At 41.0% G+C, this 72089-nt stretch overlaps 3 protein-coding genes across 3 annotated transcripts; 2 read left to right on the forward strand and 1 right to left on the reverse strand.

The window, feature by feature from the left end:
* Positions 1–38135: 38135 nt before the first annotated feature.
* SEC61B (SEC61 translocon subunit beta) lies at positions 38136–43294 on the reverse strand. The gene is made up of 4 exons (XM_033074642.2): positions 43184–43294; positions 42982–43079; positions 42333–42434; positions 38136–38467 (listed from the first exon to the last, which is right to left on the reverse strand). Exons 1-4 carry the CDS (start codon positions 43184–43186, stop codon positions 38380–38382), a joined length of 291 nt encoding a protein of 96 aa, XP_032930533.1. The 5' UTR covers positions 43187–43294; the 3' UTR covers positions 38136–38379.
* Positions 43295–43506: 212 nt separating this feature from the next.
* Positions 43507–46641, forward strand: ALG2 (ALG2 alpha-1,3/1,6-mannosyltransferase). The gene is made up of 2 exons (XM_033074657.1): positions 43507–43913; positions 45715–46641. Exons 1-2 carry the CDS (start codon positions 43581–43583, stop codon positions 46615–46617), a joined length of 1236 nt encoding a protein of 411 aa, XP_032930548.1. The 5' UTR covers positions 43507–43580; the 3' UTR covers positions 46618–46641.
* Positions 46642–65480: 18839 nt separating this feature from the next.
* Positions 65481–70127, forward strand: LOC117002242 (interferon alpha-inducible protein 27-like protein 2B). Its single transcript, XM_033071167.1, has 3 exons — positions 65481–65760; positions 68584–68730; positions 69609–70127. Exons 1-3 carry the CDS (start codon positions 65613–65615, stop codon positions 69635–69637), a joined length of 324 nt encoding a protein of 107 aa, XP_032927058.1. The 5' UTR covers positions 65481–65612; the 3' UTR covers positions 69638–70127.
* Positions 70128–72089: the final 1962 nt, after the last annotated feature.

Here is a 72089-nt window from a genome sequence, read left to right on the forward strand (position 1 = left end):
AGCCTGCAAACCAGGGCCAGAAATTTTCCTTTCTTTGGTGTATTTTGAGATTCTAGATTTACAGACTGTTTATCTCTACAACACCTGCCATGGCAGGGAGTCCATTCAGTCCTGCTGCAGTCTCTGTCCCCTCTCGGAAAAGCTGCTTGGGCTACTGCATGAGATGCTATGGTATGAGGAAGCAGGAAACAACAGGCAGCACACAGCTAGTGGAGGTGACTGGTCATCCCACCAGGACTTATGACCAGTGGTGGACAAGGCTGGTGTTCCTGTTTAGGGAATGAAGAGCGAGGTTCCACTTCTATGGCACAGACTCTACGCGGCAGCAGTGCACGCGCCACACATTCCCAAAATTAAGACACTCCCTTCCGTGGACAACACATCTGCCTGTCTGTCAGCACAACTGGCACACCTGTAAGAGAACACAGCTCTTGCCAAGGCTCCTCAGACAAGAGAAAAGAAGGAGAAAAACAGAGATGCTTGCGGACAGTAATTTTATTCCCTTTCCCATCTCCTACTGAATTTTTTTAACCCTTTTTTATATCATTCACAGCATGTGATTGCATCAGTGTTACTGTCCCCTCATTGTCCACTGAGCACAATTAAGACACTCAGATTGCTGCAGAGAAAGGAATTAGATGCCAAGCAATTGTGTTAAAACAGATCACTAGAAACTGAAACCATGTAAACCACGTTTTGTTGCCTCCAATCTGGGCATTGTAGAATGGCTCCAGTTATTTGGCACACCATGAAGGTCCAGCGAATTTATGAGTCTTAAGGATTGTAGCAGGGGTGAGATCAGTGTGATCATACAGAGACTTGTGAAAAGTTAGTAGAATTTATGTTTTGATACTGAAAGAGCTCCTTTCATTTGAACTTACCAAACAACCTGTCTATAAAACATGCAAATTCAATCACATGGTTGATAAACACTGCAGGAAAATTACTGTTTTCTGCACTGTGTTATAAATGAAATTCTGAAGGACTGATGGAGAGGAAGCTTCAGGTTTCTCACTTTCCTTTGTATTACTGAGTGGGGACCACGCACTGAGATCAGCTGAGTGTGGGTCACAAGAGAAATGACGGTGAGGTTCACCACAGATCCTCCTGCCTGCCTCTCTGGTCTGCCAGCCATCAGCAGTGTGGGCACCAGACACTTCAGTTGGAAGGGACCTGTGAGAGTCACCTACTCCAGCACCCTGCTCAGGAAGGGCAACTTGAGTTAGACAGTGGCTGATTAACAATGAATGTTAATGAAACACAACAGAAACACCAGGGGTAAGTATGTGTGTTGGATGTACAGCATCAAATGGAGAATTCATAAGAATTTCATAAGTACATTTTCACTTAACCACTACTTTAAAAACATATTTTAATGGGACACAATCAGGTAAATTCTGCCAGAAAACAGAAACTGTAAACTGTTCAAATTTAGTAACAAATTGAGCAAAGGAAACCTAATGCTTTAATCCAAACACAAGCAGAAGATCAAAATCTCGATACCATTATCAAACACAATAATGGCTTTAGTGTTCCCTCAGATTTTTATATCTTTTTTTAGGAACTGTAATTTAACCTTGTTCAGTAGGAGTTTCTGAGTTTTTTTGGTGGGGATAGGCTCTCTCCAGACCAAAGCAGAGAAATACAAGGAGAGAACTGAGAGCAAGCATGTGCTCTCAGTGTCAGGCAGCTGAGGGTGACCAAATCTGCTCCTCATTTACTTCTGTACAGCTGGAGAGCTCTAACAGTACTCTGCCTGCTCTGCTCATATTTCCTTTTTACAGGGGACAGACTTAATCAGAAAGCTGGAACAAATTGCACCTTTGGTTAAACCATCATGCATTCTAACCGTTGCTTCCTCTTTCCCAGTATCTGACATCAGAGCCATGCTGTTTGAGGAAGTTGCAGTTGCAGCAATTGTTTCTAACCACTGCTCCCTTCTATTTTAGGTTGGCTAACAATGATCCTGTCCCTTTAGACTCTGATTCTCACTAAATACATTTATATCTGCAACCTGTACAGCAAGGATTTTTGTTTAAGAAGACCAGAGGACAAGATATTTCTGGACAGAACAAAGGAGCAGAAAAGAGAAGTGTGGCTTTTTAAAAAAAATTCTTTATTATGTATTGATTTGAGATTCTTTAACAACAACAGCACTTTGATTGATGCAAAGTCACAATGAAGTCACAGTGGACTTGGTGTGATGAATGCTCCTTTGACCTTTAGAGATGGTTGGCCTCATTCCCCCACTGCTGTGCACCTTGGGTTGTAATTTATACCTGTGGCAAAGTGCTTACCAAATCAGCATGGTAGCAGTTTATAGCATCTTGTGCAAATCACAACACAAGGAACAAGGCAGGGGGAAATCAGGCCCAGTGCCTTCTCCCACAAGGCATCAAAGAGGGGATCTTTTATAATTTACTACAATACTGCCTAAGCACCAACCTAAAGCGAGGCCCTGCCAGGCACCCTGCCAACACAGAATAGTGGATGGCCCAATGGCTTGGCTACAGGGGGAAGTTACTGCTCATTAAACAAAGGTGTGTGCAGGGAGAGCCGCTCTTTGATGCCTGGAAGGACCTGGGGCAGTTAGTGAGCTCCAGGGCTGACCTCAGGCACAGCAGCTATGCAGAGGGGCTGGAACCTTGTTAAGACCCCTCCTAAATCTACCCTCCCAAGCAGATTAGCTGGCGTGAAAACACCTCTGTAAACCTCTGCAGGGTGCAAGAGCCTGGGAAACATGCAGAAGAATTACACAGAGGAAGAGGTTTCCATAGTTGCACATGTAAGGTGAGAAGGAAAGTGTTGGCTACATCTATGGAGCTTTGCTAGATCCCTCCTAAAGCTGAAGGTCTTCAGGTGTCCCAAATACCTTCTCAGGCAGAGACCAGCTCTATGCACTCTGGCCTAAAGCCAATCTCTGAAGCCCTCCAGGAGGTAAGACCTCCATCATGGATGTCCTTGGGTCATCTCATCCTGAAGGCAAATGGACCACAGCCCTTAAAACATCATCAGGAAGCCCCAAAAAGGGGTCCTGCCTTACTGAATGGTAGCCAAGATCACCCAATAGCAGATACAGCTGACTACACACAGGCGTGCCAGGGCTGGAGCAAAGGGAGTTCAATCTCATTGCCACCAACTAAGGGCCAAAATCCGCCTTTTTTGAAAGCAGCATTCAGGCTTGAACAGAAAGATCTTATACAGAGGGTGTTTTGAACACAAGGTTTCTTGATGGCGTGTCTTCCTCTTTGTGAGCAAAGCAGAGGAAGCTGAAGAGTAAGATCTGACCAAGGCATACCAAATGAACATACAAGTGTGCAGCCCTTTTTCTATCTTTTAAATATTCTGCAATTCCTCAATGTATACCTAAGATACTGATTTCGAAGGTACCCAAGAGAAACTGGGATTTGGCTTATTTGTAGTGTTGTGACAGGCAAGCTTGTAGGAAACCTGTGTGTAGTATTGCCCTGGACACCAGTGACTCCAGCAGGCTGTGTGTGAGTCCAGACTTTGCAGGGAAATGAAGGGAATAGCTAACCTCTGCTCCCACTGGCTCTCTCTACTTCCAAGAATCCAAAGGACAAGTTTATTTAGCAGAAACTCTGGAATTACTTAACTTAAACAAAACAGTGGTTGTGAATCAGTTATTTGTTCACAGCCCCTACTGCAGACACAGATACAATGAAACCTATGAGGTGTCTCAAGCATGATTTGGGGCAGTTTGTTCTTTGTGGTCCTTACAAGAGACAGCACATGAGTCAGCTGGCTAACCACTAGAGAGCAAAATCATAAGCTTTCAATTAGAAACAGTGAATTAACAAAGCCACAATAATTTCTTAAAAGCCTCTTTTTCAAAGCAAGCCTTTTCCACTGTCCATTCTGAATTTTCAACAGGATCCTGAGGTGAGGACAAACTTCATCTCCTTGTGAAACACTGGAGATGAGAGCAGGGATAAGTTCAACCTGGGACATCAGGAATATTTTGACTAGAAGGCATCTCGAGGTCTCCACTTCCACCACCTACTCAAGGCAGCGCTAGCTTCAAGGCAGACCAAGCTGCCTTGCAAACTTTCACTGTCTCTGTGGACAGAGACAATACAACGCTTCAAAGAGACCTGTTTCAGTGTTTGACTAAGTCTCCTGTGAAGAATTTCTTTTCTACAACCAGAATTTCCCACCCTGCACCTTGTGACCATGCCTCTTGTTTTTTTTTTGCTCAGCAACTTTGACAGTAGCCTGCCTCTATCTTCTCCGTAACCCCTCCTTTAGATGATTGAGCTCAGCACTTCCATCTCCCCTTCTCCTTTTCTTCTGTGGGCCAAGTACCCCCAGTTCCCTCAGCTCAGCCCACTGTTACACACTCCAGACTAAGACAAAGGAGCATTTTACTCAAAATTAACGACACTGCTCCATTCCTGCATAGGTCAAAACCAATGACCTCAGCATGTCACCCCAACTACTCCAATGAGAAAATCATTGGAAGATTTTTTCTTCATTCTGTATATGTTAAGTGCTCACATAACTCCATGATAAATTAAAAATTAAAAAGAGTAATGTTTTATTGCAAGTTGCATAAAATACAGCTACAAATGATACCCTAGCAGGTGACCATCCCTCTTGCTAGGCATTAAGCCCACTGCTTGGCCAGCTGAGCTACACTAAGCATCAGTTAAAACCTGCAGATTGATTAGACCCAACTGGCACCTGCAGAATTAATACCTGCAATTTTGGTCAGCTAGCTAAACTAATTGAACTGAGCAGCACAAAGTGATCAAATTTCACTCCTTCTCTTTTCACACAAAACTCCTGACGTCCTTTGCGAGCAGTTGTGAGAAACTGCATATTTGATTTAGTTTGAAATTTGATCATTTTTGCAGGTGACTCTAGCTTTTTAATGTAAACATGGAGATACCTCTTTATTCTCACTGGAAAACAGAGAGGGTTTGTTTTTTTTTTTTTTTTGCACTACCTTAGGAAACTGCTATTGGATATTCAGTGGCAAGCAGTTTGAATAGATAGATTTAATTTTTGCTCCAGCCCTGGTAACAATAACTATCCTTACATCTCTTGTAATTACCACCCAACATTTCACCCACAACTACACAACAACCTCTCTTTCTGTATATTTAATCACCCTCTCTGAACCTCTAACTCCACGAATGGAGCTGCTGGTTGATTAGCAAACAAATAATCACCTGAGTGCCAGATCCAGACAGCTGCCCCGTGTGTGTGTCACTCATGACCCATCTGCAGGACTCAGCAAATGCCAGCTGCTTGTCTTGGAGCAAGCTTGGCAGCCAGGCACTGGACACAGAGAGTGGCACAGGCATACACACATGCATGTCTGTGCCTGCATGTATGGCAGAGAAATAAAACTGAGGAAAGCAAGGAAAATGTCACAGAAAGGAAAGATTTTTATCTGCTCTTCTCTCATGGGTATATTTTTTCTTAGTGTTTCTCAGTGTCGTAACTACCGCACCATCTGCTGAAGAGTAGTTTTGGTGTAAGCCCAGGTAGACAAAAAATGAGCTGGCTGCTCAGAACATGCAGTGAGAGGAAATTTGGTAAGTGGTCCTGACTAATGTGGTGTCTCACGAGTTTTATACTTTCTAAACACTACAAGATGACAAGCAGTTACAACTAACAAAATGTTTGGCAAAATCTCTTGACTAAATCAAATTTTTACATTTGTTTCGTGAAGTGACTGTGCTGTTGAACAAAAGGTGGACTTGTAATAATGGTCGGTATTATCCGCACAAATACATTAATATTTTGATATTGCAGTCATCACCTTGAAAAGAAGTTAGAGATTCAATGCCAGCTTCAGCAATTATATGCTAGAATGCTTCTGAACTACATCTGAAAATTCTCACTTAATGATGTGATATTTTATTTTAAAATATACATTTAGGTGTGTTGTGATTAGTCAAAAAAATTGCAAAGTCCACTCAAATCCATTGGCTTCTCTAAAGCTAGATCTATTGTTTGATTTTCTTAACAAAAATGGCATTAATACTTTAGTGGAACATGAGTTTATATCAGAGACTTACTAAAATGAGCAGTACAAAAATAAAAAAAACCCCAAAACAGCACTTTAGAAACTAAGGATTTGTTGGGCATCCTTCCAGTTGGAAAAAGATTATTAGGTTAGCGGTCACTCACCTTTTTAACTAACCTTGAGTGAAACCCAACTGCTAAGTGTAGAGGCACATTAAAAATAGTAATATATATACCTTTTTTTTTTAGGTATAACGGAGATATTAACAAAGCCACAGTCAAACTGATATGGAGAAGCATCAAACTTTTCCCTTCTGTGTCAGTAACTCTGAATGTCTGATCAGATGTTGCAAGCAGGCAAAGGTATGGGAGTAGTAATTAGAGAGCAGAAATGTTTTTGCTCATTGAACTATGCTATGCCTGACTGATTACAATAAGGGAAAGGGAAAAGATGAAAGGAAAGGGCCCTCTGTCAATTACACTTACACACTTATCTCTTGTGCCCTCATAAGGCTTAAAATTCATTTCTATCTGTTTAGATTGTACTTTTCCTTCAGAGCAACAGATTGTCTTCTGCGTTTGCCAAAGGAGACAAAAAGTCCCTTAAAGACACCCTTCTACCTGAAATTGCCCACCAAACCAGAGAACTCCCAAGCTATAAATCTACATGAGGGAATGCAAGAAGCCTATGCAGAGTTCTCCCAAATATTTCCCTGGTAGGATAACACCACTGTGCCACCAGAAATCTCTGCTTATGCAAACTTGATAACAAGCACAGGCAAACCTTCTGAAAGATTTAATCTTAGAAAATGTACTAAGTTGCTTGATCGACATGATAACCAAATACTTTGTGAGCTATATCTATACTGCTGGATCAAAACTTCATTGCTTCTACATTTTTCCATCCATACCCTGGCCTTTAATATTAATTTAAGTATGTGGAATCAGCCATAATCATATTTGCCATAGGTGAGTGGTTACCAGGACCAGAGGGTATTAACTGCTGGGAAAAACTGCAAAAGCCACATTTGGCTGTGTATATTAATAACAGGTAAGTGAAAGAAGAGAGTTTGAACAGCACCCTGTCCTCTGGCTCTGCTGTGTACTGTTGCAGCACTGACTCCATGAAACATTTTGTGTGGATGTGTGTTGGTAAATCACAAGCAATACTGGATTTCTTAAAGCAGGGAAGGGGAGGATCTATTATCCCACCTATACTGGCTACATACCAGTGGCCACCCACTGGCACCTGCACAGAGTGAACTTCTGCTACCTACAATCTGTTAGCTCTCACAAAATGAACCCAATCCTTTTCTTCATAAAATTGTACAGCATGAAAATACAGCAATCTCCAGTGGAACAGTATAGATAGGGGTGGGGGGAATGCCAAACTATGTCATTCACCATTTCCCTTCAAAAAGTGTTATGGGAAGTAGTTTGAACAATTCCCTTCTTCTGAACATAACAAACTGAACTCAGTACCGGAAGGTCTTAAATGCTGGCATCCACCTACTGGGTCACAATTTATATCATCTGCATCTATATGACGATTATACATTTCCTTCCAAATTGTTGATAAAGGTATTGAGCAACGCTGAGCCAAGAATAGCTTCTTATGCAACTTCAGTTCAAAATTTACAGCACTCCTCTGCCAGTACTTCTAAAACTGTGATTTCCAATCTGGAGTGTGCAAAGCCCACTGACGGTCCACATGCACCCTCAAAAGAGCAGCCAGACACAATTACAGCTCTGTCTTGCTGCTTTATTCTGGAGTCAGGGAGAGATTGCCTCAGAAGGAAGAACTTAATGCCATACTTAGGCTCAGTTTCCCACAGTGAAGGGAGAGGTTGCTGTGTAGTTGCTGTCTAACAGCCTCTTCTCCTTCCACCATTTAGACAACTACATGACACGCACACAGGACAGTTCTTCTTCCTCTGCACATGCCACCATGGGTGCTTTCAGTATCACTGATAAATATTTGCTCTGTAGCTGAGTCATAGAAGTCACTACAGGATCAGATTCTTTAGGGATAGAAAGTGGAGAAGTAGTATTCAAGTAAAACTGAAACATGCAGCTGAAAAAAGCTCATCATGGTAGTAAAATTTCAAATCATTAACAGAAACTAAGTGAGGAAACCTGTAATCAGGTAGTAGCCAATCAAAAGGAGATAATGTTGGAGTAATATGTAAAAATTAAACGATCAGAGAGGACAGAATCAGATGGTACGTGAGAGAGGAGCACACATTGAAATATGAAAAAGCACATAACAAAAGATAAAAAACCCAAGGGAGATAATGTAACAATGATACAAAGGAAAAGAAACCACAAGATAAAACAGAAAACTCTAGATAACAATATTCATAATCCCATCAAAAGGTCCAAGGTAATCCCAGAAAACTGTATACAGCATTTGGAAGCTGAATTCAAAGTGTTGCTCATTACTGATTGCACACTGGGGAAGGTAGGACAGGTAGAAAGGTAGACAAGGGCAAAGAAAAACTTCTCCCATCTTCTATGTTCATTTCACCATTTCATCAACATCTTTCCCCTCTTATGCATGCACACAAACACACACGCACGCTCCATTTCTTTCCTTGCTCCAACCTTTTAAATCCCATCTCTCATCACCTGTCTGGGATCTCCTATGGTCTTGGTTCCTTTTGTGTACAAATAACCAGCCCAATTAAACTTCTAGGATTCCTAGATATGTGGCTACAGAAAAAGTGTACTTACACAAACAAAATTAATAGTGAAGTTCAGCAAATGCTAAAAGACAGATTGAGAGGTCAGTATACCTCAAGAAGTTACCATAGAATTATGAGCTGAAATCACACACTTTTGGGTCTCTGGAAGGAGATGTCCTACACCTTTGTGGTCTTCAGGGGTTAAAGGGCAATTACCTGTTGAATGTTACTCTTAGAAAATGTTGCTTAGTCAAATGCAAACTTTGCGGGAAAATAAGACAGTATCAACAAGAAGAGCCATAAATTTTGGTCAAAACTAGGAAGAAAGGAATGCCAGGATAACAAGCTTGAGAGGGAAATTCACAACACATGTGAGAGAACCAAACACAGGTCCCAGCTCTGCCTGATTCACAACAAGAATATGAAGGAAGCCCAGTCAGTCTTTCTGTGGTTCAGTGACTACTAACACAAGACAGAACAGACGCAACTGGAAAGCCTGTGAAAGTCCCACACACACTCCCTTGCAGAAGGCACTGTCTGGAGATGAGAGAGGCCACAGCCTAGTTTCAGCTGAGCAGGCACTTGCATCTACATTGAACTTCCTCAGCATTACAGTGAAATGCAGAGGGTGTATTTATAAATCCTCAGTGAGTTTGATGGCTATTCTACACCAACTTTCATAGTCCTCATCTTTTGCAGCCCTCAAAAAATTTACAGTCCAGGTGGCTGCATTACAAACTTGCTCTGCTGTGTTCTGTGAGCTCAGAGGAACAATGTATTGGCTGAAGCAAATTGGATTTTTGCTTTTAAAAATTGGCTTAGCTTTGTTTCTTCAGTTTTCTTTTTGTGGACAGACATGGACTGTGTACTTCCTAACATGAAGGAAAGTGAAGCAGAGTAAATGAGAAGTCCACAAGTTGGACTTCTCTAAGTTATGCTCATTGCAGCTGTATAATCCAGGACAAAGGTTAAAACCAATATCAGCAACACAACACAACCAAACACTACAAAGACACTCAATTGCAAAAATCAATAGAAAGTTTCAGGACTTATGACTCAGGTACCAGATGATTTTACAAGTGCATAACAGAGAAAAGTTCAGCAGAAATTACTTTAAATTCCCTGAAAGAAGCATGAGAGGAACCTGTAGACATACAAAACACAAGGAAAACAGAATTAATTCTTTTCTCAGCGACTATCAGGAACAGGAAGAGCAATGCTTCAGGAAACATTTACTGGAGGCAGAAAAAATGTGACCATTTCTTTGTCAGGACACATGAAAAGGAAAAATGCAACATCATTAAAACATTCCTAGAGATTTTTGCTCTTGCCCTGACCCAGAAGACAGTCTCTCTCATCTTGATAATACTTAGCTTTGCATCTGTGCAATCACATGGGTATCTACATATTATTTACAGATGATGTTTACAATAGAAAATCACAGAGAAGTTGTTTGAAAGGGACCTGCGGAGATGATTTAGACCATCCTCTTCCTTAGTACTGTGGGTATTCCCCACACTAGCTCCTGTCAAGCTGTGGTTTGTCTGGCCAACCCTTGAAAATTTCCTAGGGTGGAGATTGCACGGCTGCTCTCAGTAACATGTTCCAGGGCTGCAGTACCCCTCTCATGGGTTTTCCCAACCATGCAACTGGAACCTTCCCACGGCAGTTCTTGGCTGTTGCTCCTAAATGGAGCAACCTAAACCACCTAAATGGCAGAGTTTAGCTCCATTACCTTTGCTGTTCCCACTCCAGCTGCTGTGGGCTGTTGCTAAGATCACCCCACAGGCTCCTCTTCACTAGACTAATCCCTAAAACTCTGCTTTGCTATCCTGGCAGCCCTCTGCTGGGCTGCCTCCAGCTTCTTCAGAGCCCTCTTGTAACAGGACGGGTGAAAGCAGGACCATACAGCAGGGTACATGATTCCAGCCTTACTAGTGCCAAGTAAAAGTGGAGAACAACAACTTTGCTTGATTTTCTGAGTACGCTCCTTCTAGCCCAGTGCATAGTTAACTTTACAATGAATTAAGGCTCAACCATATATGATTCAACCAATTCACCACAACCCTAAGGTCCTTTTACAGCCAGGTTAGTGGTTAGCCAGTATCCATTTTGTACCAATACTGGAGTTACCCTGTCATGAATGCAGAAACTTGCATTTCTTCTTGCTTAATCTTACGAAATTTCTGTTGTCCCAGTCCTCAACTTTCTGATGATTCCTCTGGACTAAAGCTCTGCCATTCTGTGTGTCAATCACGCCCCCCCACTTAACGCAGTCTGCAAATTTGCTAACGGTGCCATCTGCCTCCTCATACAGGCCACTGCCTTCTTGTCTTTGCTATGTTTGAAAATGAATTTCAAGGAGATGTTCTTTTTCAGTGACTGAGGTAACAGTAACAATCATATTGTTCCCTGGATTCTCCTCCTTGCCTTTATGAAAGAAGGGTGTTTCAGCCCTTAGCCTTTTTCCAGTCTTCATGGATTTCTGCAGACCACACTGATTTTCCACATATGATAGACAGCAGGTAACACTTTCTGTGTCAAATGAATCTCATCAAGCACTATGGATCTGAACACATCCAGTTGTGGTTGTCCCAAGCTCATTGCTCCTTCCCAGCTGGCTATCCTCCATAACAAACAGTGCTGGTGTAAATGTTTGTCTGATGCAAAAGAGACATTGGGGACCCTGTTTTGTAATGCTTGCCACTATGTTGTACTCCTCCATTCTTCAGCAGACCCACATTCTCTTTGAACTTCTTCTGTAATTAGTGTTCCAGTAGAATCCCTTCTTGTCATCCGTAATGGCCTCTCCTTGACTTAACTCCAGCTGGATCTCGACTGTACTCATTTTAATCAAAAAATGCTAAAACAAAATCTTTATATTCTTCCTTTGTTCATCTTTTCAATTCTTGTATGCTAGGTGGTTGCATTAATGGCTTGCTGTGCAATTCCATGCTTAGTCTGGAGCCCTTTCTGCTGGAAGCACATCCTGCACAATGAGATGCCTGATTGTTCCTCACCTCTCAGAAAACTGCGTAATTTTTTTTTTGCTTGTTTTTGCTTTTTTCCCCCCTCCTTTGAGTTTTGTTTGTTTGTTTCAAATCAGCCAGCCTTCCTTTGCCCTTTTCCCCCCTTGGCATCTTCCCTAGGAATTTTTCCTAGGGAAATTCCCTAGCTAAGCCAAACTCTACTCTATAAAGTCTAGAGTCCTAATTTTGCTACTTCTCTTCCCAGTTTTCTTCTGTACATTGAACTCAGCCATCTCATGGTCACTGCAGCCCAAGCTGCCATTTCTGCCATACTTTCGGCTGGTTCTTCCCACTTTGCAAGCAGCAGGTCAAGTACAGTCCCTCTGGTATTTGCACTGTAACTTGTGCACTGCATAATCTACAACCTCTTGGGCTGCTCACAGGGTGCAAGCTCAGCAATACCTACCTGGACAGCTGAAATCTCCCAGGAGGACTAAGGTGCAGTCGGAGGAGTTCTATATTTGCCTGTGGAATGCCTCATCTTCTACATCTTACTCCGGGGATTTTGGTCAGACCCCACCCCAGCATCTTTGGTGGCACTCTGCCCATAGGCCTTGACTCTTGGCTGATACATCCTTGGATTTCTGCTAGAGCTCTGCTAAGTCAAGGAGCACCTTTACAGAGCAGACAGCAACCCCAGTGATCTTCCCTAAGCAGACTGTGCTCAGTCATGAGAGCACACCAGTCAGGATCCAACACAACAGTTTATGTATCCTTCTTAAGATCTCTCACCAGAAGCCTTGATATCATCCATTTTGTGTAAGACAGTGTTACACAAAATATTACTGCTCTGTTTTCTCTTTTTTTCTCCATCTTTTCTATACCACTTCTTCCTATAATCCTATTAACTAGTATTTCAGCTCTGTAGAATTAAGCTTTCCTTCTACATTTGTATTTCACCCACTTGAGTTCCTACCATCCCTGGCATTAGTGTAACAATTATCCTTTAAAAAGTGATTCATAATATAACTGGGGTGAGTGTTGGGGTTGAGGCACAGCAAAGGAGGAGTAACAGGTTCCCAGTAATCGTAATTTGCAATTCATTAAATTTTAAAAATATGAACATGCCTTAAAAGACTCATAACAATTTAGCATCCTTTACAAATGTAAGTAAAATTATATGATCTAGTTATGGTCATTTATCATTATTAGGAACATGAAAAACAGTTAATTTTGAATCCATTCAAATGAAAGGGAGATGGACCTATAGGTGATCAGGAAGAGTGAATAGACTGTAATTATACTACTTTTAATCGAAAATTCACTGCAAAATTATGTGCAATAATTATGTCACTGTTTTACTCAAGCCAAAAATGAATTTTAAAATATCCTTTACTTACACTGGTTCATGCTACAATACTTTCTATGAGACCTAAGAGGATAAAACCAAATAAAGGTACCAAAGTTTCTGTGCTAATCTTCCAACAGAATACTCTGCTAGCTATTGTTGAACAGCAATTAATGACCCCACAGAATATCCAAAGGAGTAACAATTCTGTGGTCTCTAGAAGGTGAAAGCAGATGCTTCATTCTGGCTTCTCCCTATCCCGTGCTGCTTTTAAGTGGGCTTTTCAAGATTTAGGACACCACAGACTAGAAGCATGGCCTCCAAAAGGCCTGCAGGGTTCAGGAAGCAATGTCTCCTCTTGAGCCCATCCTCCCACGCTCACCTTCACCTCTCATTCCAATCTTTCTCCGGGCCAAAAGCATCTGAGTCAGGGACAGGAGAGAGCATTTGCCAACTTTGGGGGGGAGGGAGCTCTTATCAAGACAGTAATGACCCGCCATGCCCCGAGACAGCCTGACACAGCAAGGATGTTTTGACTCCTGACTGATCCTGGTCACCCAGACACTCTACTCTCATATACTGATGCTTGCTTAGGCCATCAGGCACACCTACTTGTCCAGGGGGCTGTGGTGCTGGATTCAGGTAATGGGGAGGGAATCATCCCTGTCTAGTTGAACCTCCACATCCCGGATAATTATTTTTATGAAGGGCATTTCTCAGACAGTAAGAGTCTGAGCAGTAAAACAATACTGAGATTTTTTTGTGAAGTTATAACTGGTATCTCCACTGTAAAAAGTCTCTTAAAACGCGGTTCTTCAAGGAATAACATTAAAGCAAACATCATGAAAGAATTCACTGTCACAGCCATGAGTGACTCTCATGTGTCTGTATCTTAAGCTCTCTTTTCCTGAAAGAAGCATCTTTTCACCTCAGTTTTTCTAGTAAGTCTTCATGACGAGGACACAGTTCTAGTAAGTAGGTGGCTTCTGTGCAGAGCTCTTCCTCATTGCTCTTGCCAAGATGAATAGTGCTGTCCCACTCTTTCCTGCCCAGCATTTCACTGGTGGAGAGCTGTATGCTCCAAAAGGTGATTTATTAACCTGCCAAACAACAGAGTGAAATGCTGTGGAGATCCTGCTGTCAGCATCCAGCATGGTAGCTAGAGGAAGGTTTGTTCTCTCGTCTAATCTCAATGATCGCTACTGATGTGAGTCATGTTTCCCACACTGTCACCGATTCCTCACCTGTGTGATGTCTAAAAGGGGATTTTAGACACCATCTCCTGTCCCAATTACTCACACAGAGCTAGTACCCTTATGCACAGACAGATACAGTAATTAGACATGTGTCACACCTCAGGCTTTAAATACTGCTCCAACCTTCTTGCATGCAGGATTTTGTGAAACAACTTTGGATTTTCCGAGGGTGCAGCACAACCACGGCAAATTCTGGCTGGTACATTTTTTTTTTGCCTTGGAAGTTATTTTTTAATTTATTTACTTGGTGTTTTTAAGTCCTTAAGGAGTAGAGTTTCTTTTAGGAAAGTACATGCAAAAGCAGGAAGACAAGAGACAGTGCCAACCTGACTCTCATAGAGAGACAAGATCTTTAAAATAGTGTTTCCGCTCCTTTTGAGGCTACAGCCTGTGGTTTCATCTGAGGTACCTGTGTGGCAACCTATTCAAATGAGCCCACAGAGAGTCTTGTATGTTAAAAGGAAAGAGGAATTTCCAGTGGAAAATGTGATTGAATGGAGAGATGTTCACTTGGACAATCTCTTACCAAAGCTCAGCAACCAACTAATGGTATCTGCCAGTCTCTTTTTCCATGCCATGAGGCACTCTGTCTTTACTGCTTACATCAATTAGAACTCATAATGTCATTACTGGACACATCAAAGCATCATGCCTCCCTTCAGAAAGGCTCATAACTCTGCCTACTCACATTGTGGTCTGCAAGTTACTATGAATCCCCCAGCACTTAGTGGTGTGTTTCACACCTCAGGTCTGGGCTCTGAGCACTGTTTTTAGGCTCTTATAGCCTGACAATTAGACACCATTCCTAAGGAACCCTCGGGCTCAGTCAAACATTCTTGTTTTTTCATATTAATAAGAACTACTTTTAGAACAAAATGCTCATAATTTAGAATATAGTTAAGAAAATAACCCATCTATTAACTGAATAATTCAAGACTGAGGTAATTGTACAAGACAGTGGAAATACATACACATTTATAGATTTCGAAATAAATTCTTATAAAAATTTGCATGTGGGATTTTTAGTCTCCTGTGGAACTTGTATGTGCATGTACAACTATGAGAATCACAAAGATCTTTTGTAAGCATCAAGCTCTTTTCTGGCTACAGGTACTAATTATAACAATCACTGAATTTGTCAACATGCCACTGATGCTTAAGGGAAATGTCAGAGGAGACAGGGCCAATTTGAAAAGGACAAAGGGAATGGAAATATTATGGTTTGGGGTTGGGGTTTTTTGTTTGGGTTTTTATTCAGAAAAGTGTGACACCATTGCTCTTGGCTTCACTTCCATAACATGGTCAGTTTTCTGATCTCCTGACTACAACAGAAGTGACAAGAATGTGTGACTGGGAAGGAATAGTCAGCAGTTGTCCCAACTTAAATGTTGTTTATCTGCAGCCTGAGTCTACAATTGGTGAAACTATTCAGGAAAGCACAGTGAAGGGATAGAAGTGAGAGGTCAGTGCTCAGTGGCTTCTATGTATCTGGTTTTTGGGAACTGAGGCATCTCTGACTGCTTGCCTTCAACTTCCATGCACAGTAGGGCCAATCTTAAGCATAGAGAACACAGCTGTCTTGGGCAGCAGGTTGACAACCAGCCACAGCCCTGATGCCTGCTCTGTACACTGGAGCTGGTGACAGCCATGCCAACACAGCTGATGACTCCATTGAGAGGATGGAGTCAGAGGTTTCAACTGAGGTCTTCACTCTCATCCCATTTCATAACAGCAACAAGTTGAATTCCCCAGGCTTTCCCCTCTCTTTCTGAGCCAGCTCCTTCCCCTCCCTTCTCTCTTCCCACAGTATGGATCCTACCCCAGCATCTCACTTTGGAGGTAGCAACACTGTGTTTGCTTTGCAGTGCCAAAAAGCCCCAAAAAACATCTGCTATTTGGCTGTGAGGAGCCTGACTGCACAGCAGTGAGCAGAACAGTTGCCAGTATTTGGGAGTCCTACAATGCATGAACCTGTAAAAGCCAGGAGCTAGAGGCATCCTCATCCTACCTTACATGTCCAGCTAGTGCAATGTGCAGTTGATTGAATGCCTTTGGAGCACGGTGGCCATGAGCGGTGAGATCCCTAGAACTGCAGCCTTCTGCTGCACACTGCCATGGATGGGCTGGTTACTGTGGTTCAGCAGCCTCAGGTTATCACTGTAGGTGATCAACTCAAACAGGCAAAATGAGAGTGCCAACAAGCAATGAAGGACTATGCTGTCACCTGGCCAAATGAACCTGAAGTTATCCAGAAGACCCTTCCACAGTAAGCAAAGAAAACTATCCAAAGGCTGTTGTCTTCTTAGGAATGGCTTCTGCAAGGCCCTGAAGCTGAGTGGCTCCAGATGCCACCAGCACAACTCTGTCCTGTATCTCAGCAGTGGAGCCACCACAAAGAGCTGTTTGTGGAGCTCATCACAGTAATGTCACTGAGAGGTTTTGTGGTTGGTTGTTTTTGTGTTTTGCTTTTTTTTTAAAGGTCAAAACAGCTAAAAAGTGCAAAAATGAATTTTTATCAAGATAAAAGTTGCAAAAATTGAAGACAAATGCAGTCCCTTGTCCAGCTGAGTGTATAAATACAGTTTTGTACCATGTCCTAGCACTGACACATCTGAACTGGAAGCAAGGGTAATCTTAATCAACGGTGTTAAAGTGCATATTTCTCATTGAACTGGAGGGGACGGAAGCAAAGAGCAGAAAGCTAAGACACCTGTTGCACGCCTCCTTCAAAAGAAACTATATAATGCTAATTGCAGGCTGTCATAAAAACCCTTATAATGCCTCAAAGGCATTGGGTCAATGTGTTAACAATTTGGTTCGTGTACTTAGTGGAAAATAAAGAGAAAAGAACTTCAAGGTATGCTTGGTCCCCGCAAACTTAGAACTTCAGCTGCATAGTTTGATGAGTGGTTTTATGTTGGAAATTCCTTTATAGTTATAGGAAGAGCAAAAAAGCCAACACCACTCCAGATCTAGTATTGAAAAGTAACAGGAAGTGAGCAAAAGAAAGATTGGAGACGTTCCCCAGGAAGGAAGGAATTATGGCTCTGTAACCAAAGGGCTATTTTTTCTTCCCTGCTTTCTCAAGACAAAACTTTGTGTTCAGTCTCTCTAAAAAAAATCTTTGCTTTTCAGGTGATGTCTGCTCCACTCACTGAGCTCAGAAGTGTTAGGAAGGACAGCATCTGGGGAGAAACAAAGCCAGGAGCATTTATTGGAAGGTACTAACTATATCAGAAAGAGTACTTCAGATGCTGATTTAATTGAAATCAGGAATGTAGCTGGAGAAAAGAAACATTGCCAGCGTACCCTGGAGAGCAGTGCTGAAATATGTGCTACATTGACCACTGACAATCCATAGAGAGCTGGCAGGTCACACTGTGCTGGCTCTTCTCCTTGTTTCCAGCTGCTAAATTACATTAAAGTCAGCTTAAAATTCATTAAACGCCTTCCTATTATTACTTTTCCACATAAGCAGTTGTTATAGCTGCTAAAGAGACATTGTGTGACTGTGACAGTGAAGAGAGAGGCCTGAGTAAATATGAATGGGAAAGGAGAGGTGATTTTGACCAGGAAAACGCTTGGGACCCTTCAGAATTTAACTGCTCTTCAAAAGATGAAAGCAGCTACACAGTAGATTGTGAATTCAGATGCTTAAATGCTCCAGAGATACGTTAATACCGATAGTGGAGGTCACGTTTTGTTTGGCAGTTTTGCATAAATCCCGAACCAGTCAGAATCATCACTCTGTGAGACTGTCATTGCAATGATGCTGACCTGGTGTCACTGATAATTACAGGTAATTTCAAGTGCTGTCATTAATTTGCCTTTTTCAATCTCTCAGCAAAGCCTTACAGGCTTTGTCCTGTATATAATAGTATTGAAGGTAATAAGATTTCTTCCATCAGGGATTTAAGGAATTGGATTTTACTCAGATTTTTTTAAAGGCTTAGCACTATTTCTTGCAGGTTGTGAAAAAAGTAGTTTTCCAAAAGTTTTCACCAATTTCAGTGGGAAGTTTTTTCCACAGCAGGATAGAGAGGAGAAACTCAGGTGTTACCAGAAATAGTTATTCAGTTCAGAAGGGAAGCTCCTTTACAGGTGGAAGCGGAGGAGAGAGCAGAGGTCCTTGCCTCCATGCCCATGTAAACCTTTTTGCTTATGTGATAATTTTTTAAATAAAACATCAAAACCAAAAAGATTCTTTGCTTGAATTCTGGCCTTTAATGACATGACATGCAACAAAGAAGAATCAAGTGGCAGTGCACTAAGTGCAGATTCACCAACAAGACAGAAATGACAGGCCAAGCATAGTATTAAATGGTATTTTGAAGTCAAGCATCATGCACAGTGCTGTCCATTCATTAGCTGCATCATCTGGTGTACATGAGAAGAACATATCAAAGGGCCTTCAACAACACCTTCTGGTCTGACCGAAAGAAAGAACCCATCCATTTTCCTGGGAGAGCAAAGTATCTACTGGAGGAAAAAACTCATTTTAAATCTAAAAAAGAAGATATAAACCCTTTTTTGTGACTCATATGACTTGGAGCTATAAAGACTTTTTAAAATAGTATTTGCAGTTTCTGCAGGGAAGACTTTTAGAATAGCACCATTAAAAATAGAATCAATGCCTTTAAAGATTAACTGTCCATGCCCAGAAATCTTGAAAAAAGTAGAATATTAAAATAATATAGGTCCTAACAGAAAGAAGTGCATCTGCATATCTTTCAACTGGAGTCTGCATAGGAGATGCAGAGGTTCATCCACAGGAGACCACTGCTGCATGCCATGCAGTACCTCGGTATATGCAGTTCCCACTGGTATCACACTTGATCCAGTCTACACAAAGATGCTGCCAGCATACAGTAGTCATGTATGCTGTTACCTTATTCTGATTTTCACTAAATATTTGAAGCTGAATTTGGCTTGTCTGATAACTCAGGTGCAGCAGAAGATATGAAATTTCTCATGACTGTGGGTTTCCTACAAGTTGGGACTATAGTAGGAGCAGCCAAATCAGCTATTACAAATGTGAAGAAGAACAACACAAGACTGATGAGAATCTTCTGAACCTAAGGGTCTTCCAGGGAGCTTAGTTAATCCTGCAGATTTCTTCAGTGGAGTATCTGCTTCTGTGCAGAGAAGTGCTGCAGAGCCACCAGCTCTCTTTGGGAGAGTTCATTTCATGTTCCAAGGTGGAGCTGTTCTGCCCCCGCATGGCAGGTCACTGGCAGAGCATGGAGCCAGACCACTGCACACCGACAAACCCATCATCTCATGGCAAAGCATGCCAAAGATTCTACGCCACCTGGAAGGGACCCATGTTAGTGTTCAGAGCATCGTGTTGTGTTACAATTGCACACGCCAGAAAATTGTAGAAGCAGGGCAGCTGAAAGGAGCCTATAAAAAATTAATGGCTGACATAATTACCAACCTCCAAACAAAGAATGGTCAGAAGGGAAGATGCAAGAGAAGTGAAATCTGTGATTTATTACAGGCTTTGTGATGGGTTCTCGTTTGGAGTACTGATTTTAAAATATCAGGAATTAAAGACAGGTTTTAGACAGGATGCAAACTTGGCTTGCAGGCAGAGGCCATGCCTGTATAGAAAACACAACTGGGAAGAAGGTCCTAATAATGTTAACTACTCCACAGAAGCAAAGAATGAAATACAAAGACTGAAGCAGGAGAAGGATGGAGTTAAAAGTTTCTGTGGAGGAATCCAGACAGCCTTTTAGGGGAACAGAAAAACTCTCACTAGAGAGAATGAGAAGCATAGGAAATTCAGTTCTCATGGTGAAACGTTCCCATGAGACAAGACAGTCCATCCCATTATCTCCCAGGACAGCTTAGGCAACACCAGTAGTCACTGAGAGCTAAACAGGGTCTTGGCTGCATTCAGCTGACTCCTCTGGGAGTGGGAAGAAGATCGTGACTGTTTCCTGACTACATTCAAACAAACGTATAGAGCTTTTATGTGGGCAGGGGCATCTGGTTTTCACACCATATGCTAGTCCTTTTGGAATATAAGTATATAGCTGAGTAAATGCAAGGGGTTGTTTATATGATGAGCATGAAACAGTCTGAAATGACACCTAGAAGCCACTAGTAATAAATTAATTCTGCTTTTCATCACAGGTCTCTAGACTCTCTTGGTAAACTTTTTGGTGATATGCTTGACCTTAAGTGAGATGGCCCTTGGACATGGATGGAGGAAAACACTGATAGTTTTTTAAGTATACTTGATACTTCCAAGCATCCAAAATGTGACAAATGAAACAGAAAAACAAAACCAAAGTAAACCACAACAAAAGCTCACAAAATTACTTCACATCCCAGTTGTTGCCCTCTCCCTGCAGTGCTTTCCATCAAAGACGCTATACTCCATTGGCAAGGTGGCATCTTGCCATTCAATGTAAGGGAGCTGTGATCAAGTGACTAAGCACTATTCTCCATAAAAACCTGGAAAAATTAATATCGTAAGTGGTGCAGAAGTGCAGAATTTAAGAGGCTAATTTTTGGATCCTTTCTGTCTTGAAAAGGTTTCCATCAAAACACTTCTTACAGATAGCACAGTAAGAACAGCACAGGTTATTAGTATACAAAAGAATAAAGAAAGAATTTCACAGTCTGTGGTGACCAGCTTTATTAATTGTAGGCTGGGAGAAAGGATAGTCAAAATATAAATTGAAAACAAAGGGAAAGCATCTGCCAAAAAGAGATCAGATATCTCAGACTGAAACCTCTGCGCATCAGTGTGTATATGTATAATGTGTATATATTATTTGCTAATGTTGGTTTCAGTGCATTTCTTGCTGATCTTACTCCTATGAAATGAATTGTTATAAAAATTAATGTTTTCCTGGAAGAAGTTTGAAGAAAAATTTTGAGGTATATTAGTTCTTACCCATTGTTAAAGGGTACAGTCAGTGACAAATAATACTGGTGGTACAGGGAAAAGTCATACATACAACTGGCATGATGAATTTTCTCGACAAGAAATCTTTGAAGAGTGTCGTCCAGCAGAGAAAGACTGAAATAGTGCCAAGCATGACACATAAAGCCAGGACACAGTGCAACTGTGCGGAGAAAGCGATACAAGGATCTGTTTCTTGTCAGGGAAGACATTTGTGATTAACTAGTAGCTGGTGGATGTTTGCCATTCCAAGCCATAATAACAACTTTCAATCAGACTCAGTTTAGAGTTTCCACAAAGAAACATCAATATCCATGCCCCATGGATTTAGGAAACACACACCTGATGTATCATGTATGCACATACATATATACATACGTATTCTGTGAATACACTTCCATATATTTAGGAGCACAAATGCAGAGCCACTAACATATAGTTATGTAATTAGACTTGGATGTGGTTAAGTGGTGGTTTTATATTTGCATCTGTAACTATAGATAAAATTTTGGCACATTATAAGAACACTGATATATATTAGAGGTTTCTTTCTATATCCAGAAGAAATAGGACGTACGTATATGAGATAAAGCTGTACGTAAATATCTGGCAGCCTGGCACACTGAGTAGGCCCGCGCTCTCACTGAAGGCTGGGGCTGAATTAATGTTAGTTTCCTTTCAACCATGACAAGGAAGGAGGAGGGAGGTCTGGAAAGCACCATCTGTTTTTCCAGATTGCTGTTAATCTGCCAATAATTCATATTGGATATAAAGAATTAATGCTATGGGAGAACATGAAAAAATATACAAAGCCTTCCTCTTCAGCATATGGAGCAAAGACCAACAAAGAAGAGGCATCAGGTTGTCTTCCTGGGCCAGGAGGGTAGAAAGCCCTCTGAAATTTGTCTGATATGTTAAAGAGAATGAAAACACAGACAGATGTGGAAGAGGAAGGGTATATTCCTCTGATAACCAAATAAAAAAACCTAGCATTTATCAGAAAAAAAAGTCTTCACAAAAAAGAATTTAAGATTTGCCAAGCAACACCAAAAAACCAGGGCCCTGGCCGGGCAAAGGAACAAAATATATCCTGGCCGTGGGGAACATTCAGACTATGCTTTGCAAGCTCGTGATGGTTTCTCTGAGAATCCACATTGCGAGTAAAAGATCTCACAAAGGGAGGCTGAAGTTCGTTGGAAAGGGTGGCAAGGTGGCATCAGCAAGATGGCAAAACATGGGGTGATACATCTGAGGTTAGGCACTAATCCAGTAATGGTTGATTGTGGATTTTACATTGACCAGGAAAGGTCGACATATGGTCTGCTGGGAAATCCTCCAGCAAAACTACTGCTATTTTGGGATGTTTTTAATATAATGTTCAACCTTTTCCTTATCTGTGCAGCTTTATTAGAGAAAGGAGTGATAGTTACTATCAGGAGTGATCTCTACTTCTTATGGCGCCTCTGCCAATTTTAAGTTGAGCAGGAGTGAACTACATACAGGAGACAATTCACTGAAATAGGACTGTTCTGTTCCATTTCTGCTGCACCTATCCAAGTCAACTGAGCATTGACAAGCAAGCAGACTTCCCACAAAAGCATAAGCACTGTTACTTACACATCTTTGGCCCAGGTCAAATGATACCCCAACCTCTAGCAACCCTTCAAGAGCTAATGCAGGTCAAAAGCCTCTCTGCTCCTATGGCTTTCTCACAAGCACACACTACATCTTTGGGGCAATTTGCCAGTACCAGTGCTTGAATCCAACCAATACAAACAAGTATGAAGGTTTTTCCACAGGAAAACATGGTATTCTGGATCCATCCTTCTATTTCTCGCTATCCATGGGGGTCTTCACAGAGATGAAAAAACAGCATTTCAAAGCTACTGCCTTTGCATTCCTGCAAAGGTCCTCAGTGTCCCATGCAGCATGAAACTGTCTCACAGCAACATTTAATTTTCACACCAGAAGTGAAAGGACTTCTTTACACTGACATTAGGAAAAGAAAATCACCCACCTCTCTGAGGACAGAAAGCTGGTGCAGCAACATAAGTGATCTGGCAGTTCTTGCATAAACAGGAAGAGAAGAATTCCACAAATTTGATGACATGTGGTCTTTATTTTCAGAGTTGTTTGATTGACGAGTGACTGTGAAGGGGTGCTGTATATAGGGAGCTCTGCTGATGGGCCCTGTGATCCAAAGCTGGAAGGAACTCTAGACTGGTATCACTGCTACCTGATGACAATTTTCTGGCTCTGGGGGCTATTTCTTCTGTCAGACATGCTGAATGCCATATCTCCTTCATTTCATATGTCTTTTTTTCTTAGGCTTTTTTTTCCCCACTGAGTTTTCTTACAGTATAAAACGTGTGAATGGATATGGGTTGTACTCTTAAATCATGAATGTGGTGTCTCTGTTTCACTCACATTTTTACAATCCTCACTTTAGACCCAGTAAAATCTAACAGTAAAAACTTGTTTTATTCTCCTCTCTGGTAAGCTGAAGTTGCAGGTTGAGAACTTCCACAAAGGTCAGACTTTGTAAAAAGGTTACAAAAGGGGCAGGGGCCAGAGTCTAATGCCACACCTTCAGACCTTCCATCAGTAAAAGCATGGACTAATGACTTGCTTTCTGAAAGCAGAGAAAGGTTAGTAAATAATAAAATTTTTGAACCAAATAACACAGTTGAAAAAAACCAAAACGGGTAAGATTTGGTACACACAAGAACTTCAGCATATTCTTTACCATACAGTGGTCATGGTTTGAAGTTTTACTATTCTAGATACTAGCCTTTATTTCCACAGTTGCCCAATGAATTTTAAGGGAAAAAAGTCAGCACATCATGTTGAGTTTATCCATGAAATGCAAAGCACAAATTCCAGAAATTAAAAATCTGGCTATATGAAATACACTTATATTCCATCTATCCAAAGTATATGTTGTTTAACTTAGTCATTTGTTTTATGAAAAGAAAATGAAAGACATCATTTCTATAGCTGCTTAATGTTTTATTCCTGGCTGGGTATTTGGACTAGGAAAACAACAGCTTTCCTTTTGGCTGTTAGTGCTTAATTATTCAATGTTAACAGCCAAGAAGTAAGCTGTTAGCCCTCCTCCTCTTCTTCACAGCTTTTCTTTCCCTCGTGGGTCTAAATCTGTCCTTCACACATATGAAGAGCAGTTCGAATTGTAGGGATTGCATTTTGGCCTCACAGGAAACGGCCTATGGCTTACAATATTTCCTCTTAATATCCGTGTGGTTTGTTCTCCAATCTTTTAAAACAACACAGAAGCAGCTTAATTTCCTCTGTCTTTGATGCTCTCCTTTAAATACCATCACAGACTCCTTCACAGACCTGCTCCCAAGCTAAGTTCTCTTAGTACAATTTCTGAAATGTGATGACTATTCTACCTAAATCACTGTACACAGTGCTAGACAAAGTAAATAAGCTCTAAATCTAGGGGGTTTCCTTATTCTTCCTTAGAAGAAACAACAGCAGAAGACTTCACAAGACCTAACCAGATTGACTCTAGCAGCACTTAATGGTTATCTTGAAAGATGGCAAATACTGGTATCAGAGGATGATGACTGCTGGAAATATCCCCAAATAATATCTCATAAATTAAACCACATATCCAGTATAGTTGGTCAAGTCCAAAGGGCAAATCAAGTAGTGTCATCCAGAGGAGTGTGTAAGCTGTGTTTTCCTAAAAGCTCAAAAAAGTCATGCAGCTTGCCTCTCTAGGATGAGGGCTACTCATGACATAACCACACTCCTTCCTTGCATACAGCTTTCACCTTTACTCTCTTCTGAAAAAAAAAAAATTTAAAAAAATCTCTGGAAACAGATTCATTTGCTTCAGCTAAGCATAACAAAAGATGGGCATGTACTTCCTCATGACAGACCCCCCAAGATACTTTTGCTACATCAGTCAGAGATAGACAGTTCATGACTGTTCCCTAAGTTTTGCTACCAAATAATTGCATTTAGGCTATATTATAGACTGCTTGAATTCCCATCAGCCTGATACACTTGAAAAGTTACGGGCAGAGGGAACACACCATGTATACAAAGCCACAATCTTACTGTGAAGTGTAGCTGAAGTCTTAACAGTCTAATGAAAGAATAACCTATCCAGATACAATAACACTAATGCTTCACAGTTCAAATTATATTGCTTAAAATTGTATATACACAAACATTTTAGCATCACAGAATCATTAAGGTTGGAAGAGACCTCAAAGACCATCTCATCCAATCATCAACCCAGCACTACTGTATCACCCCAAAACCACAGATTCAAGAGCCACATGCAGATGCTTCTTGAACACCTCCTACCTACTGGCAATTCTTCCACCTCCTTGGACAATTTATTCCAGTGCCTAACCACACCTTCAGTGAATTTTTTTGTCTAATATCTAGTCTGAACTTCCCCGAGCACAATTTAAGGCCCTTTCCTCTCATCCTTGCACTGGAAACATGACAGAACAGAACAATCCCCACCTCATTACAATCCCCTTCCAGGAAGCTGTAGAGAGCGATGAGAGCCTCCCTGATCCTCCTCTTCTTCAAGCTGAGCAACAACAGGTCCCTCAGCTGACCTTCACAAGACTTGTGTTCCAGACCCTTCACCAGTTTTGTCACGTCTGTCTGGACACCTGCAGCACCTCAATGTCCTTTTTGAAGGGAAAGCTCTAAAACTTAACACAGGATTTGAGATGGAGCCTCAACAGTGCTGAGTAGAGCAGTTGGCCTTCTTGGCCACCTGGGCACACACACTGGCTCATGTTCAGTTGTTCTCAAACAGCACCCCCAAGCCCCTTCCTGTTGAGCAGCTTTCCAGCCACTCTGCTCCCAGCCTGTAGCACAGCCTGGGTTTGTTGCATTCTCACTGCTGAACCTCATGGTGTTACCTTCAGCCCACCAATCCTTCCTGCCCTTCAGCAGATCAACTCCCACCTAACTTGGTAATGTCTGCAAATTTACTGAGGTGCACTCAATCTCCTCATCCAGGTTATTAATACAGATATTAAGCAGGACTGGTCCCAGTACTGAGCCCTGGGGAACATCACTTGCGATCAGCCACCAGCTGGATGTCATCCCATTCACCACAACTCTCTGGGCCCAGACATCCAGGCAGTTTCACCCAGCAAAGGCTACACTTATACAGGCTATGAGCAGCCAGTTTCTGCAGGAGAATGCTATGGGAGATGGTGTCCAATGCTTTACTGAAGTCTAGAGGAGCCTTTCCCTCATCTACTGTGTCACTTTGTCTTAGGAGATCATGTTGGTCAAGCAGGACCTGCCTTTGGATCTCCTGAACAGGCCAAAGCCTGCTTGTCAGAAGTCCAAGGTGGCAGTTCTCCTGGTACCACTCCCAACTTCACCCAGAATTGAAAACCCTTTCATTTTGTGGTCATTATGCCCAGGAAATACCAACCCATTTTTTGGTGGTGTGCTTTCCTTTCCACTGCACTCTGGGTGTTAAAAAAGACAGCTTCAGAGCAGGGGAAGAGGAACAGTGAGCTCCTAATATTCAAATCTTTTGCCAGTATGATGTTGATGGTTTCTTCCTTCTCAACGTGGAATCTGCCTGGAATCCTTTATATGTGTTTTCTAACACCCCCTGCACCTTGCTCTTCCCTCACTCTCCATTACACATCTGTAACACTGCTACATATCGTGTGTAGTATATATATGTCAGATCCTTAGTAATAGCTCTTTTGTTATCCATAACTTTTTTTCCTGTTTCTAAAGATTGTCTTTCTTCTTATGTTTGCAAGGGACCTCTTCTGAGTTGTTCACAACCCTGGGGCCACTGCTATCATCCTATCCCTATAATCCACAAGGTGCTTTGTTTCAGGATCAGTCATACACAATCCATTCTACAGAGAATAAGTGCTTGTTATTAATATCTTCTAGTTACAAAAGTATATAAGATCAGGTGTTATACTACACAGTTGTACAAAGTTATCAAAAGTTAAAATAAAGTAATAGTTACATGGTCATTAGACAATCATTAACACAGGTAAATAAGCTAAAATAAATTTACAAGTAGCCCAAGACAAGTCCATACGAAACCCCATAGGTCCAGAAGTCTCCACTGTTAACTTGAGACAAAGCTGAGGCCTCCTACAATAAATGGAAACACCTTATTTACTTGGCTACAAGGCTACAGCTTCCTTGAACCCTGGTCTTGTGATGGAGATCTGAAAGTATATAACAGAAGAGCCTCCAGTAAAATTCTGAGCTTGAAAAAACCTCTCAAGAATTCATGTCTTCAAATCAAGTGAACCCCTGGGAGGTGACACGGACTGTGATGCAAATGTTCTCTTTGAAATCAAATATTCAATTCAGACTAGATTAAAGGGACTAGACTTCATTACTCATCAGTCAGTCTCCATGACAAATGTCTGAATTACAAATTTGCCATCATACAGGAAACAAACACACATTTTTATTCATTGCAAAAGAAGAGTAAAACTGAAGACTTCATGGCTGTGAAGAGCACTTTAACACTCTCTTTGGTCCAAATGAAAGCTTACTTCTCACTGGAACGAAGCGTTTGTACTCCTGATAGGTACTCACTGCTCTTTCTCTAGCTCAAAATATGGAAATAAACAGTAGATGTGAGTCTTCAGGACAGTAAACACAATCCTCAATCTCTGCCTGCATATCAAAATATAAATGCAGATTTAGACTGAAGCTCACTGTCTCTGACCTCTCAAAGTAACACATTTCAATGTATTCAATGTTGCTTTGAAAAAAGTGGTTGTTACAATTATGCAATGAAAAAAAAAAGAGACCTATGGAATCCATATAACTCTTAGCTCAGTCTTTACACTTCCATTATCTTTTTCCTGTGAGGTTCTCTTATTTCAAGAGAGAAATTACTATCTGACATGGAGTCTCATAGTTCATGAAGGGACTATGTGACCTTTACACTTAGCACCTTCCAAAAATATGAGATTGCAATTTCATGCTAACATGCTTCTGTTATTTTCAGGCAACTTCAACACCATCATTCTCATTTACCTCTAAGCAGCCATTACAAAATTCGGTAAAAAAAATTCCAGCAGACGATATTGCTGAGAGAGGTGTTAATCAGGGACCACGGATCTCAGCCCTTCACAAACAGACAGAATGCAACCCTGGACCACATAGACTGACTTCTGAGATCTGCTCTGGTTAGTTTAGGAAACATTCTCATGTTCTGAGTCTACAATGCATAGAAAAGAGGAGGTCAAACTTTCCAGGGCCTTGTGTTTCAATTGTAACCTCTCAACCACACCGATTTGAGTGAGTCACCTCAAAATAAAGGGATCAGGAGAAAAAAATAGCAATTATACCTGCAGAATTTTTCAAAAATCATAATTTCCCAAACAAGTTAAGATTTTCTGTCTATCCTGTGTAGTCTAAGTATTGCAAAAGCAAAGACACTTGCCTACAAATACAAAATAGATTGGAAAAACCCTGCCTTTGTGATTGAAGAATGTTTCCACCTCTTAAATACTGGAAGTTGTTATTGATTTCCCCAGCAGATGGAGTAGCATGTACAGTTTTGATGATTCGTGCAGACTTATTTATGGGACTTATTTATTTGCAATGTGTATTAAGTTTTCATCTACTATCATGGAACTCTGCTTGATTCAGTCTATCAAAAAATCAAGCTCCAAAGACTGAATAATATAACTGATAAAACTGAGAATCTTCTTTCTCTCCATAAATCTTCAAGACCTTTGAAAATCTGATGTAACTTTTATTGAGGTTCTGCTTTATCTTCAGCTGTTTGTATCACCTGCTGTGCAGCACAGTAGCAGAAACATAAGTTTCAGAGGATTCAGACATTCATCTAGGTGTCAAAAAGGCTCCACAAAAATCATATGGTCATAGGATAATTCAGCTTGGAAGAGACCTTGAAAAGTCATCTAGTGCAACTCTCTGTTACTTACACCTCAAAGGCAAGTCAGTCATGAGGCTTCCCATGGTTTTATCTATCAGATCTTGAAAATATCCAATGGAGAAAGGAGCCTGTGCAACTTCTAGGCGCAACCTTGGCTCAACCATCCTCATGGTGAAAAGCTATCTCCTTACATCCAAGAGATATTGTTTCAACTTAACCCCATTGTTTCTTGTACTCCTGCCATGAAAAGACTTCCTTCAACTTCTTCATGGCCTCTGTACAGCTCTAGGAAGGATATTATTAAGCCCCAATTTATCACTGTCTTTCCTATCACTGAGGGTGATCACATAGGGTGAGAGGTGGACACAGCCAACCTCTGCTGTAACCTGACACATTGTGCCACTATCCTCCTGTATTTCCTCATGTTCACAGCTCATGCACAGGTTAACTCAGATGGACTTTATACTTTTACACCAAGCACAGCACTACATAAAGGATTATCTTTAACTTATGAACCCCAGAAATCCTGAGTTGCAGCCTGACCTGTGTCACTGAATTGCTATACAAAAACAATTAAATTCTTTCATTTCTACACTGCTTCCATGCAAGGACAGCATACATCTCACAGAAAATATATATATTCAAGGTTCAGCCCAAACCAGCAAGTTTGGCCTGAGACAAACACTGTTATTTCTTCATTAATGTGACAAAAGAACACACCCCCTAATACGCAGAGATCAGTTTTAGAAGATGTGATAAGGGGGACAACCCAATGCTTTCATATCAATTTGGTTTTTTACTGGAAAAGGCAGAATGATGCTAGATCCCCTCAGCAAAAATCCAAACAGTGCTTTCTGGCAAGGAACGAAGGTGGGCACATACACAAAGAAATTGGGAGTGGCACTGATGCAGTGCAGAAACGCATGCAAGAGCAAAGCACTGGCATTGCTTTGATGCAAACAGCTTTATCTCACACACAACAACAAAGAACATGACCTATGATTACAGCCTTTCTCAGCAAGCAGAAGGAAACTGCCTGTGCAAGACCAACCAAGACCAAGGACAAGTCAGTTCTTCAGTGAAGCACATCCAAACTTCAGCTATATGGAATCACAGAGTTGCAGAATGGCTGGGTTTGGAAGGGACCTTCAAGAACGTCTAGATTCAACCACCTCACCATTGACACATTAATGATCTAACAATTGCTACTTTATCATGAGGTGAGTGCAAGTATTATAATTGCTTAAAACAGAAAAGAACTTGAGGGATTAGTCTGGCCAAAGATTGAAGGCAGAAAACTAGGAGAATAATGAAATGATGGTGGTATAGTTTATTACTAATAGCTAGTAAGTAGCTGTGGTTCTTAGTGCTATAGGGGTTTTACCCAACAGCATCAAGTGAGGATGAGAAGGGAAATGTAGGATGGGAAGCACGGCATGAAAGCTCTTCTGTCACAGAAGGTACTTGAAATATTTAGCATGGGCGTGCTAATTAGGCATAGCAGTTACACTTTCAAATCTGGGACCTGACGGTGTTAAATGCATAGTGAAAAAATGAGATTTTGTATGTGAAAGTACGGCTTTGACTCCATACATTTGCTGGTTTACAACAGCACAATGGATTTACACTGGAATGCCAGAACCCATGGTGCCATCACTCTCCCACATTAATCTGCCTTTGCAGGTTTTTCACAGTTGGGTACTTCACAAAGACACTTAGATTAAGATAGGATGCTGTGTTTGGAATGGCTGCCAGTTTTTATTACAAAGTTCCCTGTAATCTGATCCATGAATTATCAGTAGCAGTACTGCTGTTGCCAACTTCAGCATTATCTGAAAGTCACTGTTTTACAGTAGGTGGTGGAGGAACAGGGTCTGGAGCATGAATATAATTGTCTCACAGAACTTTTCTACAAATATGGTGATTAGGTGGCTTTTTAAGATATCTCTTTTCATTACCTGATGCTCGTGCACTGTAGGGGTAAGGCGCAGACTGACTTCCACCAACATCATCCTCCTAAAGTTCAGGCATATTTACACTGCCTGTGAATCAGCTACAGATTTTACTAAATCCGGTACGACTACACCTACAACTTCACTGCCAAGAGGTGACTTTTTATACAGGGAGGTAGCTAACTAGTGTACATATCCTGGTGCTCCTTCCCAGACAAGACATGGGATGTTCATATATCTTAAATTAAGGAGTTTGATCAATCTCTAAAATGCTTTAATGCTGTGTTGCTTGCAAGAGCAGGGAAAGTGAACTTTGAGACATTGTTATTATTTTCTCCCACTCAGTTTTGACATCAAGCCAGTTGTAAACATTCAAACATCTGTACCCAAACTCCCTGGAAAACATCCATGCTTCAGCCACTACAAGGAACCTGGCTGGTCAGCACTGGCAATTACCTGGGATTATATGAAGACAATTTTTCCTCAACACTTTTAGCCTCTTGTCTACTTGAGAACAAAGTAAAAACCATCCTGCCTTGAGACAGACAGACAAATGTCCCAGGAGAAAGAACCAGGACTCTCATCCCACAAAACAATGACCCTGCTTGAGAGGCTCTTAAGCCAGAGAGCACACAAGAGGGATAGGAAACAGAATCACTGGTAAAGTTACCTAAAAATCTGTGTGGAGACAAGAAGAGAAGCTATTCACGAAATGGAGAGTTTGGCTACACAGGTATCACACAGGCATGCAGTGGCTTTAACTCATTTTAGCAAAGTATCTTAACAATCCTTTTTTATTGGGAAAGAAGCGCCTAGAAGAATTATTATAGTTCTATTCCTAGAGTCCCTTTTCATTTCAGAGAATAGTCAGTTCAAGGGGAGAAAGAATACAGGGTGAGTATATACTTGGAAGTTTTCTTCCTTCTTCTGGATTCACTGGGAATGCTAAGAGGAAATTAAGAAAAACACACTTTTCAACTGAAATCATACCCGAAATTAACTTCCATGTGTTGCTCTGGCCACCTAGTGCATGTTGTAGGCATCTTGAATAGTCTGTGCAAGATCTACACATAACAGAAATGGTGCAGGCTATTGAGAAGTTAGAACTTTATATAAATCAGTTTATGAGCCAGCAGATAGATCTGAATGCACAGGTGGTGAGTGAGAAATGAATAAGCAGAAGGCCTGGGAACATTGCCTAGTGAATTTTGGGAAGGCACTCTCAAGCACGTCTGAGTTTTCACTTGCATCCTCCATGCATGAGGCTAGAGCCTGTCCTTATGTGAAATCCAGTATCTCAGTGCCAGGATTACACTCAAGCCCAGACATATCAGGTTTTTTGAGGATGGCCATAAACAAGGACAGAAGCTAAGTAATCCTGCAGTGATGCAAACTCACTGTCATGCTGCTGGCAGGAAGGCAACTGGTCTCATTATCTGCATCTTCAGCAAGTTTATGAGGACACCAAATTTCACAAAGTGGTAGCTGGTGGAGAAGAGCCCTGCAACCTCAGGGACCTTAGCAGTGGGGGAAAATGAAGTTCAGGACACATAAATGTTAAGTCCTGTACCTTGGAGGGAGCAAAATGCACAATGGGCATGTCAAGCTAAGAACACATAAAGATACTCCCTATCACACACTCATTTGGAAAACTGGGTTTTGTACCCCCAGTGCCAAAGAAACACTAACAAACTGGAGAATCCAGGAGAGGGGTATTTAGATGGTTGGAGGCTGGTGCACATGACACACAGGGACAGAGACAGCCAGGTTTGTTAGTTCAAGAGGCTGAGGGTAAAACACAAGCTGCTGTCCCCAGCTAAGGTTAGAAAGTAGATGGAGCTAGAGCCCTCCCAGCAATGCACAGCAAAAGGGCAAGAGGCAATCACTGTGAGGTCCAACAAAGGAATTCTAATTGGATACAACGAACAATATCTTCACCAGAGAGTGGTTAAGCACAGAGACAGGTATTCAGAGAAACCCTTTCCTTGGAGATTCTCAAAATGCAATTGCAGAAGGTCCTCAGCAATCTGACCAAGCCCTGATGATTATTCTGCTCTGAGCAGGGAGCTGGATCAAAGACACCCAACAAGTCCTTACCAAAGTACATTTTGCTATGACCTATACCTGTATTTCCAATTCTATTTTACACTGTCATTATATATCTACATGTAACATATATGTAGTGTTAAGAGCTGCTTTCAATGTGAACTTCCGTTTAGTGGAAAATGTTGGCACTTGCAGTTACTTTTCATTGTAGTTTAAGTCAAACAAAAAAAATTCATTAAGAATTTAAAAAATTGCTTTGAAATCAAAGAAAGTTGAGTGCTAATTTTTAAAAGATATTTCATATTAGAATTAACAATTTTTATTTATTGATTACTTTTTGAAGTAAAAGAAGGAATATGGAAACAAAAATGGAACAAAATTAGAACACAACCCTGCTACTGCATCAAGTTCAGATTCACACTGAATTACAATAGTTTGGTCCTTCACAAATTTCTTTGCAGTTGTATCATGCAGCTTTGTTTTCTCCCTCACTGATGTCTCCCTGAGGTGAGCAACACATATGTTCTCCTTCACTGATTACAACAAATGCCACACTCCAACTCCATGGACCTTTTATGTAAGTCAGGAGTAACATTACTTACCAGTAAATCTCAGGAATTTAAGGCAACATTGCTTTAGTTGCTTTTTGTATTATCTTACCAGAAAAACAACCAAGACAGTAGCTAATAAACTGGAAGGTCTCACAGAATAGTGTTTGATTATTAAGTGATATTATGAATGCAGCCCCTCTGAAACCAGAGCATACTAACCACAAATTTATTTCTGATTTTGGAAGCATTTCACTCAGATAATGTCTAACCTCTGCAGCATTTTTAAGCATATTTTCCGTCTCTCTGTAGTATCTGAGAAGAAAAACAGAATTACTCAGTGATAAATGCATGAACTAACAAAAAAATACAAAAAACCAAAAATACAAAAAAAACCAAAAAAAACCAAAACAAAACAAAAAAACCCACTCCAAAACACACTAAACTAGCTGGAATTTCACTTTTTTCCCCTTTTTAAGACAGCAGTTATTTTGAAGAGGCAGTGCATTGGAAATTTTGCCTAGTTCTATTTTATGAAATAATAGTGTAACTTCAAAGAATTTCTCAATTTTGGTTTGGTCAAAAAGTCACAGATACTATTCTAAAAGGCAGCCATGTGAAAAATCCTTCAAATTAAGAAATGAGGATAATTATTTGCAACCTGCTGCCATATGTGTAATAACAAAGAGTATCAAATCTATGTGGTATTAAAAAAAAAGTGGTATCAAATCTATGGTGATACACATATGAACTTGAATTTTTGACTTAAGTAAAATAGGTCTTTCCTGTTCATTATTGTTACTACCTGGCATATCTCTGCATCAGAGCATTATCCTACTACATGGCACAATTCAGTATCTTCAGAGGTCTCCAGAGAAAGAGTTAACTAGAGCACAGAATGAAGAAGGTAACAATACATGTCAGGGATGAGATATACTCGGTAACTTCGCACCTGTTCTTACTTAGCCTGCCTTTCCTTTCAGCAACTTCTGAAATCCTAACAGAAATCACAAATGTTGTACAAGTGTCCCCTCAATAAAAGAAAAGCCAAAAGGCCTCCCCTCAGAGATCTGAAGCTGAGAATCATTACTATTCTTAGTATATTATTACCAATGCCAAGTTTAGAAAAGTCTTCTATGAAACACATTTATATAAACAGCTAATATGAAGCTGTCAATGCAGTCTTATTACCAAAGCAGGAAGTACATAACAAGTTAGACTCTGAAGTCTTTTTTTTTATCTGGAGAAAGAAAAACAAAACCAAAAACCACTTGAAAGATCATGTGTGTGCATATGTGTGTGTGTGTGTGTTGTGCAGTAGAGCTGGCTTGTAAACAGATGGCAAGAGTAAAAGGCAAATCTGAAACACCAGAACTAATGGAGCCCATATACCTACAGATCAATGGCTTGTGGGTGATTGACTTCAGTGTGCAAACAAATGCCAGAGCAAAGATTAAAGTTCTCCTATTATGAAGGAAGAAGACTCCCCCTTTTCTTCCTGGGTAACAAGTTAAAAGTGCAAGGTTTTTTACACAGCAGGAGCTTTGACCATCTTTCTCTTCTATCAGTTACCTATTCCATCCAAACCTGAAGAACACTGTCTTTCAGCTTCTAAGTCCCTGTTAAATTAGACTGAACCTGCTCACATACTCAGATTTATTGTTGGGGGTAGAGGGGGAGGAAAATCTTAAGAGACAGATGAACTCATGTGCAAAAGAACCATCTCCTTATAAAATCCCTTCTTCAGCTGAAGGATAATGGAGTCTGAGGTTGCAAAAACCTTATGTCAAGGATAAAAAATTCTAGTACTTTATCATGTCTTCTACAGAAATACAAGTTCTTCCAGATATCTTGAATCTTTATTGTTAAGGATGCAAAGTAAAGACCCTTGAGGACTTAAGAACCTTCTGCAGCACCTAAACAAAGGCATTTGCAGGAGTCAGCTCACTCAGCTTGTATTTCAATCCCATACCATAAGGTATGTGCCATAAAAATCCAAAGTCTTAGTAATTCCTAGTCACCTGATGCAAAGCTTTTCAAATGACTGCCCTTTCTTCTTTTCTACCTATTACTGAAAGAATAGTTTTCTGTATCTGTATTTGCTACTGTTTATCAGTATGGCTGTAATTTATTCACCTAGGCCAAACAGAATTTCACATTCATTATTAGCCAAAACTCCAGTAAGTCCTTGCAACCTGCATTTCTTTATCTGTACCTCTCTGGAGTTGAAGTTTGATAAACATCAGTTGCAAGACTCCACTACAACACTGGAACACTAAGAATATGAGCATGAATATCCAACAGATTCATGCTAATAATTTTTATAATCACAACTTGAAAACATAAAATAGAGAAATCTGAGTTTTAATGAAGTACAAGGAAAATAAAACTACAGATGTTTCAGCTAGCTGAATCCAACTTAAGTATCACCAGAGGTAAGCTGACACAAAATATAGAGCCAAGAAAGAGTGGGAAGTAATTTGTGCAAAAAGAGAGAGATTAGGCCCTATTGACAGTGCATGCAAAAATCCATGATACAGGTCCATTCTAGAAAAAAAAATATTTAAGCAAGGAGAGCATTGTCAAAATAGTCAACATTTTGATACTCAGTTGAACCAAATGTATTAAAGTACATTTAAATGTATTAAAAATTATCAAAAGGCTGTAAGCAATAAGCCTTTCCCCACCACTTTTCCAAGATCATCATCAACTCTGGTCTTTAGAAGCAGCAGGACACCAAAAAAGGAAAAATATGGAAGGCTTTAAATGGAATTATTTGATGTGGAAAAACAGTTTTTGGGGACTGGAAATGTTTAAAAAAAATTGTTCCCCGCTGTATTAGAAAACAGTCAAAGAGTGTATTAGAAAACACAGTAAAAAAAAGAGGTTACCTACTTTGATATTACTGTTATTCCTTATCCTTACACTATTTTAGAGTATTCCATTCATTTTCCTTTAAATAACACGAATCAGCTCAGCACAGTCTGTTCACATGGTCAGCAGAACAACTGACCTGCATTTGCTCTTCTCTCTACATTTTCTTGCCTTAAAATGAAATCGCTGACTGTACAGAATTTATTTTCTTGCTAAGCAAAGCATTTAAGTGAGAGATCCTTATCTCCACCTTTTGAAGTGATGAGCTACCCCAACTACTTATTTTATATTCCCTTGTGTTTTAACTTCCCTTCCATATGCATAGAGGTAAATAATTTATGGATCCTTTTGCCTTTGATACATGATTTATTTGTAACAGCTTCCACCAATTTAGTGTTCTACTACACCACTGCCTTTGAGCCTCCAAAATCCCCTGTTCCTCAACTTCCAAACCTCTGAAAACACCTTCCTACTATTAAATTTTCAAAGATAATTTTCAGTTTCTGCTCCAAGTCTTTTGTCTTTCCCTCCACATTTACATTAGGTACTAATGTATGCATTAGCAGAGCTCAAAACGATTACCTCTATAGCCCTGAGACAACACTCCTCATTCTTGTTTTTGTTCTGAATAGTTTGGTCTTTTCAGAAGTAATGCTAACTTAAGAACTGCTTCAAGGAAGGTGGTAAGAGAGGCTGCTTCTACAACATGCAGTTTGAACTTCTGTCAAGGCTGCATAACTAAGAATATTGTTTTCCCATGACAAGCTGATATTCAACCAGGAGTCAACATGAACAGCAGGCTAAAATAATTCTATCCAACTTCAAGACCATATTAGTAGTGAGAAATGTCAATGCACAAATATGCAGATACCTTTAAAAAGAGAAGGAAGAGCTGTGTGACCGTTCAAAAGGAAAATACTGTACATCCAGAAGTAAACTGGAGTGGTTATCAGAAGCAACACTTAACTGTATCTCAGCCTGTTTGCATGTCCTGTTATTTGAAATGCAGTCATTACCTTTCCAGTCCTCCCATTCCATTTAATTCTCCTTGAAAGAGTCTGGACCTGCAGTCATCTAATCACAGACTATCCTAAGTTGGAAGGGACCCACAAGGATCACTAAAGTCCAACTCCTGATCCTGCACAGGACAGCCCCAAGAACCACATCACGTGACCGAGGATGAAAAATGTCTCTGACATGGTGCAATTACTCTTTTAAATCAGTCAGGTATCAGTTCATGTTGCTCCTCGAGTGCAGCTCAAAAAAAACAAACACACTTATATAACTTTTATGTATAACAAGCACTGAGTAAAATTTAACTTGCATTTAGGAAATAAATAAATCCAGCTATTTTTCTGGAGTTAAAAGAAGAACATGACCATCTCAGCACTGGTACCTCAGTTTTATTTCAATAAGGATGTCGGTTACCTTCTTGTGTTTGTGAACCTGATTTTGTCTCTTTAATCCACAAAAAAAGTATTTTCCAGCATAAAATGATATAGCAATGCATAGTTTGGAAGAATCTGGTTTGAACCGTCAAACAGTATTTACTCAGAAATATGATTATTTATGAAAACCTAGTAAAATGTGTTAGCTGTGGTATACTGGAAAAGGAAAAAATACAGTTAAGACTGTGTCTATTTCCATATACAACTTTTATTGCAATATCTGTATTCTAAGTGTACAGATACAAATATAAAATGACCCATGACAGGCTTTAAAGCTGCCCAAGTAGCGAACTGAGAAATTAATTTGATATCACAGCCAAAGTTGACAGGACTTCAACAGGTGATAGGAAGCTTCCCCAGTCTCTCTCCAAGAACAACCAGGATCCACCATAGTTTTGGTCCAAGATGTATGCTTTAAGTTGGCAGCTGAGTCTAGGAACGAGTGTATTTACCCCAGATGTGCAGCATAAATACAGAAGCAATAAAAAGAAGACTCATGACCAAAACTGGAACAGGTCCACTAAAAATAAAGAGAAAATGCATTAACATAAAAAAGAAGTCTGTCTTGCCCAAATGCCAGTCATTATTAGCCAAATGAGCTCATCAGTTCATATGAAACTGTACAAGAAAATTCTTCCCTTCCCACAGAAATACCTTAAGGCACACAGAAATGAGACAGTCATCTCTATTAAAAACTGCTGCTGCCACTGTTATTAAAGACAGTTCCATACACCCTAAATGTTACATAAAAAAGCACAACAGAGTAACAAAACCCCCACTTGTTAAAGTAGCCATTAATGATTCATTATTATGGATTGCTGTTTCCACAGTCTCTGGAAAAGTATCATCTGTGTTTACAACTCAGATAGCCACCCGAGCAAAGATGCAGTCCGATACAAAAACCAACAGAGTCCTCTAGCGGCTACTAAAATTTTGGCAAAAAACTCTCATTAGCTGTTTTATTTTTGGGGGTTTTATTTCATTTGAAAACAATGGCAGCAGTGGGTGAGAGACAGGGACATCTTTCTTGAAAAACATACACAAAGTGGCAAAGCTACATCATTAAATTTTTACCTAAAATGAATCTTTTGTTTTTTCCTTCTCATTTTTATATATTGTTTAGAAATTGTATAGTAATGTATTTAAAAAACAGGTTAATCTAAGAGTGCACGTTGATAGCTTCAATCAGCTGTTTCACGCTCTTTTGAGCTGCAACAATTACATGAATAAACACTCAACACTCCTTCACACCACTCACTTCACACAAACTCATTTCTGATTTTCAACATGCTATTGAGAAATCTGTTATCCAGCCTGTATTACCTGCCAGGGTACTGTTAATAAGCATGTAAATGCTACCTGAATACAAAGTTTAAAAAAAGGAAACTGAAAAGGGATTCAAAGAGTTTCCTGACATATTTTTCTACAAGATCATGATCCACATAATTTAAATGAACACAACTGTATCTTACACTGAGTTTAAAACTCAATTGTTATCTATCATACTTAGACTTATTTGGGTATGGAGAATCCTGAACACAGACAAAAGGTCTTTAGCAAATAAACCAACAACAAAATAAAGTCCACATACATGGTGACTACACCAGTACCCCCTTCAAAGGGTATCTTTCACTACACAACAGAATGTAATTCTCAAACCCCAGCATTTTATACATATAAATAAATATATTTATTTTATATTTCTATTTATTTCTATATATGTATACATACACGTTTATATCCTACAAAATATAAATCATAATTTATAGTCCTTACACTGTATCTGAATTATTTCATTCATTTGAGCCTTTAGCTGCAGGAATAGGTAAGCTGCTGTGCCAAAGGCACACGGAAACAAAGCAGCACCACTAAACAGAACTACCTGGAAATAAACAGTGGGGACTGATTGTTCAGTGTTTTTTAAACATGCAGATGACATTGAACCCTTAGAGAATAATCGGCTCTCCAACACTGACACATACATCTGATTTCCTCCAGTCCCAAAGAAAACCTGTTGTAACCCTGCAATTCTCCACACACCTGCATCTTCTCGGCCCACCACAAATAAATAAATGGATTCAGACACCTCTAGAGATTTGGTATTGTGCATTCTCAGAATGTCTTTCATAAGGCTGCATATTGTACAACAATTTGACTTTCTATCCACAGGAAAGCTGCCTATAGCTCTTTAAGCAGGAAAGCCCAAGACAAGATACAGGAACCACAGGTACCAAGTGACTCAAAAAGATGAAAAAGTTTGGGGTTAGTTTTCTTTTCAAAGCATGTAATCTCCAAGCTTTAAAGAGAAAAATATCATATCCCCTCTCAGCCAAATCCCCCACAACTCCCTTTCGATAATAGTTGTTTTTAAAGGTACATTTGAAGCACCTTGCAATGCAAATAAAGGATCTTTCCTGAGAGGAACCAAGTTCCCTATTCAACAGACTTATTATTTTGGACTTGAATACAGATACAAAATATCCAAAGCATCAATCTAATTCCACACAATATAAAACATACAAACTTTTTTATCTAGAGTGAAATTCCCCTCATTACAGTTAGTATGAATTAACCTGTTCTCAGGTGGGTTTATGTATTTTCCATAGTAATTTTAAGAGCTTGCATTTTAAACAATATGAAAAAAGCCCACCCACCACCACTACCAGGCTAAGCTTTCCCATTGCTTTATGCAATGCAACTGCTTTATGCAGCAGTGACCATAACCATTTCTAAAAACAACTTCAGCTGAAGCATTTCACTGAAGCAATCACAAACCTTGATATGCCATTCTCACTTTAAAGCCTACTAAAGAGGACAATTGGTTGCTATGGAAAAAAAATTGAAGAAAAATACCAAGAAAGCCATAAACAAGAAAGTTGCTACCAAGCCATGGCTCAGAAAATGTTAGATCTAGTGTGGGGTGATTTGTAATTTGTAATGTAATTTGATTCTTTCATTAGAAGCTTGACCATACAGTTACTCAGAGTAGCTTCCAAAAAAACACTCCCAGTGCTCCAAATCCTTAAAATCAGGAACCGCTGTGTCTCAACACAAATAGATGGAATATCTGTTTACTGACCTGCTTGCACTGAAGATGGAAACAACTAAGTGGCACCAAAAGTGAAATCAAAGATTCACAAGGTAACTATTTAGCAAAATTGTTAAAGCTTGTATCACAAGTCCATTAATAAAAACAAAACATAATCCCCTTCTGGCTTTTTTTCTGTTTGGTGTAATTAATTGTTAAAACTGAACTCTAGTAGACCAAACAACAGAGAAAACAGTTGCCCTGCCTATCTGCACAGCTTTGCTCTAGAACATTGTCTTTTCTTTGCCTTTTTTCTGGACTCAGAATGGCAGAACAGCCTACTTTGGTGGTTTGCTAGATACATTTTGCTTTTTAAAGTTTCAAGTACATATGAAAAGGAAAACACATAAGACAACTTCAAAGGAAGGATTACTCATGGAACTATCACTAAGTAGCCCTGCACCAAATGTTCTATTTGCACAGAAAGCAGCACCCCTCTTGAAGAACTTCAAAAGAAAATATTAATGGATTTGTGAAAAAAAAACCAAAACAAACCAGGGTCAGCCCTGAGCACCTCAAGACTTTTCAACCGAGTAAGAACAAGATGTCATGAACTGTAATTCTACAATAAGCACAGATTTCCACTCAGGATATAACTTAGCACACACTCATCACATCAAATACACCTTCCACCTTCGCTACCGAAGTATTAGGCTGCAAAGTTTGTTTGGAAAGTCATCTGAAAAACTCAAACTGGTCAAAAGGGTAAAAACTTAGGTTCTCTTTATAGTTTAAGGAACACTACTAGGTATTCAACCATAATCTTGGAATATTCACCTTGTGAAAATGGAGATATAGAAAGTATTGGCATGCTATTTACTAGGCAAGTTCAGCCAAAGTAATTTATCTGCAGCTTTTTCATAAAAACACCTGATGCAAGCATATGGTATATCAGTTATATTGTATTTTCAAGGGGTGCATAGGATCATAACAGCTGTTATAAGACAAAACCCAAAATTTTTGCTTAAAAGAGTATTAAAACATGCACACAGATGCTTAAATTCATTGAGACAAGTGATCTTTCTCAACCTCAAAAAGATTGCTCACAGCTTTCAAAGACCACTTAAGGTAAACTTTTACAAAATACAACTTGTACCTACCTTTTTAAAACCACTGTAACTTTAAAAACTACCTCTCCCAGGTTACATATTAAATATGTCATCCCAACCACTAACTCAAGTTTTCCCATGCACACCAGAACACTGACAGATGATTATTAATTCGAAGACTGCAAGACCACGTAAGCAGGAGAACTCTAAAGCCCTCAAGCCTGCCACCACGCATTAACCCAACTTACACTTTAAGCCCTGGAGAGTCCTCAGTGTAGAACCGCCACATCCCACCAGTCCCTGTGGACGTGGCACGGCCTGCACTCCTTGTCCCACAGCTGGCATTTTTCCTTTAAGGGATGACAGAAGGAAACAGAGACCAAACAACACGTTAGTACCCCACCAGCTTCTAGGACCAAGCAGCCAGGAAGACTCTGCAGAAACAACACACTTCACAGAAGCAATTAGGTTGGGAAAGACCTCTAAGATCATCGAGTCCAACACTACCATGTCAACTAGACCATGGCACTAAGTGCCATATCCAATCTTTCCTTAAATACCCACAGGGACAGTGACTTCACCACCTCCCTAGGCAGCCCATTCCAATATCTAATCGTCCCTTCCTCCTGATATCCAAGCTAAACATCCTCCGGCGCAGCTTAAGACTTCTGCTCTCCTATCCTGTCACTGGACAGCGACTGAGCCTCCTTTTCTCCAGGCTAAACACCCCCAGCTCCCTCAGTCACTCCTCACAGCACTTGTGCTGCAGACCCTTCCCCAGCAGCGTTGCCCTTCTCTGAACTGGCATCAGTCTGTGCTGCCACGTCAGCAGAGGGCACCAGCCCGGGCACGCAGCGCGCACGGCGGGCGCAAGAGCAGCCCCCGGCGGGCACCCACCTCTGCCGGACGGTGGATCCTGCGGCGCGGGGAGCCACAGCCTTGCTGGGGGAGCGGCCGGAGGAGCCGACGCTGGTGGCGCTGGGGTTGGGCCCGGGCTGCGGAGAGAGGAGAGAAGCGGGAGGGGGTGAGAGGCGGCGGGCGCTGCCGGCGGGGAAGGGGCGCCTCAGCCGCCCCCCGCCCCGGGCAGCCCCTCACTCACCATGGCGGCGGCGCTGGATCGGGCTCGGCGCGGTCTCACACACGCTCCGCTACAGCCGCTCCGGCCACGTCCCTGCCCGCGTCAGGCTCCGCCCCCGCGCCGCGCATCCCGGGCCGCGCGGCTCCCCCGGATAATGCCTGAGCAGCAGTGGCCCCTTATCCCTGCACCCCTCGCCCGGCGGCCGCGTTCCGACACCGCTGCCCCACGTGACGCCTCGGGCGCGCCCGCTCCTTGCGCAGCGGCCGGGCCGGCGCGGGCCCGCGGGGAGCGGCGCGTCGGGCGGCAGCGGGGCCGCCCGGCGGGCGGGGCGGGCGGGAAGGCCCGGGAGGAAGGGAAGGAAGGCTGACGTGTCCCGCCGCGGCTGCCGGGCTGCGCATGCGACCCCGCGGCAGCGGCCATGGAGGAGGCGGAGGAGGCGGGAGGAGCTGGTCCGTCCGTGCTGTTCCTGCACCCGGACCTGGGCCTGGGCGGCGCGGAGCGGCTGGTGGTGGACGCGGCGCTGGCGCTGCGGGCGCGGGGCTGCCGGGTGCAGATCTGGACGGCGCACTACGACCCGGAGCGCTGCTTCGCGGAGACGCGCGGGCTGGCGGTGCGGCGGGCGGGCGGCTGGCTCCCGCGCAGCCTGTGCGGCCGCGGGCACGCGCTGTGCGCCGCCCTGCGCATGGCCTTCGTGGCGCTCTACGTGCTGCTGCTCAGCGGAGAGACCTTCGACGCCTTCGTGTGCGACCAGGTGCGGGGCCGGACCGGGCCGGGGCCGCGGGGACGGGAGCGCCGCTGCCGGCATGCCGGTGGGCTGCTCTTCACGGAATCACGCAGTTGTTAGGGTTGGAAGGGGCCTTTGGTGATCACCTACTCCAAGCCCCCTGCCAAAGCTGGGTCACCTACGGCAGGTGATGCAGGAACGCGTCCAGGTGTGTTTGGACCTCCCTGGGCAGCCTGTCCCAGTACTCTGCCATCCTCAATGTAAGGTTCATCTTCATGCGGATGTAGAAGTTCTCGTGTTTTAGTTTGTGGTCACTGCTCCTCGTCCTGTCACTGGGCACCATTAAAAAGATTCTAGCACCATCGTCTTGACACCTTTGAGATGTTTATATGAATTGATAAGATCCCCTCCTAGTCTTCTCTTCTGTAGACTAAACTAGCCCAATTCCTGCAGTCTCATAAAAGAGATTCTCCAGAGCCCTGGAGTATCAAATCCCCACAAAATCAGGTTATGTGGTGTGCAACAAGCCAATAATGACACATGAGAGACATCGATTGTTCATTTCAGACCAAGCCTAGCTGCTCCATGGTGTTCCACTAATCAAGGACACCTCATCAGGCTTTCTGTGTCATCTTTTATACAAAGAAATTCAGAGTTAGTAACTTGTGTGGCCCTTCATAATGTTATGATAAGTTAATAATTTCAAGAGAAGGGAAGTGAAGCTGGGGGAGGATTTGGAGCACTCCTCTTCTGAGGAGTGGCTGAGGAAGCTGGGATGTTTAGCTGGGAGAAAAGGACGCTCAAGGGAGACTTTATTACCCTCTACAACTGCCTGAAAGGATGTTCTAGGAGGTGGGCATTGGTCTCCCTGACAGCTAGTGACAGGATGAGAGAACATAGTCTTATGCTGCACCAGGGGACACTTAGTCTGGGCATTAGGAAGAATTTCTTCAGAGAGGATCATGATTGGAATGGACTGCCCAAGGAGGTGATGGAGTCACTGTCCGTGGATATATTTAAGGAAAGACTGGATGTGGCCCTTTATGCCATGGTTTAGTTGACACTGTGGTGTTGTGCCATCGTTTGAACTTGGTGATCTCTTTTCCAACCTGATTGATTCTGTGATTCCATGCAAGTTACATAACCCCAGTTAACTTCTGCACTTGCTCAGGGAATTGGTCTTCACCTGAGCAGGGGTCTTTCTGACCTGTAGGTATGTTTTTTAGTGTTGTAATGAACAAAGTTTACCTATAGGATACATGGACCTTGAGTATTTTGCCAAGTTAGCAATGTATACATAGGCATAAATCAACATCTTGATTCACTACATCCTTAAGACTTGTTAGTTCCAGGATGTTGTTGACTAAGGGATGCTAGGCTAGCTTCTGCCAGTTCCACTGATTAGATCTTCTTTCTTGATGATTAGGCTTAAAAGATCTTACATCAAAGAACATCCTGACTTTAGATACTCTTGACATATTCCACATTTTGCAATTCACAAATTGCGTTCTGGGCTAGGTGGAGGGAGAGGATGCCACTGCCACTTGGGCTCTGCTCCCAGCATCCCTGGTAGTGGCAGAAGAAGGTGCTTGGAGAAGTCCTGGGGCTTGAAGGGGCCTTGGTGGGGAGCAGGGAGAAGTTATAGGGCCATGGGAGGTCCTGGATGAAGGAGTACAACTTGATGTGCCTCTGTAGGGGAGGGGGAGAAGGCACTTGGCTTGCAAAGCAATGGCTCTCAGAGCATGGCTTTGAAATCACAGGTACACACTGGTGGCACTGACCCAAGTAATTGACCTCTCCTCTTGTCCCATCTCTCCGGTTGCACTAGGTGTCTGCCTGCATTCCTGTACTCAGACTGGCCAGAACACGAAAGAAGGTTTTGTTTTACTGTCACTTTCCTGATCAACTTCTGACCAAGAGAGAATCTTGCCTGAAGCGCCTCTACAGGTTGCCACTCGACTGGCTGGAAGAGTACACGACTGGCATGGCAGACTGCATCGTTGTGAACAGCAAGTTCACTGCCAGCGTGTTCAAAGACACATTTAAGTCCCTGTCTCACATAAACCCAGATGTCCTCTACCCATCGCTCAACATCAGTAGCTTTGAAGAAATTGTTCCTGCAGACATAGCTGATCTGATACCGAAAAAGAAAAAGTTCTTGTTTCTTTCCATTAATAGGTATGAGAGAAAAAAGAATTTAGCATTGGCTCTTGAAGCTTTGCACGAACTCCAAGGGAGACTTGATTCTCATGAGTGGGAGGAGGTTCACCTGGTTATGGCAGGTGGTTATGATAAGCGAGTTCTGGAGAATGTGGAGCACTATGAAGAGTTGAGGAGACTTGCAGCCAAACTTGGTGTTAATGACCACGTGACTTTTCTGAGATCATTCTCAGATGAACAGAAAATCTCTCTTTTTAGTAACTCTGTGTGTGTGCTTTATACACCAAGCAATGAACATTTTGGCATTGTCCCATTGGAGGCAATGTATATGAGATGTCCAGTTATAGCAGTTAATTCAGGTGGTCCTTTAGAATCAATCTCACATAATGTTACAGGATTTTTGTGTGATCCTCTACCAACCCAATTTGCTGATGCCATGGAAAAAATTGTGAGAGATCCTCTCTTAAAGGACACAATGGGAGCAGCTGGGAGAGTGAGAGTTATGGAAAAATTTTCTTCAGAAGCTTTCTCAGAACAGCTGTACCAGTACATACGCAGATTAACAGAATAAAATTATATTCTGTGTTATATTTTACATCATTGTGTCTCTCATTTGTGTTGGGGACTAGTATTCATTGTGACTGATGAAGAATTAAGGATATCTGAATGTCCTTGTTTTGCTTCTTGTGCTGCCTTATGTCACTTGACACATAGAAGGAGCAAAACATGTCCCACTGTGTCATTAGTAGGTTAAATTTTCATGTGGTAGACTGATCTGCCATTGCAGGCGTTCTTTCGTGGACTGTGCCTTGGAAAAATGGCAGTAACTTACTGGGACAATTACTTCATGTTTTATTTCATACTGTATGGAATGGCTGATTCAATTTGCAAAATTTGGATTTGTCCAGACAAGACAAACACAGCCTTATTTTTATGTATTTTAAATGGTCGTCAGTAATTTTTAAGTGAATGGGCTGTCTCAGCTGAAGTACAAAGAGAATTGCACAGTCTGACCAACTGTATGTTTCAAAAACCCAGCAGTGTTAGGAATATGAATGGTATGGTTTTTAAATGATTGACCTTTTACTCTGGTTGTCCAATTGCATTGTGTAGTCACACTGGGTGTCAGAAAAGCATACAGGTGTGTGAGCAGGTGGAAGTGGGACTAGGATAACACCAGGGATATCAGACTACCTCAGGTTAAAAGATTAGTGCTGAAATCTCTGTTCGTTACCTGCAATGCTTATAGGTGTAATTTTACATCGGTAATTTCTGCTTTGTAGATATTAAATTATTTTCCCAATATTTAACATTTCATTCTAAATGACAGTACACTTTTAAAGAAGATCTTAATCTGGACAAGGTAATGAAGACATTTTATTTTGCCTAATTTAGTGGTAACTTTATGTTTTCCTAATGCAGTGAGTGCGCATGTGACAGTACTGTGATATTTTTTCCAAGCTGGTCTGAGGAAAAGAATATATTTTTTGTTCGCCTACCTCTCTTCTAGCACATCTTTATTAGTTGATGGCTCTCTTAGGTTATAACACACATAATCCATACAATTGAATTTTAAGTGTGAAACTAGATCCAATGAAGGCCAGTGTTACCTATAAAATACAATTTGTAGTGTGGTATGAAATATAATTTGCAATCTGAATTCTGCAATTTCTATTTAAGGTAATTTCAGGCATTTCCACATTAGTACTTCACAACAGAGAGACCATTCTTTTTGTTGCTTAGAACCAAGACCCAGTATAGGGTCTTGACATAGTATACTTATAGCCATGGTCTCAGTATACTTATAAGGCTTTTATTTGAAGTAAAACAAACAAAAATCCAGAAAGTTTGTCCTTGTCTTTAATCAAGAAGTATGGAATACTCTAATTTTTATTCGTTAGAGTGAGAGCAGATGGTCTCACAGCCCCTATTTCCTACATTTCTGTTCAATCAGAAAAACTGGCAAGCCTGAAGCTATACTCCTTGTAGTCTGTTCCTGCATTTCTGCTCCTTTCCCACCCTTTAAAGTTTTCCTAAATCTTTGTATAACTTTTTCATCATGGGTGTGGCAATGAATGACTGAAGGACCAGAAGAGATGTTGAAAACTATCTGTGGTCAGATAAACACCCTCAAGACATGTTTGGCCTCAGTTTTAAGTTCCGTTTAGAAGGTACAAGGTGATTGGATCCAATTCCTGTGCTTGCTTAGTCTGTGTTACATTCTCCTCTCTCAGTTGCCCTGGAGTTAACCTGGAGCCTTAAGAGACACACTGATGCAGGCTTGCCAGCATAGCTGCAGGGGTTGTTCCAGTTCTGCTCCAGCCTTGGCGTCCAGCCCTTTCCTGAGCTGTGCTGCTGGCAGGCCTGTGCCTAGTCCTATATCCTGCGGCTTCTGTTCACTGAATTTCATGCATTCCACTTGGACCTGACCTGCCATCTCACATTTACCTGGTGATTGCTGTGGCTGTCAACAGCTGCTGCTGTCACCAGGCTGCCCTGCTTGGGTACTGTGCCCTGGTTGGTGAGATCACTGTGATGTAATCTCCCCTGGCTTTTCACTGTCATCCCTTGCAGAGCAGCCACAGTCCTGCTGCTTCATGGCAGGCAGGTTGCACAGTCTCAAGCTTGAGACTGGCTGCATGGAACCTGACCTTCTGGCTCCCTATCAGCTGCAGATTAGGCTCAGATTCCTGCAGGAAGCTGTGGTCGTTGTGTAGAAGTGTGGCAGAGAACTGCAGACTGTTTCAAGATCTCTTGCTTTCCATCTTGAGAAACCTGATCTAGAAAGAGATATCCCTGCCCATTGAATGAAGGTTGGTCAACATGGTCTTTAAAGGGCTCTTTCAACCCAAACCTTTCTGTGGTTTTATGGTATTCCAGAACCATTAGGATTTATTAGATATGACTAATCTTTGCAGCCTATCCAGGTGGCATATATCCCAAGGGACATAAGATGATCAGCAGTAGTAATATCCCAGAACAATGTGGATTGTGACTGTGGAAGACAATGGCCATATGGCCGAAACCAGATTATTCAGTTCATTTAAACAGTTTGCAGAGGAACCACAACTGCAGAGGCCAAGCACTGGAGTGCTAGAGCTCTGTCAGGGGAAGTAATTGGCCAATAAATTCACAAGTTAGTTGACTCTGGAAACTGGGCAGGGAAAAGCCCCTTTCAAGTCTGTGTCTGTCTGTGACCCTCAAAACGAGATGGTTAGGGCTGGCCTACCCCAGAGCTTGGGCCAGTCCATCAGTTGTATTCTGGTGGTGTATCTGTATTCCAGCCCAGCACCGCTGTTGGTTCTTCTCTTGCCTCAAGAGTGCGCTACCACTCCTCAGAGGCAGCTTGGATTACCAGGTCCTGTGTGTCTCAGATGTAAAATTCCTATTTGTGGGAGTGAGCTGTCTAAAGAAAAAGTCATGGGGGCATGGCTCCTGCTGTGGGCTTGATTATGGGACAGTATAGCCCCTAAGGCCCAGAGACATCTGCTTCCATAATGAAATGCCAGCCAAAACTTCAGCAGGACAGTAAGGCAGAATGTGGTGAGTGACTCTGTTCCTTCAGGAGCTTCGTGTGCTTCTCATGCCCATGAAAAATGAGGTCTCTTCCAAGCAGTACCACTAGAAGAGCCATGACACTGGAAAAGCCTGTTTTGAATCATCAAAAGAAGCCGGCAAGCTCTAAGAAACTCTGCACTTCATGCATGCTAGAAGGGAATGAGCACAAAAGTGCTTTCTGAACCAGATACCGACACTATGAGGATCTTGTGGTGCTGTTTGGTCTCTCCTGTGCTCTGACCACCTTCCATGGTTCTGCACATGATGTGCTGCACAGTCTGCTTGATAACTGTGTAGTGGTATTCTCAGCATCTTCATCCAGCACTCAACAAGCACACAGACTATGCCAGGGAAGTCCCGAGTCACTTGCAGCAGTGGTGACTCCATGTCAAAGCCCAGAATCAGCCCATTTTAACAGCACAGGGTGGAGTTCCTGGGATACCTGGTGGCCCCTGGCTGCTGGCATGTTGATCCCAGATAGGTGGAAGCCACCTTAAAATGGCAGGTTCCTGTGAAGGGTCAGAAAGCCTCATGCATTTTTTTTACAAAAAATGTGGAATACTAGCAGTGAAGGTAGACTGTCAGATCTAGAAATTAAATCTGTGATTGTTCGTAAATGTTTTCAGATTATGTTGTGAATTGTGTTTTTATGTTCTCATGAGCCCTGAGGTTGGCTCCGTTGATTAAAACAGGGTGCTAATAATGCCAAGGTGGTGGGTTTGATCTCTGCATGGGCCATTCACTTAAGAGTCAGACTCAATGATCCTTGTGGATCCCTTCAAACTCAGACTATTCTGTGATACTCTGAGGGTCTTTTTCTGTTCTCTTGAGCATCTCTTCATCTAGTCTCATCCTGTCATGGAATCATAGAGTGGTTAGAGTTTGAAGAGATATTACAGATCATCTTCTTCCAACCCCTCTGCCGTGGGCAGAGTCACCCACCATCAAACCAAAGCTGGTTTGATTAAAGCTCCATCCCACCTGGTATCCAGGATGTTTTTGTCAGTGACAAGCTTCCTGTCAATTAAACGGAAACAGCTCCATAATGAGAGGACAGTAAGTACCCCCATATTTTACAAGTCAGCAAGAGTGTGTTCTAGAGTGTGTCGAGTACATTTTGTTGTTAGTCTCTAGACTAACACAATACAAGAACACAGCTCAGTGTTGAGCTTCTAAAAAGGTGGGGTTTTTAACAGTAATTTTTTGTTCCTGGTTTGAACCTGTTCCAGAAATCCAAACTTTTTCCTCTCTTCTCCTTTATTTAAATAAAAAAAAAAAAATTATGAGAGTTTTCTTTAAATCAAATTGCATGTGCCCTCTCCTCTCCTCTCCTCTCCTCTCCTCTCCTCTCCTCTCCTCTCCTCTCCTCTCCTCTCCTCTCCTCTCCTCTCCTCTCCTCTCCTCTCCTCTCCTCTCCTCTCCTCTCCTCTCCTCTCCTCTCCTCTCCTCTCCTCTCCTCTCCTCTCCTCTCCTCTCCTCTCCTCTCCTCTCCTCTCCTCTCCTCTCCTCTCCTCTCCTCTCCTCTCCTCTCCTCTCCCCTCCCCTCCTCCCCTCTCCTCGCATTTGCATATCCTGCTGCCTTCTCTTATACCCCAAACAAATAAAGACAAGCATAATTGGAAAAATAAGGGCAAAATTATGCACAGGGTATTGAGTGTAAGCAAAGAGAGGCAAGGAGAGAGGTGATTAGGCTGTAGAGTTTCTTCACTTAACAGTAATGTGGGTTGGAAAGTGCGAAGACAGAGTTTTCCTTCTTCAATTTCCCTTTGATCTAGTCAATAAGATAGGCCACAAACATAATTTAATATGCATATTTTAATACACTCTTTTTTCAGATTCGAAAAAGAAATCCGAAAATTTAGTGATTAAGCCAACCTGACACTGCTGCTTTTTTCCTTTCCCTTCCCCCTTCATTGCTATTTTTTACAATTTTACACAATATAAAAAATTTAGAGATTTTAACATTTGCATGGAGTCTATAAAAACCTCATGCTACATTATCATATTGGTAAACTTTATTATAGCTTTATTCTCTCTCATGGATGAAATGGCTGATGTTTTATTTTGAATTGTAATTTATTATGCAGTTAGTATCACAGGGGTATTTTTAATGAAACAATAACTGTAGAATACTGAAAAAATATAGTATTAAGGAAGGAGTATATTCAATAGCATGAATGTTAACACAAACAGTAGAGAAGGAAAGGCATTTTAATTATAGTTATCCTTATCTGCTTTTATGGTGAAAGTAGAATGTGTGATCCAAAAAGAAATAAATTAGGTGTTAGTCTCTATTGATTTATGGGTGTGCAGTTCTTTAGTGCCCATTATTCTATGCCGAAGATTAATTGAGTTGGTTCCAGATTTTTGTACTGTTGGTCATATGAGACGACCAACAAGTTTCACCTCATGAACTCTGAGACAGATCTATTAACATTACAGTATCTTTATGACTCCAATTTCTGTGCACTGGAAGAGAGAAAAAGTATAATGACTGACAAAATGAAAATAGAAATCATTTGGAGTGGTTTTACATGGACAAGGGGAGCAAAAGTTGCTAAGTTTAAAAACCCATATATAAGATAATCAGTCTTGGGGTAATTGGTCTTCAAATAACCTACTTTACAGGACACACACATATTTTGACTTAATGAACTTTTCCTGTCACAATTATGCATAGAGCTCCTGCACTATAAAGCAAGCTTTGTGAAAGACAAAAATCTTGTCTGATTAACTCTTTTAAATCTTCAACCTGACCTAGGATTAGCCCTGCAAACAAACCTACGGCTGAACAAAGTGCTGTGTGTAGTACAAACCTCATAGCAATTGACTGCAGGAAGAGATCCTGACCATCACCTCCTCTAGGAATACAGAGGACAGAGAACTGTGGAAGCATGAAACCTAGCTGGAATCCGTCTCCCATTGACACCCCTCTTTTAGCACCTGACGAGAGACAGAGCATTTACCTCCTTCATTTGCCCCTTTCAGCCCCTGTTTTCCTAACAAACTGAAAGTCAAGAAACCTAACATGACAAAGGACGTATTGATGGGTCCTAGTGACTGGAGTCTCGCAGGGCATTTGATGCCTCACCAAGGTGAGAGAGGCCCAAGCAGAGTTCCTACAAGAACCGTGCAGAATACGGAGCCACTCAATTAAGTGAGGGTTCAACAGTGGTCAGGGAGAATGAAACCGTATTGGTGCTGGCAAAGGAAACATCATTCAAATAGATCATGGAGAAATCCAGGGCAACATCCATTCCCAGGTATCTCAGTTTGTCTCCCATCAAAACTTTCTCTCACCTCTCACACTTGCCTGGATTCAGTTAGCAGAGCATGCCCAGGGAGCAGGAAGGACCATTTGGTCACTAAGGAACAGGGAGCCAGGAGCCATGTGCCATGAAGTGGGCATCTCACAGTGTCCAGGCAAGGTGAGCAGGGCAGACCTGGAGATGTGTGAATTACAGAGCATAGCTATTGCCCAGCTCTGAACTTAGCAGAAACGAAACCAGAAACTAGCCTTTGCTCCAGGTAAATGACTTTATCAGCTGGATGAGTGCACTGGCTGGGTAGCTGTTGGTTTTGTTGGTTTAATAAAAGCAATGCATATACACCAACACAACTCAGTGTGGATTATAACATGCACACAACAAAAGTGGTGGTCCAAATACAGTAATTGCTCAGACAGTCCATCAATAATTGTGATTAGAAAACTATAATAAGCACACAAATAATACTAGACATAAGCATTTGCTTTCAGACAGATCCTGCTGAAAACAGAACATAAATATAATCTGATTCTTGATCCATATGTGGACCTCTTCTTTCTTTGGCAGAATCCCAAATCATGGAAAAATTAAACAAGAGACCACCCAAAGAGCACACAGAGTGCTTGAAGAACATGAAAATAGACAACTGTCTTCCTCAAACAGTTCCTGTCCAAGGAAAAATGTATGCATTGACATAAGAAGTAATATACTAAGAGAATTCTGCTGAGACGAGATATTCCATTCATCCAGCCCCAGTGTCTGATTTAACAATACTTAAAGGAGAGGATGCTTTGTCACCTATTCCAGGAGCATCTAATTTTCTGCATACAAGTATTCTTCTAACACTTTAGTGGGAATTCAAGACATGAAGTTGGCACTTTTAACTTAAGATACCAATTTGTGATTTGCTGTGAATAAAATCTTCATCTATGAATTTTTAATCACTAAAGCTATGTGTAAGTTCATGATAGGTGAGAGGATAAAATTCCCCATCTTACATTCCTGTTACATTTCATAAATAATCTGGGGTGATCAAGGCTCAAAGTACTTTGTGCATACATGAACCCATGGTGGAGTTCATGTGAGTGAACTTTCACTCCTTTTGAGTGAGAGGGGTCCGGTCCAGGCTGTCCTCCATTGGGATAAAAATGCTCACAGTTAGGTTGCCTTCTGCCTCTATGTTCTTAAAGGGCAGTCAGTTCCTAGATCTTGAGGGTTATAGGGTTGTTAGTGAGATATTTCTAGAGGGTGAAGTAGATATCAATTAGAATTAAATTTGCAATATTCTCTGCAGTGAGTAAAGGCACTTGCCAATTATCTAACATAGTAGTCTAATCCTGCAGCTCTAACAAACTTCTGTATTTGACAAGGGAAAGAGATTTTGATTACATACCTTTTAAAAATAAGGGAAAATACACTCTGATTCATACAGATGAAAAGGTTCTCCACAACATAATACAAAAAAATAGCTACTGTGGTCATCTAAAATAAAGATGAGAAATAATAGAGGTAGAATTTTTTTTAAATTAATAGACCACAGTCCAGAAGTATTGGAAAACATATCAATCTGATAGAGATGAGTAAGAATAAACATTCCTTTCTTTAGAAAGTGCTACCTACACTTTTAGATGTTTCCTTAATTTTTATTTGGTTCCAAGAATTAATATTTTCCCCAAAAGTAGCTTAAAGCAAAAACCTCTGGTTGAGCAAAGGACGCAGTTTCATCTGCTCCTTACAGTTTCCATTAAATGATTCATTGTTCTGCCAGTCCTAATAACAGGTTGAGAGAAACTGAATCCTGAGACCACTATACACAGAAGAGCACCAAATTTCAAAGAAAGATCTATTTTGAAGAAGCAGATCCACTACAGCACAAAGCAGTCACACAAATATTAAGATAAATGGCTAATAAAAAGGATTAGAAGGATATGCAAAGGCCTGGAATAAAACACTATATGCCAGAATTTTCAAACCAAGACCCAGGCAAAACCAGGGTTTTCACAGGCAATCCTAACAGAGGCAGGATTTTCAACAAGAAATATTCTTTTGTCCAGAGAAGGTGGCTTCCCCCTTGAAACAGACTCCTGAAAGGCACTTCTCTCAATCAGACATAAAATAGGTTCAAACCGCATATATTTATTTAAGAACTGACTTGGACAAATAACACTGAGATATGCAGGAAATCATGTATAATTTTCTTCATTGTAATGTGAATCAGAATCTGTATACATTTGTATACACATAGTTTATTTTAATGAATTGTAGGAAGGCACAGCCTCTTCCACCTAGATTCCAATTTGATAAATACATTGTGATTCAAGAAAATATGTGGTAGAATATCTTCTTATTAACTCAGCTGACACAGTAATACCGTACCTTCATCTAGAACCTGACACATCACCAGTTTGGGTTGCCAACCGTAAAATGTTTTTTATGTGTGAGCAATTTTGTAATTGCTCTGGACTTGCAGAAAAGTTGTTCAGAAGAGAGGAAAAAGTACTCTAAACCCAAACTGCTACTGTGCTAAAAGCAGCCACACCCCAAGTCCAGAAAGGTTATATTTGCATCGATACTTTGTGTTTGCTGTCTCTTGACTCCTTATCGCCATGTGCAGTACTGTTTGCTTTTATCAGGTTTCATTTCCTCAATCTCCACCTCTGGACTTCACCTCTGTATTGTTAATTGTGAAGACACCTCCCTATTACTAAATACTCAGGAATCTGTTCTCATCTCTGTTTCATCCTAGGATGGCCTTCGTGGTCAGCATGTGCAAGAAGAAAGGAGCAGGGGTTGCTGCCCGTTGTGATTAATGCTTTGTGTAATTGTCTGTGGCATTGGGATGCTATTCTCTTATGAGCGTGTGAAAGAAGGATTAAATCTGCAATGCACTCTGAGACCTCTTCCAATGACCATGGTATGAATTTGGAAAAGAAGATCCCTCGTACTTACATACCAGTACCCAGTCACTGTAATATTAGAGCTGCTTAGATGGAAACTCCTCTGGATAATAAGCAGATGATAAACAGGCAGGAAGATCAACTCCTTTTACAACTTAATTCAGATCTCCTCTCTCTTGCCTGCAGGATTCATCTAGTTTTCACCTTTCTCCTTTAAGAAACCTTTTATATCAGATTCTCTCACTCAGGCAAAGATCAAGGTCATTTACAATGGCAATGGAAAGTTGATTAAAACAAATAACAAAGGCTGTACTTTCAGCAAGTTAAAAGGATAAAAAACAACCTTAAGAGCATTAAATGGACAAAACTAAGCTGGGGTCTAAGTTTGATCTATTCCAACAGCAATTTTCATATTTTTCCTTTCCATAGGACTCTACATCTCTGCTCCACCATAGAAATTCTGGGCTCAAAATTCACCTTAGAACTTGTACTGTTAAACATTGATGCATAAAAGGCCAAGCAATCGATTCCCAGTGTTCCTGTAAAATGACAGGCTATACCATGCTCACTCCAGGTTTTCACAAGGGGAGCAAAGTAACTAAGCTCCCATTTGAAACTCTCAGTTCTCCAAAATACTCAAATTGACCATTTTCCTGTCCTTGGTACTGGTCTTGGTGGACAGGGACAAGAAGGATAAAACTGTTTTATCAACTTTGAAATGTTGTTTGTATTCCTTTGGGAACAGACTCCCTTTGCTAATTGCAAAGAGTACTTCAACCTCTACAGAGGAAAAGAGCAGGAGAAATGGAGGGGGGTGGGCCTACAGCCAGAAAGTTATCCATAGACTTTCAGACGACATCTCATTTAAGCTGATGAAACTCACTTTCACATGAGTTGTGACATAACCATGGCAGGAACTGACAAGTGTCAAAATCTTGTGGAACAAATAAGATTTCAAGTCCTATTCCTCCATACCAAAGAAGAGCCAGCAAATGCTATACATTTATTCTGCTTTTTCCGATGGCACTAGCAAATCTCAGCAGCTTCACTGGCATTCTGTAAGCATGTCCAATTCTCTCATTGACTTAGAATAGCTGCTGATATTTAACCTGAACTTTCGTGGCTTTTCCATAGAGACGCCTTCCTAAATGTCACTCTGCTGTGGGGAATAAAGAGTTACTTGGTGCTCTATCATCGAGACTGGGGGTTCTGTGCAGATTCTGGAGCCCCAGAACCAACCTCAATGTTCAATGGCACACGTTCCAAGTGTCTTAATAGAACAAACCAACAAGCGTGGACCTTGGCACAAAAGAAAGATAATTATAAGAAAGAGACAGATGTAGGTATAATTAGATCATGGTGTCAAAGTGCAAACAGGGGGAAATTTCCACCTTTTCCCCCCTCATAGTCACATACTGTACTGGAGGATACTTGTGACCTCTTTCAGTTAATCAGTTCCAGCAGCCTGTTTTTTTCCAGAATAATGTCTGCCTGAATGGCACAGAGGAGCCACACTACAGGGTGTCAGCCTTGTAGACCCTCTCATCATCACACAGTGCAGACAAGTAGGGGCAGTGAGTGCTGGTGGGTCTATATTGAATGAGGAGAAAAGATGAGAGAGAATTGCTCTTGAAATTCTGGCACACTTTCAGCTACTTTACAGTACAGACAAGACCTAGGATCATAAAAACCCTGAGATCTGGGCAGCACAGGCTCACACCAGTCTGCGCACTCATCAAGTAACAAAAACATAGACAATCCATCTAGGACAGAATGATCTATCTAGGACTGTTCAACTTACCTGCAGTAAATAGTTTATCCAGTGTCTTATCTGCAGCCACCACAAGCAACAGAAATCTCTTCATTATTTATTGTTAGTACCTCATGATTTGACATTTAATTTAAGTCTTTCACTCTGTCTTGCCCAGAAGCTTTAGCATTATAAATAAGCAAGCATTTTCTTTCCCATTTAGGAACTAGCCACAAGGTTTAGATCTGTTTGATGAACCTTTCTGTAAGGCTTGCATCCTGTTGTCATAAATGGGTGAAGTTCAGAAGATTTTAGGCTTCTCTGTTATGAGGAAAGTTACCTAATTGCTGGAGGCACTATTGCTTCAAGGCATTTATTCATGGGCAGACATGTTTCCCTAAATACTGTAGAGATTAGGAAGTTTTTTCTTTTGCTTACAGTTGCAAGCTTTTTTACAAGCAGCCGGTGTTTTTTGACAAATTTTATTTTCTTTCTGTTACAAAAGCTTCCATGGCACTTGGAATACCAGGCATTTTGACACAGGGAGCAGTCAGATTGGCCATAGACAACACGCCCTTGGCAAATCCACATCAAGTCGTGCTGATTGCTTTCCTCTACTTCACATGCTTAGGTGTGGCTGCCAAGAGGAAGAATGTGCTCCATGATTTTTCCAGAGAGGCTTTTACTTACTTTCACTTAATGTGCTTTTTTACTGTAATTCATCCTTACTCAAGCTGCCTTACACTTTAGAATATCTCAGATGCTGTATTATATTTATTTGTAGCCTCCATTTTCAAACCAGATGATTAATGCCAAATCCAAACATCCTCCAGATGCAAAAACTTTCCCATAAACAGAAAATAAGAGGTTTCTCTTAATTTGAACAGGCTGTTAAGGCCTAGAAGAATCTAAAAAAGCAGCTGCTCATTGTTCTTCCACAGAAGCCTCTCAATCCTTTTAAGCATGGTCTGAGACCTGTCCATGCATCTTGCAGCTGGAACTGAGAAGTAAATCAGGCCATCTGGTTTCAGAGCCCTTGCCTATGTAACAGATTGACCACTTTGTCAATAATTGATTTTCAAAGCACCATAAAAGCATTTCCAGAAATTATGCTTGCATAGATACTCACTTGCATTAGTGTTTGAAACCCCTTTGTCTGTATTAAATTCTTATACTATGCTTATTAACATAATGCCTGAGTAGCATACTACATATGGCCTTGGAATATTCCCTTCAACTTACAGGCACGGAAAATTCCATATTTTTTAAACTCTCTGAGCTCAACTTCTGACAAGGCTCACCCTTTCATTTCTGGAAACAGTACTTTGTTTCTGTTCCTTGGACCCTGCAATGCTGATCACAGACTCACATGGTTGGAGTGCACTCTTTGGATGCAGAAGCTGCAGTCTGGGACATCAGGACGAGATCTGGCAAGTCACATAAGCTGATACCATCATGGAATTAATATCCTCTGGCTTGAACTAGGGATGGTGGGCACCACAGACTCTTTTTCCTCATCCTTCCTCTGCCAGCAGCTTCTGTGTGGACTGAACCCACCAGGGCTGCCCTAGGATCTGGCTGAATCAGGTGCCCTGGCTGAGGAAGCAGCTACCCTGAAGGACCTGAGCCATTCTGAACTGCTCAGCACTTTCCCTGGAGCACACATTGTGCTTCTCCATGTGGGATCTGTGAACTAGAAAAGGAGCTCATACTTACATAGACTTACTTAATGTTTGCAGATTAATGGAATGGCTTTATTAAGGCACCAATTGTTATCATATTTGAATAGCAGTGAGAACTCAGTGTTATCAATAATAGGACTTTGACCATGAATCCTATTGCTTCACATTCTATTTTTGTTTTCAACAAATTTCTTCCAGAAAAACATATCTTCTTATATTCCTTTGAGAAAGGGGTATAACTTAGTAGTGGCTTATATACTTGGTCTATTATCTTCATTAACTTGCTTCATAGATTTCAGAGAATTAAGTTTCCCTTAAAATTTTCCCTCAAATGTATGTCTTGAAGACTGTATGAACTGATTGAGACTCTTTTCGTTCCCAGAGGCTGGAGTAGCCTGTATTCCTGTACTCTGAGGTTTTGTGCACAGGAAGACTGCAACCTCAAGATCAAATGGAACTCTAACTCAGCAGATAATACAGTTTTGTCGCTTATGTATGTATTTTGTTTTACAGAATAATATATAAAGGAACAATTCATATTTACCTCCACTTTCAGGCTGAAAAAAATAGGAGACCCTGCTGCTGTCATTTATTTGTTAGCTGAAGCAACTTTCCTTGTTTTGTAAGTAAGGCATTTAAACATAAGGAAAGGATCTGCAGTGCAGGAATAATGGTTTATGTCAAATGTTTTTGGAATAAAAATACTTTTTCACTCTGAACTAATAGCACGGGCTATTCTATGTCATCTTTCAAGTACCACTATCCTTAGAGCCTTGAGAATGATGCCTAAGCATCCATTTCAATCTGTCAAAGGCTTGTGGAAGGCCAGAATAGGAAATTAAAGGATCAGTGGGAAGCTCAATGTAATAATGAAGACTTCCTTGAAGGCAGAGAACAAATGGGACATAACTCCATGTTTGAGTGGTTCTTCTGCTCCTGGTTCCTATGGGGCTGCTCTTGAAGGGTTGAGTCCTGATCTGAGTGAATCCTCTGAGCCTGAGCATTCAAGATAGGACTACCCCTCTTTTGCAGAATCTGCTTTGAGCAGGGTCCCATTTCATATGTTTGGACTATGGAATAGAGTCCTGGCACAAACTAGAATGTCAAGAGTGACAACATAATGCTGTCTTAATATTATCTCCAACATAGTATTAAGGTCAAAAGCAGACATGCCACTGAGGAACCATACTGAGGGGTATGATCCAGTTGGAGGGAGTTCTGAGGAGCACAGCTGAAATTTGGATGTGTAAAGTGGACATTAATAAAATTTTTGCCACCAACTCCATTTAAAGCCTAAATTTAGTCTTCTCAAGCTACTAGTTCAAAGGCTTTTTTTTCTGGATTTCTAGCTGGAAATTCTGTAGAATTTCTGCTGCTATGATTATGAGGTGCATATAGATGTTAAATGTGTTTAGTTCTCCTTTTGATAGCATATAAAATTAAAACTTGAAAAAGTAGAATTATCTGCCCCCAGAAAGCCACCAGTGCAACTTTGTGATTTGTTTCATCTGCAATGCAGGGATGATGATATCTTGCTTTCAGCAGATGAAAATGACAATAAAAATCCAAATGACAGACAGAGCGCATAATCCTGAAAAAGAATGAAGTATGAAAATATTATATAACTTACCTGTAAACTTCTTTTTGACCTTGGCTATAAAACTTTTGGGTCAAGCACTTCCCAGTTTTTTTTTCCTAGCTACAGTACATTTGGCTAGTAGAAGACTGATAAGTTAAAGGAAATAATTCTTTCCTATGTCACACACTCATGAGTACTCATCTCTACCTTTGAAAGACAGATAAAGACCATACAATAATTGATATATATTCTAAAAAGAGATCTAGAAGTTCTTGAGAAGCATTAATATTTCTTTCTGAGGAAAAGTGATTGGTTATATGATTAGAGATTCACTAGACACATACCTAAATAAAGTTAGGAGGTAAAATTTCTTGGATATCAGAGAAGTGTCCCTACAATCCTCTGATTTTGTAAGCTAGCAATATCTTTTTATCTACTTATAGCTACTACAGCAATACTTTTTTAGCTACTAATGGTAGGTTTTAATAATGAAGGATATGAAGAAGATGAAGAAGATGAAGAAGATCTCCTTGGAGGAACATAGATAAAGGACAACAACAGACATAATTTGCAGAATTCTGACTAGAGGTACAGGAAAAAAATTCACTGTATGGGTACTCAAATAATAGACCAAGTTTCACAGAGAAGATGTAGAATCACCGTCTGTGGAGGTACTTAGAGCTCAACCACGTGTGTCTCTGAGGAAATACCAGGATAATTCCCTGGCTGGACTGGAAGATCTCCAGAGCTTTCTCCCAACCTAAATTTCCGTATGATTCTATGATTATGACTACATAAAGACCTCTTTCACATTAATCATATGATGTCACTGTGTGAGCTCATATCAGTCCCTCAATATCATAATATCAGTTCTTATTTTACACTATGTCAATCCTCACAGACACTGAGAATTTTTAAATCAGATAATTGTGTTTGCTGGCCTACCCTAAGCACAACAATGGTCATATGTTAAATGTAATTTCAGTAACTGTTTTTACCTAATAAGGCTTGATAGCAAGACTGCTATTTTTTCCCAGCAAATGTGTCTTTATAATTAATAAAACTAATGCTACCTGTATTGTGAAGAGTTTTGCCATTTTTGGCCTATCTAGATGGCTTCTTATTCTGGTGGAGATACTTTGAAAGTGTCTTGGAATATCTGTATCAGTTATAGGCGGTTTGCATGTATTTCTTCTTGGGTGAAACGAAAAATTTAATTATATGAAAAAAATGCAAATTGCTGCCAACTATGTTAACTGTGAGAGAGTTGCATTATCTTCTAACATAAATTGTCAGTGAAATGAAGAAAAGACGTTTTGGAAGCTGATCTGATTACTGTCAGGGAAAGTGCTCAAACTCAATTGTTGGCAAATGTCCAGTACCCATCACTGAACGATCATCACCTCATCATTCAGTCTTCTCAACTGACATGCAAAACAACATCCAAATATTCATTGCACATCTGTGCTGGACAGATTATGCATTAGCAATTCAAATCAATTCAATGTACAGGCAGTTTCTGTAAAGGCGTCTGTTTGGGTGAGATGCCTTGTTGTCTGGGATGGATAATAAGGCAACTCTGTCTAATCTTGGAGAACAATCAACCCATCTTGAGAAGGTGACTGACTACGTATGCTCTTGCCCTGACAGCACTAGAACAATGCCCCCATAATGCACTTGACTCAGCTGGTAATAAAATCTACTTTTGATTAGCAGCCATGGCTTGTGTCAATCACTGCATGAGGTACCATTGTCCTCTGGTCCTGAACACAGTTTATTTACAGGGAAACAAAAGCTTTTTGGATATGGCTGCTGCCCAGAGATTGCAAAATAGATTGAGCTGTCAGCCTCACACACTGGATGAAGATTAATGAGTTGTGCAGACAATAAATATGAAGCAATGACCATAAATATGCTAATAGGTATTATCCATATACACTATAATTGCTACAAAAATTAAAAAATAGTGTAAAGGAAATAGGTCAGAGGGTGACAGATAGATAATCTTGGATGCTGAAGATCTTTGGTTCAGTCAGATTCTCTACAGGTTTATTTCCTTCAATTAGACCCTTCAAAAGATTAATTGTTTAAAAGCTGTTTGAATAATCTCTTTTGAAACAGAGGTTTATGGGAAAATGTTTATGAAAAAGTGACTTCAATGAACATGCTATTGAAATAAAAAAGGTGACTACCAAAAGCAGAGATTAATGTCTCTGATCAGCTGCCCAGCTTCACTGTGAGGTAAATATTTCTAAGTGTTACACTAGTGGGGAGTGCAAGGAAAACACACTAAAGAGACACAACAGTTTATATCCACAAACACAAGAGATGAAGGTCCTTTCAAGCAAAATTTAGAAGAGTTGCCTGCACATCTGATTGCATAGATTTGTTTGATGTTTTCATAGCTTAGCCTATTTTTTCTTTTTTTTTTTCTTTTTTTCCTTTTTACTTTAATAAGAGAAAAATGCCCACCGCTCAAATTTTCAAAGTACTTCCAATCCAGCCTCTGGCTTACCAATTCTTTTCAAAGATCATATTTTTGACACCTATGGGTTTCATTTGTACTTTAAACTCAAAGAGTTAAACTGTTAGCTCTGTGCTTAAGTGCTCTAACACCTAAGGCTACTGAAATTTTAGTGACACTGGAAATAAGGGCAGTCATACTCTTGATATTCATGGCTTTGACTCTGGTGTCTCAGGCTTAGAAGTGCCACTGGGTACTTTTCAGGTCAGCTCACACCACCCACCTCCTCTATGATTTTTAGTTTCTGGAATGGGGAAGTTAACTTACCCAGATATCCTCCCAGGTACAATTTACTGCTATAAATGCTAAAATCTGTAATACCAATGAATTGTTGCTTGTTTTTTTTTTCTTTCCATACTTTAACTAGAAGTTGCATTCATTTAGCCCTTTAAGTATCACTGGTTCGATTTTGGCAAATAGTCTGCAAAGACTTATGACTGCCCGACTGCTTCTGTGCCAGTGTCCTCGAAAACACAGCTGAACATTAACTACACTTGCCTAACATCTTGGAAGTTACCCTTTCTAACTATAAATGCCAGTAAAACAAAGCGCAAAAATAAATAAAGGTAGGGAACCATTTAGGAAAATGTCTCACACAAAGCTGTGCAGTGAAAGGAGAAGCATACCTTTCAGAAGGAATAAATGGAGAGAGACGACCACTGGAAGCTGCAGGCTCAAGAACTGTGTTCTTGTTCCCAATCCCACTTCAGCAGTGACACTTTGTCTTTCTAAACTGGAGGCTGTGATGCCAATGTCACACACTGCCAGGGCACAGCAAGGTGCTGGTCCTCCAAGGGAGGTGAGCACAGCAAATCCAGAGATGATGAGTAGATTGAACCAGGAGTCCAAATCATCAGGCAAGTTTGTAGAGGCAAGTCCAAGGCTTCCCTTGATTCCCTTCAGTGGCTTCCCTTTTCTTATTACACTGAATTTCTTCATCTTATTTTTATGAGACTTTTAGTAATTTATTCTTTCCATGCTTATTTTCTGATGTCTCTGTCAATCTGAATTACCTTGAGACACTTTTTTTTGTGATAAACCTTTTATTATATCTAGTTTTAATTATTTTTAGTTAAACATCTTCATGAGTATCCATTATGATATGTATTTTAGGACTGAGTAAAATGGCACTTCATATAGAGTCTCTGCAGCTTGTAAAGCTTTCATTTTCCATGGCTTTGGCAGACTTTACCATCATTTCCTAAGAGGTTGTTTGCAATATTAAATAAATTATATAAACAAACACCAAAAGATTTTACCACTTTTGAAGACCTCATGCAAGCAGAGTAGAAAACAAAAATCACTGACATTAGAATTAAAGAAAACTAGCATATATGAATTAAAGAAAAGTTGAACAAAAGAGTTAAAAGATCACTGCTACTTAGGGTACGTGGGCCAGATATTCCACTTCTCAGATAAAAAGCACATATAAAAGAGGAGACTTCATGTCCTTTTTTCTATAACCCACCATGTACAAGATATAGATATCACACTATTGTGAAAACACTATAGTTTTATTCTGTGTATTTCCTCTTTGAGAGCCATTCCTGTGGAAGTTTGGCCTAATCAGATATTCTTCTTCATCTAAGGGAGGTCCATGGATTTTTAATGAGCCTTATTTAAACTCCTGGCTAAGAAAAGGTGTATGTGCCATTTGCAAAGGCCTGTTCATTAAAGACAGAGACTCTGCTTTAGAGGGGCTTGCATGATGAAGAACAAAGCATCTGTGTAGATCTGCTCACACAACAAAAGGTCTCCTCACAGTTCCTTCCATATAGAAATTAATTCCAACCATCCACTGTTAACTGGGTTCTGGTTTCCAGCTCAGTGTTTTTAGGGGCAGGTGTACCACAGCTGAGCTCTGGGTATGATAACTAACCCACCTGGAGTCTCTGCATGTCACCACTTCTCCGCCTTTTTGTCTCTTGTCTTTACTACTCAGAGTTGTATGACTTCTTAAAAAAAAAGGCAGCTCCTTCTACAGATGCAATTCAGTGCAATAGGGTGCAAAGCAAAAGAGTGAAGAAGCAAAGCTTTCAGCTGCATCAGTGCCAAACAGTGACTCATGCACTAGAAATTTGGTTTAGTATACAAGAGGAAATTGCTTGGTTTGCCTAAATTCCATCTTGGCAACAGCAATAAAAAGGTCAATTGACCAAGTTCAGTTTCGTTTCCTGGCTGAGGATGAGTTTCAGTTTCTATTCTTCCTTACCATGGCAGCAGTTTCATTTCTTCACTATCACCTTGAGAGTGTATAAAAAGGTGGGCTGAGCAGTCTCTGGACTGGAATTCTCACCAGAAGAAAGCAGCATGGCTGACCAGAACGTCCGCAACGCTGGGTTCACTCCCTCTGGGATCACAGCAGGATCCCTTGCTTCATCACTGATGTCCCAAGAAGCAAGAGCCTCTGGGGGAGGTGTGCCTTCTGGAGGCCCCACTTCTACTCTCCAGGAACTGGGTATGAGTAGTTCTGAGTGTGACTGTGTGTGTGGTTTTGTGCTTCAGTGTGTCAGACATCAGGATCATAGGATGACATACAGGATCAGACAGCTGTTGCTCCTGGAAAATAAGCTCACCAAATAATCTCTTCTCTCCTACATTCCTGTATGGCACTGAAGAGAGAAGATTCCTCTGCATGCTATTAACTGTGTGCTATGAGTGGGATATTATTGAGGGTGTTTTCTGCATGTGTACATACTATGCATGAGTGAACATATGCATATGTGGTATTCATGAGGTTTTGGATAATGTTTATTTGAAGTTTGTGCTATCTCTCTATTCTGCCAGGAATCATCAATAATACGAAGAGTCATGGTAGCAACAAGCTATGATGCACTTACGCAAGAGCATGCTCTATATAGCTACATTTCATAAAAACTATCAGATTTCCCTTGCTCCTGTTTGTTATCACACACATCCATACAGGGAGAACTCCTAAAACCTTGCATAAACTCTGTAGAGGAGAGAGATTAATTATAGTCCAAGAGATTAATTCATGAAGGGAATGTATACACATCCTTGACATCCCCTATCTAAGTGCTAAAATAAGGCATAGCTGCCTTTCATATGAGCTAACCCTGCAGGTGTTTGCTGTTCTGCTGCTGGCACGGAGCAGTGCCTGACCAGATGACTGGTACTTGTTTAAACCCAGATCCCATGGGATCTGTGCACAAGGCATTCTCCCTGCCAGACCTGCCTGTGTGATTTGATTCAGCAGGCATACTCTGAACAGGCATGACTCCACAGGACAGGGTGCCTCATGCAATCCTGCTTTACCCAGAAGCTCAGCAATTAGCTCTCTGACCTTGGATAGGGGCTTCAAAACCCCTTCTTGCCTTCAGGGTCTCAGAGCCACATGTCCCACGTGTCAAAGGTATGCCAGCAGTCTGGTTATAGGTGGGCATCTCTGCTATATTGGTGTACCAATGGTCTACTACTTCCATAATTACTAGGTAGAAATCTGAAGGATGGAGCTGAATGTGCCTTTTCCAGCCAGAAAACGGCTGGTTAACCAGGGTCCAGATTCAGGACATCTTTTAGTAACACGAAGTGTGCTACACATGATTGAAGTGAAATAAGTTTGATTTTTTTTTTTTTTAATTAAAGATACGATTTACATTGCTGCCAGTATTATTCATAGACTGAGGCTCTCTAGACAGTGAGGGAATAGGTGACATAAGGGTCATTCAGAGACATACTGCATGTGACTCCTGTGAGGCATTGTTTTAACTTTCACTTGGTATGATTTAATCAGTGAGTTTCAGTTGCTGAATACAGTGTTTATTGAATATTCAGTAGGAAAGAGCTTAAGGGATAGCAGCAGCCAAGGGACAGAATATGAGAGAAAGTTGGGAGAGGAGGGGGACAGAGAGTGCAAAGCAGGGAGGAGAGCTGCTCCCAAGCACCAGGCTGCCTTAGCAGCAGAAATCCTGGGAAGCAGAAGATGCCAGTTGCTCACTTCAGTTATATGTTAGTCATCTGCACAAGCTGCCTTCTCTTACAGATCAGGGTGGTACAGCACACTCATAACCAGGGGCAAACTCTTCAGTGGAGATGCCCTACAGAGAGCATGAAGCTCCATTCTACACTGAAACACTGAAGATTTCTATCCCTCTGTGTGCTGAGAAATTTTATAAGAAACAGAAGCAAAATAAGCATTTAACTACACCTAGTTTTATTCTTGCAACCTCTGTGTTAACTACGGATTTTTATGAAAATCACCATTTTGGTGAAGAGAAGTCTGCATGACTCGAGGAAACCTTAGCCATGCCGACAGGAGATACTCCAAAAGAGCTTTTATCCATGTGGGATATGCTAGCTCTGTAACATTGCCAAGACAGGTGTGAGCTTTGGCTCCCTGCAGCAGGAGAGCTTGCCACACATTCTTTGCCTGATTGAGAGCTAAAAGGGCCTGATTTCATTTCCGCAGGTGCTCACTGAAATCTCTCCAAACACATCTTCTTAACCTTTTCATTCAGACTGTAACCCTTCCTCCCCCCAGAACAAACATGCTCGAAGGAGCGGCTGATTCTGCAGTGGGACATGAGTATTGTTCAGCATCACTTTACAGAAGATGTTTTAACAAGCTCATCACCAAAATATTTGAGCATCCTCCAGGAATGCTTTAAGCATTATCACTAACATTTGTCGTCACTAATGCTTTACTTCTCTCCCAGGAGAAGAAGAGTTTGCAGAGGAATGTTTTGCTTGGGGCTTATTTAGACTGAGAGGAAGATACACATATAAATTGGCCACTGGCTACCACAACTTGTGATACTTGAATTTTACAGGTATCTATTACAGGTTCATGTGAAGCAAAGTGAAGCAAAAGGAACATGTTCCTCACTTGGAACAGAAAGAGCAATAATTCCTAGTTTCTACTACGAAAGTAGTAGGAAAGTAGGCAACTTCCCCAGTTTCAGTTAGGAGAGAAGTTTGCTCCACAGTCCTCAGGCAGCTCCACAGAAACGTGCAATTTCAGCAGAGGCAAATTGTGACAAAACTATTTTGGAAATCCAGGTTTATCAAAAACAGTCTGTGCAAAAGTCATAGATTTTCTTTGGGTTATGGGAACTCCACAACAGCACTGATAATATCCTTTCCCCAAGGCGGCTGCTAAAAAGCAGCACACTGACAGAACAAGTCAAGCAATCAGCAGTTACCTTGTATTTTGATACATTTACTAGCCTTGAATTGTTTTAAAACACAGTAGTTTATAGTGGTCCTGTAAGGTTTCTTCCTTTTTTTTTGGTCAGTAACATATCCTTTGTAACTGTTCCAGGTGCCAGAGGCACAACCCATTCATCAGGTTATACCAGCAGTGGGATCTGGGGTGGATCCAGGGCTTCCGACACGATGTCCAAGGAGGCCGTGTCTCATGGAGGTGGAGTTCCCAGAGGTGGAACGACTTCCACTGTCCAGTCCATCTGTAAGTGAGAGTCCTCTTGATAAAGATGAATTAACAAACTACTTCTGAGCAGTCAGCAGTATTTCAGTTCACTTCCTGCACATTTGCTAAATGAAGGGATGCAAGTAAAAGGAGTGGCTGCTTTGTACTTGAAGCAATATTTCTACTGCTGGTTTCTTTAAACTCATAGGGAGGATGAAACTGGGGAATTAGTGGAAATTACTATGCCACAAACTTGCAAAGGTATGAGTGGACAGCAGTCAGAAATATGAAACAGAGTGATAGAAAAAAAGCCTAATGGACTTTTAAATTATGCTTTCATCAACACCACCGTGGCAGTTCAATAGTTCTTTTTCAATCACAAATTTAGGATTAAACCAAGAGCTGCACATTTGAACATGCAAAGTAGATATAAACTGGGAGAAAACAGTGAACCATGAAAATGGAGTTACCAGACTGACAGACAGGAATCAATATTCTACTTCTTGGGGCCTTTCAGGAGAGCTTGGCTTTCTTTCCTTCAAAGAAAATTCATTGGGTCAAAACCACAGGAATCTTCCTGCACTTACCAGCTCAAAGCAGAGAACAACAGAAATCCCCCTCATCATTCTGCCAGGTTAATGCAACCCACACCCAGATAAAACAAACCAAATTATGAGAGAGCCTAGTCTATACCTGAAGGCATCAGTAAGGACTCTAATTGGGTTAGCAGGATCCTGTGGGGTTAGGAAGAGCCTTGGAGACAGGATTGAAGTTCTTAATTTCAAAAAGTCTTTCAAATAATAACCGAGACCTTTGTTTTTTGACCTGGGAAGGTTTGTGGCCAATTCTTGTATAGTATGTATATTTTCCTGTCTTGCTTTATATTGTCCTCACTTTTTCTCTGTATTTCTCCTTAGCCATGGGTGGAAAAGGAGGAAGACGCTGAATAGAAGAAGAACATCAGTGCAGAAATAAACTCTGCAAGCAGTTCATCCTTCACCATTGGTTTTGACAATTTCTCCCCTTCTGTGATCTCCCTGTTATGAAAAGCAAAACTTTCCATGTGCACAAATAAAATTTCTGTTAAAATTATGGATTCTTGCATTTAATTAATGGGGACAGAGATGAGGGGCAGTTCTTTCCTTGACTAAATCTTCTCTGGAGCACATACAAACACAAAACAATGGAAGCTAAGGTACTTGGACTGCAAGGCTGACCTAGGAAAATCCTGGGTTTAGCCACACTAGGCTCTTCAATTGCAAGCAACTTGCCTTGTTTATCTTACAAAAAAAGAGTAATTACAGTGCAAAAGTCACCCTGTTGTGAGAGACAAGCATAGAAACACTCAGTAAGGGGCATCCAGCAGTTTCTTCTAGAGGTACTTCTAATAGGCTATCAAATGAAATACTACTTAATAAAGGAGACATATAAGCAAAAACTAAAAAACAAAAACAAACAAAAAACCAAAAAAACCCTCAAAAAACAAAAACCAAAAAAACCACAAAATAACTAAATGAACTAACAAAAAAAAAAAACAAGAAAAAACAAAACAAAACCAAAAACAGGTCCTAGGACTGATTTTTGTATGCTTCTAGAGTTTTTAAGGTCCCTTTCACAATAATTTCTAGTCCCTGTTCGCTTGCAGCAAGGTGTCAGCTGTGTCCCAGTCAGACTGACACTTCCCCTGCAAACTTATGATAGGTGTGAATAGGTAAGGAAGAGAGCCCATTTTCTCTGACACTAGTCCCACTGTTGGGTTTTTTGCTGTTTCTCACACCTGACTCCTTCATATATGCTCATACAATGATGTGTATTCCCTATGCAAATTCCCACATACAAACCACCCCACACTTTCATCTTCCTTCTGTCTTTCTGGCCCCTCATTCTCCCTACTCAATCACTTCCCTCCTTCTGTATTTCAAACAAAACCACATGGCACAGCTGCTTCTTCCTCCAAGATGGAGGGAGAGAATCTCACACCTTCAGGCCAGAAGTTAAGAGGTTCTGGATTTGGGGAGCTGCAGTCAGTGGTCTCCAATGACTCCTGACCCCCTGCTTGAACATTCCTATCTCAGCTGCATTTCCCCACAGCTGGGAAATGTGTTTGCTTCCAGGCACCTTGTGCTGTCAGACATGGTCTTCTCTCTGCTGCCTGGGCACCTTCCAGAATGCACACGAGACGTCAACGTTTGCCTCTCATTGAAGCAAAGTTGAATTATTTGTTGAGTGGCAAAATGGAGGAGAGACTAATGAAGAGGAGAAGAAATGTATGTTCACTTGTTGTGCTATCCAAAGCATTAAAAGGCAAATGAAAAACAGGGCTTCATTTCATAGGCTAGAGCTGATGTCCTAACAAGGAGCTACCTTGGGCAAATGTTTAAATGTAACCAGGACTAGAATTCATAAAATCATAGGAAGATTAATTTCTAAGAGACCTTGGTGTGAGGAGAATGAGGGCAGATCTCTGATCTAAACTTCTGTTAAAGAAGGGTTAACCTTAATGTTAGAATTGTTTGCTTAGGACTTTGTCCCTTCAGATTTTGAAAATCTTTCAGGAGGATCCATCCTACAGTTTCCTTCCTAGGTCTAATGCAGCAGCCTGGGACTACTAAAATACAACTGTGATCTACCAACAGATCTTTTTTCCTCTCTATGTCCTTAGCACTTGCATGATTTGAAGCCAGAATGTCTACCCTGAGTTTTTCCCATGTATTTCTCCATGTACAAATGCCAAGTTACGGTCTCAGAGAACAGCAAGGGCCTTGATCCCCACAAGCTGGCATTCAAACAGCTGCTTAGCACTGATGATGATAAATGAGTCATAAGAATGAAACCAATGTAAGAATAACAAGAAATAGTAGAAAAAGTCAAGTACTTACATAACTCATCAGACAAACTGAAGCTGTATTATCTGAGAAACAATGTGTGACCATTTCATGGCAATTAAGGACCTTGTTTCTTATTCAAAGGGGGGAGATCTAAAAGTGGGTTTCAACTTTAATGTTGTCATTGCTTGACCTAGGGTATATCTTGTTAAGAAATGACTCACATTAATGAGAGCTGATTATGCTTAAAAGAAGGAAACCAAAGCAAGGATGCTTAATCACTGATCATTTCGCTTTTCAGTTTTTATGTAATTCTGGTGTTAAAAGTTTGAATTATTTTCCCATTTTTAGTTCTTCTGTTGAGAACTAGCTTAGGTAGCTTTGCTAAAGCAGAGAGAATTCTCAGCTGCATTCAGAATCCCTTCACTGAGTCAGCTCTAATAGGTCTATAGAAGAACAAAGATACAAGCATCCCCCTGGAAGCCTTCCTCACAGACTGCTTCAGCCCATTCATACATACAGAACTGCAAATGAACTATTTACATATTTAACAGAATATAATTGGAGAGGTCA

Source organism: Catharus ustulatus, chromosome 1, assembly GCF_009819885.2.
Source record: "Catharus ustulatus isolate bCatUst1 chromosome 1, bCatUst1.pri.v2, whole genome shotgun sequence".
Lineage (NCBI taxonomy): Eukaryota > Metazoa > Chordata > Aves > Passeriformes > Turdidae > Catharus > Catharus ustulatus.

What these genes read in the sequence shown, in the direction of transcription:
- SEC61B (XM_033074642.2), bottom strand. An exon ending in GGATCCACCGTCCGGCAGAG is followed by an intron (nt 42,435 to 42,981) that starts GTGGGTGCCCGC and finishes CATCCCTTAAAG; the next exon opens with GAAAAATGCCAGCTGTGGGA. An exon ending in GACTCTCCAGGGCTTAAAGT is followed by an intron (nt 38,468 to 42,332) that starts GTAAGTTGGGTT and finishes CTTTATTTTTAG; the next exon opens with TGGACCTGTTCCAGTTTTGG.
- ALG2 (XM_033074657.1), top strand. Translation starts at nt 43,581, where the DNA reads ATGGAGGAGGCGGAGGAGGCGGGAGGAGCTGGTCCGTCCGTGCTGTTC. An exon ending in ACGCCTTCGTGTGCGACCAG is followed by an intron (nt 43,914 to 45,714) that starts GTGCGGGGCCGG and finishes CGGTTGCACTAG; the next exon opens with GTGTCTGCCTGCATTCCTGT.
- LOC117002242 (XM_033071167.1), top strand. Translation starts at nt 65,613, where the DNA reads ATGGCTGACCAGAACGTCCGCAACGCTGGGTTCACTCCCTCTGGGATC. An exon ending in TTCTACTCTCCAGGAACTGG is followed by an intron (nt 65,761 to 68,583) that starts GTATGAGTAGTT and finishes TAACTGTTCCAG; the next exon opens with GTGCCAGAGGCACAACCCAT. An exon ending in TTCCACTGTCCAGTCCATCT is followed by an intron (nt 68,731 to 69,608) that starts GTAAGTGAGAGT and finishes ATTTCTCCTTAG; the next exon opens with CCATGGGTGGAAAAGGAGGA.